Source organism: Pinus tabuliformis, chromosome 2_1 (genome assembly GCF_031772625.1).
Source record: "Pinus tabuliformis cultivar Carrire ecotype Pingquan chromosome 2_1, CPIR1, whole genome shotgun sequence".
NCBI lineage: Eukaryota > Viridiplantae > Streptophyta > Pinopsida > Pinales > Pinaceae > Pinus > Pinus tabuliformis.
This window is the reverse complement of record NC_142299.1, coordinates 383,434,376-383,506,464: the sequence shown is the minus strand read 5'-3', so window position 1 is coordinate 383,506,464 and position 72,089 is coordinate 383,434,376.

Below are 72,089 nucleotides of genomic sequence, written 5' to 3'. Positions count from 1 at the left end.
TTTAGAATGACACAGAAGGAGGAAGAAAGCCTGGAAGATTATGTGGAACAGTTCCACTACAATCTGCATAGGTCTAAACACAATGATTTAGACCCGAGAATCTTGAAGATCATATTCATCAGAGGAATGAGGGATGACTGCCTTGACACCCTGAACCTATTAGGAAAATGGGATATATCACAAGAGCCATTCACTGAAATTATAAAGCTCTGCCTATGATGCTCTCGAGGATCGTCTAAAGGAAGAAGTACAATTCGGGATGCCTCTGTTCGCATACAAAAATCTGCAGGCGGAGGAGTAACTAGAGTGGAGATCAGAAATTTGTTCGAAAATTTCAAGACTGATATCCTCAGTACTCTCTCGGCCCAGATAACAAGAACACATATCAAAAAGACACAAGCAGAAGCTGATACACCCTTGTCTGTGTTTTGTCTGACTTGTCGGAAGAAGCATCCTAACAGGGAATTCGAATTGAATAACATCAACCTGTGTAACATTTGCGAGCTAGAGCATTCGATATAGAAGTGTCAGGAGCTTCCTAGACTAAAGGTAGTACTCAGAGAATCAAGTGAAGAGGTGCAGTCCTCTTACTTCATCGCATCAAGGAGGCCATGGTAGCCGCGACCTCCAGGTATGTCTCAAGACTTTTCCTCTTTCAATTTGTGCAACAATGCATATAATAACCAACCATATCCATGGAAATATTTTGCACCTCCTTCAACTTAGTTCCCTTCACCTTGGAACCAATGGTCTCCATCTCCTCCTGTTCAATATCCTCAATCCCAACCATACCCTTGGAACTAGAACTGGAGAGGAAATGCCCATAATTCAGCTCTTCCTGCACCACCCATGCAACAACAGCTGCAGTTACCTCCTTTCCAAGCTCCTGCTTCTCCACCACCTGTGTGACCCCAACTACTTGTGCAACCTAACCCAAACCCAAACAATAAAGCAACTCAGGGAATAAAGGCTCCTACAACCTTCCAGACCTACTTTATTACCCCTGTGGAACTTAATGAAATACAATTGTGATCAGGCACAGTAATTAACCCTAGTCACTCCCCTATCATTATAGAGGAGGATTGTGAACCATCCAGAGGAGAAGTCGGAGGCTCTGAGGCAGCTACTGCGTCTACAACAACTGATACAGAGGAATTTGTTACATCTGTAACAGCCGACCCGCGAAGAATTGTTACATCTGTAACAGCTAATTCAGGGAAGGCTGATACACCTGTAACAACAGATTCAACTGTTGTTATGCAGGACCCCCCATACCCTCAGAGACTGGCCGAACCTAGGATGACTTCACAGCTTGAATCTAATTTCCTTAGGGAGTTGCAAAATTTGTATGTACGAATTCCCTTACTGCAAGCCCTTAAAGAAGTACCCATCTATGCCAAGACAGTGAGATTTGTGCATCAAGAAGCCTGGGAGAAAGCCTAAAGACCCTTCCACCATACATGTGATGGGAAAGTTATCCGAATTAATGTCTGCTCAGACTCTCCTTACTAAGTAACATGATCCAGTAAATCCCACAGTCACCGTCTACATTAATGATCATCCCATAGCCAATGCATTGATTGATCTTAGGGGTGTCAATAATGTAATGACAAAAGATCTCTTTATCACTCTCAGGCTACAAGGACTCAGACACATTCCTACTATGCTAGAATTGGCAGACATGTCCCATGTTAAACCCAAGGGGATGTTAGAAGATATAGTGATTACAATAACTTCCTGGAGATACCCGGCTGATTTCCTTATTCTACAGCCCAAATCCAATTTAGGGGGGCATCCTTTGATCTTAGGGAGACCTTGGCTGGCCACTGTAGACACATTCATAGGCTGCAGGATGGGATCCATGGTGATCTCAGATGGCCAGGCAACCTAGAACCTTAATCTTTATCCCCCAAAACCAAAAGTGGATATGTACAACCCTTGGTGGGATGAGTTTGAGCATGAGTCAGATATTTCCCTACCAATCCTCACTCTGGGGAAACACCAGTATTTCAAATATGAGATAGAAGATGATGTTATTAATGGTTTTATTAGTAATTCACTTTTTGATGCTTCTGTTAAAAATGTAAATGAGGAGGAAGAGGTGGAAGATATAGATTTTGAACAAATGAGAACTACTCCAAATATCACTAGAAACCCAATTGAGATTGAATTTGGAAATTTTTTGAATATTAATCCCAATTTGACTACTGAACAGAATCAACGGCTGTTACAGCTATTATAGAAGTATTAAAAGGCATTTGTGTGGGATTATATGGATATGAAAGGGATCCACCCTAACCTATGCACTCACTGTATTTATTTGAAGGATGGTTGCAAACCAGTCAGACAGCCACAATGCTGCATGAACCCTACACTAAAGGAAGTGGTGAAAGAAGAACTACAGAAACTCCTGAGTGTTAATTTTATTTATCCAATATCTGATAGTTAGTGGGTGTCACCACTTGTCATCGTTCCTAAAAAGAATGGCAAGTGGAGAGTCTGTGTTGATTATAAAGAACTCAACAAGGCCACTCAAAAGGACCATTTTCCATTACCATTTATAGATCAGGTCCTTGATACTCTCTTTGGAAAGAAATACTTTTCATTTTTGGATGGATTTAGTGGCAATAACCAAATACAGATTGCCCCAAAAGACCAAGATAAAATGGCCTTTACTTGTCCGTGGGGAACCTACGCATACAGAGTGCTACCTTTTGGGCTCTGTAATGCACCAACAACCTTTCAAAGGGCAATACTAGGATTTTTTTTTGACTTATTGAATGACTGTCTGGAAATCTTCATGGATGATTTCACACCTTATGGAGATTCTTTTGAAACAACATTAGTCAATCTGAAAAAAGTGCTAGAGTGATGTGTACAGACTAATGTTTCCTTGAGCACTGAGAAATGTCACATGATGATGACTGAAGGGATCGTGCTTGGACATTACATTTTTTTTGGAAATAATACTGAGAGGGGGGTTGAATCAGTATTAGCAAGTCAATAATATTTCATTTCCATAATCAGATTCATATACGCTAGTTCAGTTAATGGAACTTGCATGTATACGCAACTGTATTTAAGGCAACTAGCGTATCTCCTGCAAACTTATGATTCAGTTAATTCATCATATGTTGATCTTTAATCAGTGAGTCAGAACCATATAAACAGTAACCAGGTGTAGTAAAAATAGAACAGACAATCACATACATGAACACAAGATATAAAGTGGAAACCCAATGTGGGTGAAAACCACCTGTTGTAATCGTCTCTATCTTATTTTTAATAAGAAACTTATTTTTACAATTTTTGTACTGGTGCAATCTTATACCAGTACGCAGGCTTCTACTTGCAGAAGGCTACAACCTTCTCTCGTTCTCCAGCTTCTCCTGGAAGGGAGCTACAACCCCCTAGCTCTTGTACTAGCTGATATGTTTACTAGTACGTAGGTGCCGACCTACAGAAGGCTACAACCTTCTCTTTTCTTCTAGGGACCACGTTTCATAAATTTTCACACTGGATCCATCAATAACATCATTCAAACATCAAATATATCTGCATCAACCAATCTCCTTTATACCAACCACAACTAAATCAAACAATCACTTTTCAGAATGCTGTAACCAGAATATAGTAACTAGAACACAATAACCAGAACCCAGAACACTGCAACAGCAAATAGAAGTAGCTAAAGCATGTTTTATGAGGTATACGCTACTTTAATGTGTCGAACCTGCATGCATACGCACTTTTCTCAAGGTGAACCTGCGTACAGATCTGTAAATCAAATCTAAGATGTACACACTGTTTTGATATGCAGTACCAATGTGTATACGCGCCTTTGCTAAAGTGAACCTGCGTAAATATTTGTAAATGATGATTTAATCTTTACAACAATTCCAGACTTCAATTATACCTAGATCATCATATTTACAGACTACAACATGCGCCAGTTATTTAGATAAAAGATCAAAACCACATAAAGATACTTCACTTCAAGCCTTAAGATCTTGACCCATCAATAGATCTTATCCTTCATCAAGTGCTAAGGTTCATCCTTGATTCAGATCCAGCTATGCACCATAACCCAATAACTTGTATTCTAGATCTTTCTCTTCATCAGATATTCAATACGTGAGTGCCTTTGCCTAATGATCTTCTCCTCCTTTTATAATCTTAGGCCTTACTCAATACCATGGACCAAAACCACTTAGGACCAATGCCTTGAACCAAATACCTGGGGTCAACACTTCGAATTAGATACCTTGGACCAATACCATGGATCAAAATACCATGGACTAAATACCATGGACCAAAACTTAGTTTTCCAACATGTACGCGCCTTTCCTTCTGTGAAAGTGTGTGTGTATGCTATACGCACCTTTTGATGCTAACCTGCGTGTACATGTTGCTTGGTCAATGGGGAACCTACGTATACCTCTCTTTCTTCAATCTGTGAGTCTGAACTGTGATCTATCATCTGAGTGAGTTGCCATCAAGGACAACACCTATGTCATAGTGCCAAATCTGTGTCATAATGCCAACAATCTCCCCCTTTGGACTTGATGGCAACCCCAAGTCACTCTCCCCCTTTGTCATCAAGGGCAAAGGGTTATGCTTCCCCTGAGTTCATGCGGATTTCTCTGATATGCTGAAGTGTGCTGATTGAGCTCCATGCTCCCCCTGAATATAAGCAAGGTCTGCAAAAAGATGTTATAAAGGAAGAACATGACTCTACACATACATCATAAATGACCTTCCTATCACCAATGACTCATACATACATCCATCTCCCAACCAAGTGAGGATATACCAAGTTTGACTCATCCACCCAACCAAGTGGGGATATATCAATTGTTTATACATGCTAAAACAAGAACATTACATCATCCATCCCATGCATAGTAGGGTAACAAAATAGGTCGTTTCATGACCTTGATATTAAAAGATATACATGACATAGAGACCAAATATCTTAAACAAGACCATGATAGTCATCAGAAACTATCATCAGTAGCATCTGTCAATCAACATACAGACCAACAAACATGATCTCCCCTTGAACCCGTTCCACCTGAATAAAAAACAACTGTGAATTTGTACCAAGATCTTCTAAGATAATGCCAACAATGCATTATGAGAAGTATATGCTCCCCCTGAACCTGTGCCAGATGATCACTGTCAGACCCATATCAAGCTCCTTTTATCCTGAGTCTGGCCCACTACTTTTTTTCAAACCAACATATATGCGACTGTATCAATAGAAATCAGCATATGTATGCGGCTATGCTTCATGAAACTCGCGTATAACAACTTTTCTCTTAAACAGATAAGTTTTAACAGCAGGATGATGCATCAACTACTCCTAGCTTCTGTCTGAGATATTCAAATGTTTCTCTGGGCAGTGGTTTGGTGAATATATCAGCAACCTATTCTTTGGAGGGAACATACTCCAATTTGACCTTTTGTTCAAGCACTTGTTCACGTAGAAAATGATATTTGATGGGTATGTGCTTGGTCTTGGAATGCATGACTGGATTCTTTGAAATACTGATGGCACTTGTATTATCACATAGAATGGAGATGGGTGGAGTACATGTGATCTGAATGTCTTGCAATGTTTGCATCATCCAAAGGAGTTGTGTGCAGCAAGATGCAACAACCACATATTCTGCTTCAGCTGTAGATAATGCAATTGAAATTTGTTTCTTGCTGAACCAAGATACTAATCTGGAACCCATATAGAATGCACCACCACTAGTGCTTTTTCTGTCATCAACGCTTCCTGCCCAATCTGCATCTGTATATGCATGAAGTGTAAGATCTGTATCTCTAGGATACCATAAACCAAAATTCTGTGTTCCTTGAAGATATTTGAAAATCCTTTTGACTGCCTGAAGGTGTGATTCCTTTGGATTTGCTTGGAATCTTCCAACTATTCCCACTGCATGCATGATGTCTGGTCGGGTACCTGTTAGATAAAGCAGACTGCCAATCATGGATCTATAGGTTGGTTGATGTACTGCTACTAATTCATCATTTGAGCTGAGACTGCATCCTGTTACCATTGGGGTACATACTGGTTTAGAATCTTCCATGCCGTATTTTTTCAAGATCTGCTTGAGATATTTGGTTTGTGACAGAAAAATACCATCTTTATTTTGTTGAACTTGTAGACCAAGAAAATATGTAAGCTCACCAAGCAAGGACATTTCAAATTCTTGCTGCATTACCGAAGAAAAATTCTAACTCATGGCTTTTTCATTACTACCAAAAATGATATCATCAACATACACAACAAGTATTAACAATTTATTATTGTCAATCTTTGTATATAGATTGCTATCAGCTGATCCTTTTGAAAAACCTTGTTGATGGAGGTATTTGTCAAGATGGTAGTACCAGGCCCTTGGAGCTTGTTTTAGACCATAGAGAGCCTTTTTGAGTCTGCATACAAGTTTTGCATCGTTTTCGAGAATGAATCCATTGGTTGCTCAATATATACTTCTTCTTCTAAGTCTCCATTAAGAAAGGCAGATTTTACATCCATTTGGTATAATTTGAATTTCTGAAAACTAGACAGAGCAAGGAACATTCTTATGGCTTCAAGTCTAGCAACAGGTGCAAAAGTTTCTTCAAAATCTATACCTTCTTGTTGAGCATATCCTTTACAAACAAGTCTGGCCTTGTTTCTAATAACTTCTCCATTTTCATTCAGCTTGTTTTTGAATATCCATTTGGTTCCTATGATATTCTTATCATGAGGTCTAGGAACTAATTCCCAAGTATTATTCTTTTCAATTTGCTCAAGTTCTTCATTCATGGCCTTGACCCAACATTCATCTTTGCATGCTTCATTTACATTTTGAGGTTCGATGGAGGAAAGCAATGCTAGATAGCTTGAAGTTTCTGTAATAGTTCTTCTTGTCTGCACACCTGCTTCTTTCTGTCCCAAAATTTGAGTCTCTGGATGATTTTTCTGAACATACCTAGATGGAGTCTTTTCTTCTGTCGTTATCTGTTCTTCTGGTGCTTCATTGGTTTCTTCTTCAGAATTAGTCTGATTTGATGTGGGAGGATAATCCTCATCTTCTCCACAATCTTCGGTTTTTACCTACTTTGGATTTTTGCATGCTTCATCAACCACAACATCAATACTTTCAATAATTTTCCCAAGTCTTTTATTATAACGCTTATATCCTTTACTTCGGGAAGAGTAACAAAGGAGAATGCCTTCATTTGCTCTGGGTTCAAACTTGCCAAGTTTTTCATCAGTCGTTTTGATGTAACATTTTCTTCCAAAAACTTTGAAGTATTTTACAGTAGGAGTCTTACCATACCAAAGTTCATGTGGAGTTTGAGTGTTGTTTACCTGAACATTTGCTTGGTTGAGAATAGTGACGGCAGCGAATGCAGCTTCACCCCAGAAGGTTGCAGGAGTTCCAGACTCATCTAGCATAGCACAAGCCATTTGTTGAATAGTTCTATTCATCCTTTCTACCACTCCATTTTGCTGAGGAGTCCTTGCAATGGAGAATTGCCTTTTTATTCCATGTTCTTCACAAAAGTCAAAGAATTCATCCGAGGTAAATTCCCCTCCTCGATCAGATCTGAGGCATTTGATTTTGCGATCTGATTCATTTTCAACCAAGGCTTTGAAAGCTTTGAATTTTTCAAATGCTTCATATTTATGCTTTAGAAGCCCTATCCAACACATTCTAGAAAAATCATCATGAACAATATAAATTATTCTTCTCCACGAGGTGACGATGGTCCACATAAATCAGTATGAACAAGTTCAAGAGGCTTACTAGCTGATCCTTCCTTTTCAGGGAAGTGCGCTCTGGTTTGCTTACCAAATTGACATGATTTGCATATTGTATTTTTTGGGATGCTAATATCAGGAAGATCACGAAAAGCCTGGAATTTGCATGCTTTTCTTATTTGAGAGAAGCTTAGATGCCCCAATCTGCTGTGCCATAGCCAGTGTTCATCATTTTTTCTTATATAGCATTGTTGTTGTCCTCCCTTGAGTATGTATAAGTTGTTTGGAGTTCTTATACCTTTGATCACGGTTTCTCATGTATCAAGCTCACGAACAACACATCCATTTGATCAAAATACTACTTTATTTCCTTGTTCACACATTTGACTGACACTCAACAGGTTATGCTTTAGACCATCAACATACATAACATTCCTAGCTTTAACTTTTTCTTTTAAGAGAACAGAACCTTTACCTTTTATGACAGCAGGAGTGTCATTTCCAAATGAGACCTTTTCTTTTTCTAAGGCATTATATGACTAAAGTTTTTCTTTATCACCTATCATGTGTTTCGAGCATCCACTGTCGATGTACCACTGATTTTCTTGTCCTTCTGCATACAAGGCTATACCACATCTTTCTATTTGCGGTTCTTTCTTTCTCCATATTTTGGGATTTAATGAATTTTTCTCCTTCTGAGATGTTTGCCGAAATTTACTCTTGCATTCAGATTCTTCATGACCGAAGTTGTTGCAAATAGAGCATTCTAGTTCATTTTCAAGAAGAGAAAAGTTATTGTAGGTCCGTTTCATGATCCCCATCACATTCCTTTGATTTCGTGCTTCTCTAGTCATGATGGTCTTGTAAGCAACACATTGAGCAGCTTTGTGTCCAAAGTTCTGACATGAAAAACATTGGCCATTAAAGAAGTTCTTGCGATTGACCTGGTGATTGTAGTTGCTACTGATATTCATTCTTGAAACAGATTGAGTATGATTTACCTGAGGTTGGTTGTAGCTTCTATTCATCCTTGAAGTAAAATGAGCCTGATTTACCTAGTGATTTTCTTTATGCTTTTGCTGTCGATTGTCAAATTGTTCACTACTCTTTGCTACATCAAGATAGCTTTTAGTGGAGGTTGATGGCTTCTGTGCTTGGGATGCTTCTTCAGTATATCCAAGACCTGTCTTTATCAGAGGAGAACGTTGTACTTTGATAATTTCATTTAAGGTTTTTGATCCTTTAGCAAATCTAAGATTGAGATCTTTTGTTTTCTCAATATCCTTTCTTAGACACACAATTTCACATTCTAATTTTTCATTGTGTTTTTCTCTTTCAGCAAGTTGGAATGTCAGAGTATCTATAATCATATTCTTTTCTTCTAAACAGATTTTGAGTTTAGAGATTTCTTCATAGAGGTCATCTTCATCTAAATCATCCAAGAAATCATCATCTTCAAAAGCCATTGGAAGTCTATAGTCATTACTATTTTCATCTTCATCACTATTTGATAAACCATCGCTATCTTCATGCGTATAGTAGCTCTTCTTACTTGCACTTTGTTTTCTATTCCATTTTGTTGATTCCTTACCTTTATCAAGCTTATCTTTATGAGGACATTTGGCAGCATAATGACCAACTCTTCCACAAGAAAAACATTTGAAAGGTAGTTTACCTCTGAATCTTCCGGAACCCCGTTGAAGGTTCTTGACAAAGTTTGCTTCTTCCTCTCCTTCTGAAATATGTCCTGATTCATTGAGTTCTTCTCTTCCTGAAGCTTTGAATGCAGCTTCTCTCATATCTGATGGACCTCCTTTTCTCATTTCGAAAGCAGTTAAGATTCCGTGCAGCTGTGTCATAGTAATAGTCTAAAGATCCTACTTTTCTTCTATGGCAGATACTTTTGATTCAAAATTAGTAGACAGGGATATTAAAACCTTTTCAACTAAAGTAACTTCTTTTATCTCTTCACCCAAGTTCTTCATGCAATTAACAATCTCATCTATACGTAAGAAGTAACTAGCTATACTTTCATCATTGTGCATTTTGAGAGTTTCATATTGAATTCTGAGAGTTTGCAGTTTTGCATGTTTTACCTAATTGTATCCTTCATAGCTTAGAACGATCTTGTCCCATATTTCTTTGGCTATTTTGAGCTGCATAACTTTGACAAATTTTGATTGTGACAGACTCCCCAATAATGTATTGACAGCCTTGGAATTGGTTTCATATTTCTTTTTACCTGCCGTATCTGTAGGAATTGTTGATGGAAATGTATATCCTCCTTCCACGATTTCCCAGATATTCCAAGAGATTGAAGATAGGCTATGGTTCTTACCTTCCAATAAATGAAGTTGCTCCCATCAAAGATTGGTGGTCTAATGGATCCTTCTCTTTCGTAGTTACTCATGATGATAGGTCTTCCTTCAAGCGATCAAGTTTCTTCTGAAGGACCTGCTCTGATACCAATTGTTGGAAATAATACTGAGAGGGGGGGTGAATCAGTATTAGCAAGTCAATAATATTTCATTTCCATAATCAAATTCATATACGCTACTTCAGTTAATGGAACTTGCATGTATACGCAACTGTATTTAAGGCAACTAGCATATATCCTGCAAACTTATGATTTAGTTAATTCATCATATGTTGATCTTTAATCAGTGCATCAGAACCATATAAACAGTAACCAGGTGCAGTAAAAACAGAACAGACAATCACACACATGAACACAAGATATAAGGTGGAAACCCAATGTGGGTGAAAACCACCTGCTGCAATCGTCTCTATCTTCTTTTTAATAAGAAACTTCTTTTTACAATTTTTGTACTAGTGCAGTCTTATACCAGTATGCAGGCTTCTACCTGCAGAAGGCTTCAACCTTATCTCATCCTCTAGCTTCTCCTGGAAGGGAGCTACAACCACCTAGCTCTTGTACTAGCTGATATGTTTACTAGTACGTAGGTGCCGGCCTACAGAAGGCTACAACCTTCTCTTTTCTTCCAGGAACCACATTTCATAAATTTTCAGACTAGATCCATCAATAACATCAAATATATCTACATCAACCAATCTCCTTTACACCAATCACAACTAAATCAAACAATCACTTTTCAGAATGTTGTAACCAGAATACAGTAACCAGAACCCAGAACACTGCAACAACAAATAGAAGTAGCTAAAGCATGTTTTATGAGGTATACGCTACTTCAATGTGTCGAACTTGCGTGCATATGCACTTTTCTCAAGGTGAACCTGCGTACAGATCTGCAAATCAAATTTAAGATGTATATGCTGTTTTGATATGCAGAACCAGCGTGTATACGTGCCTTTGCTAAAGTGAACCTGCATACAGATCTATAAATGATGATTTAATATTTACAACAATTCCAGACTTCAATTATACCCAGATCATCATATTTACAGACTACAACATGCGCCAGTTATTCAGATAAAAGATCAAAACCACACAAAGATACTTCACTTCAAGCCTTAAGATCTTGACCCATCAATAGATCTTATCCTTCATCAAGTGCTAAGGTTCATCCTTGATTTAGATCCAGCTATGCACCATAACCCAATAACTTGTATTCTAGATCTTGCTCTTCATCAGATATTCAATACTTGAGTGCCTTTGCCTAATGATCTTCTCCTCCTTTTATAATCTTAGGCCTTACTCAATACCATGGACCAAAACCACTTAGGACCAATACCTTGGACCAAATACCTGGGGTCAACAATTCGGATCAGATACCTCGGACCAATACCATGGATCAAAATACCACGGACCAAATAAATGGACCAAAACTTAGTTTTCCAACATGTGCGTGCCTTTCCTTCTGTGAAAGTGAGTGTGTATGCTATACGCACCTTTTGGTATGCTAACCTACGTGTACATGCGGCTTGGTCAATAGGGAACCTGCATATACCTTGTCATGTGGAAAGAGTCGATAATGCGGACAAAACCGACCTCCCTAGAAGCAAAGGCTTTCTAGTGACAAACAAGACAAATAAACACTACCTTTCTCTAAACATGCATTGAGAATACAAGTAATCAGGTGATTTTAACATACCTTTAGTCCAACGCTTTGTAGTAGTCCAGCCTCACCGATCCGGATGAGCTCCTCCTTCTCTTCGAAACCTGCATTCACTAACAAGCCAAAAGATTAAATAGCACCTGATAAACTTATAGAATAACACATATCCATCATACAGACCAAGGAGTATATGAAACAAATCATGAATAACAATCTGTTGAGAAAAATGAGTTCATTTGTATTAAGTGGAAACAAAAGAAACCATTACAACCTGAGCCTTGGTGTTGTGCAGGTCCCTCCTAGGGTCCAGCAAGAGTTTTCCTTTACTTTGATCAGCTCACCCACTTCCAAATAAGGCTAGGAAAGGATGGGAATCTCTCCTCTCAAGCTTTACAAGGGAGTCCTAATTCCAGCAGCATCTACCCTTAGGAATGTTCAGCTTTCAACCTCCCCTCCCTCTGGCCCAATGCCTGTATTTATAGTGCTCTAGAGGAAGTTATTCAGGTCCACCATCAATGGGATAAGCCCCTCTTTGGATGGGATAGCTCCCCTCTTGATGGGATAAGTTCCTCTTTCATAGGGATACATGAACCATCTGGAGGCGCTCCATACACGTCAAACAAGCTTCTAGAATGCTCTAGAAATGACCACAAGTAACTTTTTTGGAGTGAAACTTGCGCCTTTTGACCTTTACAGGAGTACGCACCCTCCCCTTTATAGACAGAGCGTACAAGTACGCAGGTATTGTGAACTTGGGGTGCGTACACGCAGGTAAGGCTAAGAGAAATTGTGTACCCAGAGATATATAGATTTTTATAGAATTTCTCTCTTTCTTGGAGTTTGACATGGAGAGCAGAGGTATAAGACTTGCCAAGGAGGATAGTATGACAGTTGATGGAGCCATACTAACTGCAAATAGTCATGGTGACAAATTTTAGTGTAACAGATTGCCCCCTAAAGTGCGAAGCCTGTAGTAGATAAGGGTTTCATATCATCTAGGAAGGGTGAAGTACTTTATCATTTCAAGGATTATCTTGTGGAGAGCCCAGTCAGAACCTGCAAGTATTCAACACAAAATACATATATAAGATCATATCATCGCTGAGGTAGGTATTCCCATACTCAGATTGAAAACTTTAACTAATTAACTATCTACTGCTCTGATACAGGAATGATTTTGCAGTACATCATAATCACAGACTTTGTAGACACAGTATGGGCGCAGCCATCTGTTTATGATTAGTCTACTGTATAATGAATACAAAACTCCTCGCAACCTGGATGGTGGAAACTAGATCCAGGGTCTTCATTTCTACTTCCCAAAAAGGTACGATTCTATCCATGCGAATAAATGAGTTGATGTCGAACATGGTAGAAACCACTTGATTACCAGTCAATGATGTAAACTATTAACAAGCGTGAGAGAGACCACCTGTGTTGTCAATGGTTCTCAAAGTACCCAGTACAATCCATGAGATGTGAATGAATGAATTGATGTCGAACATTTCACGGAATCCTTCGATCAAAAGTCAATGATGTAAACCGTCGTCAAAGGCGAGAAATCTGCCATTGATGCATGCAGATTTCAAGGTACTGACGATTCCTAGGTCATCTTTCTAGATAATGTGCTGATGTCGATAGAAAGCAACCCGTTGCAGGCAAGCCCACAACACGAAATCATAGATCAAGTTGAAGAAATGTAGTTGTAAGGACTGACTCAGGGATGGTCAAGATGGATGAAGGGTATTTTGCAGATGAATGGTTTATATGCAGAGACCTCTTGAACACATAACGACACAACAGATGGCTTGGTGACATTTGACCCAAAGTTAATACCCAGCTGAAAACTTTCAATGTGGTTTGATCAACTGTGAGGCAAAGGATTTCCCAACCCAGGTGAATGCAAAGTGTCGTGTTCAAGAGTGGTAATAAGGCTTCTTCTGAGACAAAGGATAACAAATAGGCTCATTTTTCTCTCTTTTCCCCCACCATTTCTGGCAAGTACCTCTTTATTTTTTACAAGCTTGAGGAGGATAACATATGCTTTATTATAAGCTCATCCTTCGGATGAGTCCAACTTAGTTTTGATTCAAACCCTAAGAAGGAGTGGTCCATTCCTGTTTGTAATCGAAAAAGTCCTTTACTGTGAAATTTTAACGAGTCCAGTATAGGAGAAACTCGGCGTTTTTCATTTTTAGAGAGTCTAAAAAACTTAAGAAGACTCCAGGTTGAACTTTTTTGTAAATTTGTGTCTCCCAAGCCCGAAAAAGTATAAAATAATACTTGAGAGAACCGCTTGATCTTACGACCAAGGAGTACTTTCATGATTAGTGTCTTTGACCTGAAAAGTAAAAAGCGATCAAGGACACGTCGTTTTATTTCCAGTATCGAATTTGAAACGACAAAAATCCGGCAATCTTTTCCTGTTTTTACGGTTAGAAAAAGGGCTATAAGGGGACCATCTTTTAATTCCGTTTTAACGAGTGTAAAAGAAACACTCGGCAATCTTTTCATGTTTTAGGAGTCAGAAAAGGGCTTAAAAGATGACTATGAATGTTTCACTTTTTCGTAAGTTTTAACGAATTCGAAAAAATGATAAAAATGTACTCATATGGCCGACTTTCAATTTAATTTACGAGCAGGAAAAGACGGAAAGAACTCGGCATTTTCATTTGTTTTACGAGAATGAAAGATAGCAAAATAATCTCGGTATTTTCATGAGTTTAACGAGTCTTGAAAATAACTAAAATTGACTCGAGATAGGTTTTACAAAAGCTTGAAACAGAGAAAAACTATGATTCAAAGTAGTTTCATTTTTTACACAAGCTTGAAACAGAGAGAAAACTGTGCTTGATTGTTTCATTTTTACACAAGCTTGAAACAGAGAGAAAACTGTGCTTGATGCCCCCTAAGCATAACTGCTAGAGCGCATGCCCCCCAGCTTCATTTCATTCAACCAGTTGGATGAGATGAAGGTTCAGTTACGAGATCATTTGAAAGACTCGACCTAAACTGTAAGAAAATTATGCAAAAAACTGAAATAACTAACCTAAATACTTAACATTTATGAGATCTAGTCAATCTCTCGACTCAAGTAGAGGAGGATTTGTTTCATTTTTTAACGAGCTTGACACAGGAAAAGAACTATGCTCGGATTTAGTTTCATGTTTATGCAAGCTTGAAACGAAGCATAATGACGCAAATCAAGGTACATGCCCCCCAAGCTTCATTGCATTCAATGAGGTGGATGGAATGAAGCTTTACTTTCGAAATTTTGGAAAGACTCGTGGGAGTTGTTTCATTTTTTAACGAGGTTGACTCAGTAAAAGAACTATCCTCATGCTAGCCTGTTTCATTTTTTAACGAGGTTGATACAGGAAAAAACTATCCTCGTACTCACTGATTCATTTTTTAACGAGGTCGACACAGTAAAAGGAACTTTCCTCTAAAATCCTTGATTCATTTTTTAATGAGCTTGACACAAGACAAGGAACTATGCTCATGACTACTCTCTACAAGCTACCTACTTAACCTACCCTTGTTTCATTTTTTAACGAGCTTGACACAAGACAAGGAACTATGCTCAAGGCTCCTTGTTTCATTTTTTAACGAGCTTGACACAAGACAAGGAACTATGCTCAAAAAGTTCGCATGCCCCTAGTATAATGATGCAAAGCGAGGTACATGCCTCCCAGGATTCATTGTATACAACCAGATGGATGGAATGAAGGTTTACTTTCAATATTTAACTTGAAAAGGGAGTTGTTTCATTTTTAAGGAGGTTGACACAAGAAAAGAACTATCCTCATACCTGATTCATTTTTTAACGAGGTTGACTCAGTAACGGGAACTATCCTCATACCTGATTCATTTTTTAAAGAGGTCAACACAGTAAAAGGAACTATCCTCGCACTCACTGATCATGGCTTCTAACTGGAAGAAAGACATGTCAATGGACACACCTTGATCATGGCTTCCAAGAGGTCTTCATCAGAAGGAAGAATACTTCTCTGGAAGGAACACATGTCAAGGGACTCAAAAGGGATAAGAACATCGTGTTCAAATAATCCCATAGAGTTTTCCATGTCAATTACTGGATCTAAATCAAAGGAAGATGAGCAAATAGTGAGAGGCTCACTTACATCGGTAACTGAAAACATGGGACCAGTTGCCACATAATTAACCCGTGGTAGGGTAGATACCACTTTAGAATCAGGAACATTTAGGGGTGTCATATTATTGGTAGTCGAAACAAGACTAGGGAACGAAAGCTGGTCTACAGTCACAATACTGCCATTGTGAGGGAAATACATCACGTGAAAGAGTGTCGATACGACAACTTTCATTGCATAAACATAGTCTCGCCCAAGGAGTAAATTGAAATCCAAGGGACCTCGAACTACCATAAGATCAATACAGACAGTTTTACCTTCCAATGTAATAGAAGACTTAGGAAGGATCCCTAAAGGTTTACTAATGGTTCTGTTAAAAGCTTTCAGATTCTGCGTAATAGGCGCAAGCTGAGGGGAACCCAAAGCTTTCCAAACAGTTGAGGATAAAATACTAACAGAAGCACCTTCATCTACCTGAGTACGGTGTATGTCCCTACCACCAGCCTTGACAATGATTTGGGAAGGGATGGAGGAAGGAAGACGAGGTTCTGTCAGTCTATTCCAATCAAAGGAAAGACCTCAATGCTTGGAGGGGGTTCTGTAGAAACAGGTGAAATGCCCCCCGGCATAGAAGAATCTGATGTAACAAGAAGAACCTGAGCGGTATGAAGTTCACTCTCCAAAGGGAAAGTGGGATCGACCGAATGTGAAATTGAATCGACCACTTGATCAACTAATGGATCATCAACCTGAGTGACATGAGTTTCACTCTCCAATGGAAGAGTGTGATCGATTTTACTTGAAATTAGATCAATCACTCCGTCATTTGACGGTAGGTTGGGAGAAAGTTTACGGTAACCAGTTGGAAATTCTTGCTGTGGAACAGTAAGGTTTTCCAACAATGTTGATGCTTCATCCATGTGAGGGCAAATGTGAGTTTGATGACTCCCTTTGCATAACTTACAAGGAAACCTAACTTTACCCTTTTTTCCAAGAACCTAACTATCACTGGTTGATGGATCAATGGAAAGTTGATGAGATTTTTCTGACCATACTTCCAAGACCTTTGGAATACCAGGACAATTGACAAGGAAGTGGTCACCCTTACAAAGCCTGCAAGGGTATTTGGGTTTACGGTGCATGTTGGAGTTTTCCTCAACACAACTAACACTTACAGCCATGGTTAGTTGGTTGACTTCTTTCTTATCTTGCTTCTTCTTCTTCTTCTTCTTCCCTTTCTTCTTCTTCTTAGACACCTGGTTACTAGCATCAAGGCTTTTACCAAGCGAAGAGGAAGAAATAGAGGAAGAAAAATTAGGCGAAGAAGGTAAAGGGTCAATAGAAGGTTGGTGATGTTGAGATGGTGAACTCTGTTGAGGTGAATCATTCGGTTGAGGTGGAACAATTGGAGTACTTTGGGCCAACGAAGTTGAAAATAACCATATCGATAAACCTATTGTAAATCCAGGTAATGACAAAGTAGCCATATAAGGAGGACCAACATTTCCAAAGTAAGGAAAAGTACTAGGATTCTCGTTAGGAGGGGTTCCTAGGTTGGTAAATTCTGGAACACTTGCCATTATATTCAACCTCAGTGAATTTTATTAACAATTTAAAACTAAAATTAACAATTCACAATTCACACTTAACAATTAAAATTCACAATTCACACCTATGGTCTCTAAAAGTAAAAACAAACGAATTAACACGCGCTATCAAATCTAGGAGTCAAACCACACACAAACAGTAACCTTTCGGACCGAAAACACTAGTTGGTGATGAAATCCAACATCGCAGAATTCAGTACAGAAGTGGCGGGTGGAACAGTTACCCTGGCAACCTGCTTAATGAATAGACTGGACCAAGTTCCTCCACTTTAACCGTCTCGAGTGAAGTGAACCCCCCAGAAAATCCAAGTGAGTCTAGCCGACGTTTGCTCCAGGTACAGTGGGATCTTCCCTCCACCGTCACCTTGGGTAGAACCCTAAAGATAATAGTCACTAAGGTCACCAACAGCAACAAATATACATGGGGGAACAGTCTATGATCCGATAGCACGCAAGGGCAGAGTAACAAGCTCAATCCCCTTGCCGGCTCCTTGACAATAATCCAAGGTTTACCGACAAGTGACCCCAAGCTCCTCGACAATGGTTAATCCGAGGTTTACCATTTGTAGTACGTGCATATCTGGCATCGTTCCCAATGAAGGAGGATTGATCCCCTCACTGGTTCGGACACGATCTCGTGCTTCTCCTTTAAGAGGAGCTTTCCCAGAGTATAAATGTAACAGTTGGATTTATCCTACCGCAAGATAAGCTACTTGTTTGGTTTTACTGTCTTGGAGAGTTAATTACTCTCCTACTCCAAGACACTAGCCTAAGCTATGTTGGTGTATCAGAGCCCTAGAAATGTAAAAATTACTAGATGAATTTTAATTAAGCGTTGTGTTATTTAGGCTGTTATTACTCAAAGGGGTAAATGGATATGAAACCAATGGTGTTATGACCCGACTCAACTGAATGCAATCGAATATGATAATGTAATCTTTTCAATTCGATGAATCCTAACTAAAGTAAGGAGAGAGTTTCCATTCACTTCCAACAATGCAAAAATTGATCACTAAGAGAAAATATAACAAATTCTCTAATGCACTAATTTTATCAAGAAAAACTAATGCAAATCAATTCCAAACCATTTTTTTATTATTTTTATTTTTGTGTAACTTCAAATCAAAGAAAGTTGATCTAAATCTACGATTGATTTTTCAGAATGTAAACTATGCAATTGTAATCTATGCACAATTCACTTGAAAAGTATGCAAATGTAATCTATGCACATTTTTCATTCATATTCTGAAAATGAGAATTCTAATTATACAAATGTGATCTATGCAAGAGAATTCTCAAACACAAGACGATTCTAATGTGATCTAAGAACCAATCAAGTGAAAGTCGAGAAAATTGGGTGAGAGTTCCAAAGATCAAAAAATAAAAACACTCAAAGGCGATTAACACTCATACACAATTTAGCCCCCCCCCCGGCGAATGAGGGGGAAATTTTTTTGCAAAAACAAAAGCAAAAAGATGCAAAATTGTGAAAAGACTGAGACAAACCTCCAAGTAATGACCAAAGGAAATCAAATTAAGAAATTCTCAAAAAAGAGACTCAAAACACCTAATTGATGAAAGCTTAAAGCAGGAATGCCAATGAAATTAGCCAAGATGAAAGCTTCTGACAGGTGAACAGTGGATCTGGGCAGCAAAAACAAGCTATAAACAAAATCTAAAAGATAAAAAATAAGAAATTGACATTTTCTAGGCTTTTGACAAGGGTACGGAGGCAGCCTGTTTGCACAGGTGCGGCCACGCTCTGTGTACACAGCAAAAGTGCGTACAGGTACGCACTGTGCTTAGCGTAGAGGATGCGTACTGCTAGCAAAACCAAGAAAAATAAAAACTAACTTAACCTTAAGCTAAGCCACCCAAATGCACAGTCAAACAGCCAAAAACCAGAAAACAAACAACTTATCTCAAATCAAAGTTTCACACAAAGGAAAAATCATTCACATCAATGGAGCTCCCCAGTGGAGTCGCCATTTTTTCATGCGGAAAGAGTCGATAATGCGGACAAAACCAACCTCCCTAGAAGCAAAGGCTTTCTAGTGACAAACAAGACAAATAAACACTACCTTTCTCTAAACATGCATTGAGAATACAAGTAATCAGGTGATTTTAACATACCTTTAGTCCAACGCTTTGTAGTAGTCCAGCCTCGCCGATCCGGATGAGCTCCTCCTTCTCTTCGAAACCTGCATTCACTAACAAGCCAAAAGATTAAATAGCACCTGATAAACTTATAGAATAACACATATCCATCATACAGACCAAGGAGTATATGAAACAAATCATGAATAACAATCTGTTGAGAAAAATGAGTTCATTTGTATTAAGTGGAAACAAAAGAAACCATTACAACCTGAGCCTTGGTGTTGTGCAGGTCCCTCCTAGGGTCCAGCAAGAGTTTTCCTTTACTTTGATCAGCTCACCCACTTCCAAATAAGGCTAGGAAAGGATGGGAATCTCTCCTCTCAAGCTTTACAAGGGAGTCCTAATTCCAGCAACATCTACCCTTAGGAATGTTCAGCTTTCAACCTCCCCTCCCTCTGGCCCAAAGCCTATATTTATAGTGCTCTAGAGGAAGTTATTCAGGTCCACCATCAATGGGATAAGCCCCTCTTTGGATGGGATAGCTCCCCTCTTGATGGGATAAGTTCCTCTTTCATAGGGATACATGAACCATCTGGAGGCGCTCCATACACGTCAAACAAGCTTCTAGAATGCTCTAGAAATGACCACAAGTAACTTTTTTGGAGTGAAACTTGCACCTTTTGACCTTTACAGGAGTATACACCCTCCCCTTTACAGACAGAGCGTACAAGTACGCAGGTATTGTGAACTTGGGGCGCGTACACGCAAGTAAGGCTAAGAGAAGCTGCATACCCAGAGATATATAGATTTTTAAAGACTTTCTCTCTTTCTTGGAGTTTGACATGGAGAGCAGAGGTATAAGACTTGCCAAGGAGGATAGTATGACAGTTGATGGAGCCATACTAACTGCAAATAGTCATGGTGACAAATTTTAGTGTAACATACCTCTCTTTCTTCAATCTGTGAGTCTGAACTGTGATCTGTCATCTGAGTGAGTTGCCATCAAGGACAACACCTGTGTCATAGTGCCAAATCTGTGTCATAATGCCAACAATTTCTATTGATGGAATCAAGGTAGACCCTACAAAAATAGAGTTAATTCTAAGAATTACAACCCCAAAAGCATAGAAAGAGGTACATAGTTTCTTGGGGCAGGCAGGGTAATACAGAAGATTTATAGAAAAAATTTCAAGAATCGCCATTATTTTCCTTGCTCATGAAGGATGTTGATTTCTTGTGGACAGGGAAGTGTGAGCAGGCCTTCTTAAAGCTGAAATGTTGTGTATCAGCAACTCTGGTCTTACAAGGACCTAATTGGGAATTGTCGTTTCACATAGCTACGGATGCATTGGATATTGTTGTAGGTGTTGTTTTGGGCCAACTAGAGGATAAAACACCTTACGCTATTTACTACATAAGTAAAAATCTAACTCCAGCTGAGCTCAACTACATGGTGACCGAGGGGGAGTTCTTAGTAGTCGTGCATGCCATCAATAAATTCTAGCATTACATCACCGGATATCAAGTATTTGTACACAATGACCATTCTTCCATTCATTTTTTAATGAATAAGCCAATTACAAATGGTAGGATTATATGTTGGTTATTGATGTTACAAGAGCTTGATATCACTATTGTAGATAAGCCTAGAAAAGACAATGTAGTAGTTGACTTTCTTTCTAGGCTAACTATTGATGACAGTTCCACTCCTACTAAAGATTCTTTCTCTGATGAATATCTTTTTGCTATTTCTACTTACTCACCTTGGTATGCAAATATAGCCAATTATCTTGTTGCAGGGAAGTTTCCCCGATATTTTTCCTCCAAGGAGAAAAAGAAAATCATACAACAAAGTGCTACATATACCTGGATAGATGGGAACCTCTATTAGACTTGACCTGATTTCCAGATCAGACGTTGTGTTAGAGAGGACAAGGCCTTTGATATCCTCAAATCTTGCCATGAGGAACCTTGCAGAGGACACTTCGCAGACAAATGGACAGGATACATAGTCCTTTCAACAGGGTACTACTGGCCAACAATATTTCAGGATGCCAAGAAGTTTGTGAAGGGATGTGATAGTTGTCAAAGTATGGGCCAACCACTGCAATCAGATGAGATGTCATTACAGCCCCAGATAGTCATAGAACCTTTTGAGAAATGGGCTCTAGATTTTGTAGGACCAATCAATCCTTCATCTAGACAAAGATTCTACATCTTGGTCTGTATTGACTAAGTCACAAAATGGGTCGAGGTGAAGGCACTAACTAGAGCCACGAAACTGGCTGTCTTAGAATTTTTGTTTGATGACATCTTCGTCCAGTTTGGCATACCCAGAGAGATAGTCACAGACGGAGGACCGCAGTTCACATCTCATAAGATCCGGGAGTTGGTCGAAAAATATAAAATCCATCACAGAATCACAACACCTTACCATCCATAGGCGAATGGCCAGGTAGAAAGCACTAATAAAGTCATTGAGGGAATCTTTACTAAGACTGTGGCGAGTCATCGAAGAAATTGGGTTGACAAACTTCTAAAAGTGTTATGGGCATATAGGACTACATGGAGGAACACCATTGGATTCTCACCATATGAACTTGTGTATGGTAAGAACCCTCTATTCTCTATTGAATTTGAAATCAAAACACTAAGGATAGCATTGCAGGTCAATTTGAATTTGGCTACAGAACAAAAGCAGAGATTGAACCAACTCAATGAATTGGAGGAGAAATGGTTGGTTGCTATCTAGCAAACAGAGATTATCCAGTAGCAGAGAGCTAAGTGGCACGCCATATTTATAAATAAGAAGCAGTTCCAGAAAGGAGATTGGGCTCTCTTATATGGCTCAAGGTTTAAAGACTTCAAGGGTAAGCTCTATACCAGATGGTTAGGTCCTTATGAGCTAGATGTAGTCTTTGACAATGGGACTATAAATTTGGTAACCATTGACAGTGCAAGGACACCATTACTTGAAAATGGGCACGTCTTCAGTTGTATCACAAACCTACCTCAAAGGATTCATTTGTCAAAATTGTCACAAATTCGGATCTACAGACTACGGAAACAGGGGAAATCCCACCTGTGCTACAAAAATTTTAATTTTTCCAATAAGTGTAACAGCTGAAAACCACCTGGTGGCGGCTGATACACCGTCCAAAAAATATATATAATAATAATAATAATAATAATAATAATAATAACAATAATCTGGCTGTGAAAACCTTTCTCAAGCATAGAAAAACACTTTTGTAGTAGTTGAAAACCACCTGGTGGTAGATGTTACACCCTCTGTAACAACATTTGTTATTCCAAAGAATATCATGCGATAAGTGTTGTTACACGATCTTTTTTTCTTTATCTTTTTGAAGAAATTAAATTTATATATATCAGTCATCTTGGCTATTACACTTGTAACAACCGATGACTTTTCAGGAATAAAACGAGATATTCTATTGTAATAAATAGCAAAAACATCACCGTGAGCCTCGTCATCAGATTTAAGTTCACACGTCTCGCTGCCCGAGGATGATTCGATGTCACGCCACCCATTACTTTGTCCCATGTCACCCAGGTACGTCATCAAAAAGGTAATATTGAATTCGTTTTATTTTGTAATTATGGAAACTTAACATGATTATTGACAGCTAAGGACGATTTTCATAATTGAGCTGGGGGGGAACGAATCACATTGCAACATGACCATCACATGATTTGTAATTATTTAAAAAATCCAGCAATTAAGGCATGTGACCCGGTAGTTATCGTTACTTAATTCCGAATCATACCAAAAAGGGTAAGGGAAACATTAACGAGACCTCCCCATGATTCACCATTAAGGAAAAATTCATTGAGCAGTACGAACCATGCATGCCAAATCCTGATCCAAAATCTTCACCTGCGCCACCCTGCCACCCTACCATTTATCCCTATTGGAAGCACTAAATCCCCATTCAGAGTGTTCGGAGAGGAGGAAGATAGCAGTACAGGTTGAAATAGCTAGAGTGTGTGCCAGAGGGAAGGATAAGAAAGTGAAACAGCACTGAATTGCATAGGCAATGGGAGCAGCAACAATATGGCATGAGCCAGGGTCTGCAGAAGCCCTAGAAGATTGCCTTGAAGAATGTTAGGTTTTCAAAGATGTAGGCTGGTTCGAATTCTTCCGGAGACTGGAAGGATCGAACAATGGTGTGGCCATGGAATTCGCAAAGAACCTGGAAAGAAACCAGATGAAAGTCAGAGGATTGAAATTGGAGGTCACGGAAGAAGTTATCGCTAGAGTAATAGGATTGCCAGCAGAAGGGAACAGATGGTTTACTAAGAAGGTTAATGACCCCTCATTGAAAGGGGATTTTCTTCAGGAAAGCAAGTCGTTGATTAAGAAAGTGTTGTGGCCACCAACAACCCCCCTCCTTATTTAGTATTAGCAATAACACTAGGTAAGTGGGGACCCTTAGTAAAAAATTCAAAAAAATTCAATTAAGGCTCATGTATTTTACTCCTTAAGAAAACATCACATCGCGCAAAGAATGATAGGACATTTCCTTATGAGTAAAAATGATAAACTGCAAGAGTGCGATGCGAATTCCATTGCATCACATGCATTAAGAAACGCTCACGTTGGAAAACCTTAAAAAATCACCGATATCCGATATGCGATATCGCATATCGCATATCGCAATGTCGCATGAAAAACACATAACCATTTAACGATTGTAACGATCTGCGATTTTGCGATAGCGTGATACTGCGATCCGCGATCTTGCGATAGCACGATCGAGCAACCTTGCGATAACACATCATAATGAAATTTGCGGTAATGCGATACTGCGATGCAAATCGCAAAAACATTCCATCGCAGATTTTCCCCAGCTCAACATTCAAGAAAAGCTTTCCATAAACCAAGAATTGGATACGCGCTTTAATGATAATTAATGAATTATACAACAGTTGTTAATGAAATATGGTTATGTGTTGTTCGAAGAGTCAAGTTACGTCAGGTGGCATGTTTTTGTACATCCGTAGAGCTTAAAGCTTTCTTGTCGATTTTTATTATCATTACTCTCTCCTCATGTGTGAACTGTAGGAACGAAAAACAGAAGTAACTCAAAGCAATGTGTAGGAAGCCATGAAGGAAAAGAGTAAAGCTCCAATGCTCAGAGACAGAGAAAATATGCCCTTATAAATGGATACCGCATGCAACAGAGCCGCAGATTCACATAACGCTGTTGAGCTATCCGTTACAGATCTTTCATTCACAGCCGTGGTTGAATGAGTAATTGAACAATGCTGATATCAACAGGCGGTTTAACGCTCAAGGTCAGAAGCTCACGAAAGCAGTACTTTTACAAATTTTGAAACTTATACCCGGTGAAGGAAAAGGCGCTAAAGGAAAAAGGCGCATCAAAGAGGCCTGGATCAAAGAACGGAGGCAATTTCTGATGCGTGATTAGCGTGCTCATCGCTGAGAAAATTTCTCACAAAGCAAAGCCTCTAACTGCTCAGTCACTTGTAGGCCCGGAAAACGTAATAAAGAAATGGTAAAGAACAAACTGGAAACATAAAGCTGAAAGAAGAGGCAGAAGCAATTCGAGGATTAACCAAGTGGAACTTGGATTATTACTGGGCATACACAGTAAATCCACATAGCCAGAGGATGAATCTCGAGTATATCATCGATTTTGCTGAAAAGATGGTGCCAGCTCTTACCATTTCTGTTTTCTTAGCTCAACCAAAAGCGGAAGACAGTCAGCCAACTCTACCCAGGCAAATATTAAATGCTCGCAACATTAAGGAGCAAATGCAGAAATATTTAGATATTAGATATAATTTTTAGAAATAGTTTTGCTTAGAAAAAGGGCGGTCATTTAAACCGTATCCTGAATCTGTGTAATTAAGTTATTTAGTTAGTAGTATTTAAGCCCTTCTCATGCATTTAGAGAAGGGTCCAGAAATTTATCAAAAACTTGTCCTCAAAACATGCACTTTTGCACCCTTAGAGGAGGTTTTGGTGAATGAATGGATCACGATTTGTTGATGTTTGCATTTGATATCTGCTATTAATGTTGCACTTCTGTACTCTTAGTGGATGTTAGAGCAAGGAGAGATAAATCATTGTTGCTTGAAGCTTATGAGTAGGACTAGTCATAAATGGTACTTTTATCTCTTGACCATTTCTGCTTATATGTTAAAGTGATATATAGTTTTTAGTTGTTTATGTATTATTGCATGAATGCTTGAGTTATCATTTGGCACTTTTGTACGGTGATAGCTATTTATTTATGCTTAATGTATGAATAGCTTATTATGCGATATGCTTTTCACAACTGTTTCGTCTAACTTTTTATGCGAAGTGATTCATCTTGATTGATTTACTTTCTTATAATCGTTGAATGATCTTTATTACCAGTTGTTATTTGAAATCTCTTTAGATCGCATCATAGAAGAATTGCATCCCGAGTTAGTATAGATTTAGATGTGCTTTTTATTAGATTACAATAGCATAGAATTAGATTAAAGTTTGAATTAGAATATCTTAGATAGGAACTGTTAGATCAACAACATCAAATTCTACACACACACACTCATAGATTGGGAACCTAGTCCCATTATCCCTAGTCGGACCCGCTATACCAAACGGATAAGGAGCTGCCAACCAAGGTCCGGACTGGGCGGGTATCCCCCTTGTTGTCGACCCGATTTTCGGGGCTTCAAAATATTTGGCGCTAGAAGGAGGGCCTGAACTATGAATGGCAAGTAAATCCAAATCTGAATACCATTCTGAGGGTAAATCAACCTCATCATCTCCCCCGACTTCTCCATTACATTTAAATCTAGAGTCAAAAGTCGCTCGAGTATCAACCGCTGCTACACACCCTGATATTTCAGAACAATCTACCATTGAACTTCCTGAAGTTGAATCCTTGATTTACAAACTTCAGCGATTTTCCATTTCTCCTCAAAGGTCTGATAAATCTCAAGGCATCGTGACTTCGCAGTACGACCCTGATCATCCCTTGACCAAGCTAAAGAGTGAAAAATTTGGCGTCCAGCCAACCGAATTACCTCTTCCCACCAGGAAAAGAGCGAGGAAATCACCTAAAGAGTCCGACAGTGAGACTCTTTCGTCAACATCATCCATCTCAACTACTTCACCGCGAAGTCAACCATCCACACCTCCACTCCAGATCATCGTCTATCCGTCCACTGGAACCCCCACAACCCCTCTTCAATCATCTACAATCATAGTATCCTCATCCTCCCAGCCGCAGGGATCATCTTCTGCACTTTCCTCTGTTAGCAGTTCAACAATGGCCCAATCTCCATGGAATAAACCTGGGGCAGTCTTAATGCCTGCACCCTTGAGTCAAATACCGGCCCATCCTGAGAAATGGCTGCCTAAATTCAATCCCGAGGCAGGCATGCTAGCAGAAGAGCACATAAACAACTTCATGCTTTCCATTAATCTCAATGGGGTTACTAATGAAGATGTTGTTGTTCGGCTTTTTCCTTATACACTGCAAGGAACAGCCGGGTCATGGTACTTTTCATTACCCTCCGGATCCATCACAAGTTGGGACATCTTCCAGGAGCAATTCCTAACCAAGTTTTGTGATGACAGGTCTACGACAACGTTGATCAATGACCTATCCAATCTTAAAGCCGAAACTAGAGAGCCTATCAAGGATTTCAATTTACGTTTCAACAAAATTCTATTGCTTCCTAGCCCAACGAAGAAGTACGATGTGAATGGTATATCACCGCTCTACCATCGAACATAGCAATCTTCGAGGACAGGGCAAATAAAACAACCTTAGCTGATAACATGAAAGAAGCAATAGCAGTAGAGAAATGAATAATAGCCCTGGAAAAGAAATCCGCGATAAAGGAACGTAAATCCAAAAAAGTCACCTTCAAGGAAGACTCCAAGAAGAAACAAGCAAAAGATCCATTTGATTTGGAAGGATTGCAGAAATTTATAAAGACCATGTCCAACGAAATGGTCGACATAAAAAGGCAAGTAGCAGAAACTTCTTCAAAAAATCCCTACAGAGCTTTTAAGAGAGGTCCTTCAACGAATTCAAAGCCACCCAATGCCATTTCAAATGTTGAATCTGAGGAAGAGGAAGAGGAAATTTCCACTAAAGGGCAGACTGATGATGAAGAAGTTGTGGAATTACAAGGAATGTGGGATTTCATCCTCCCACAAGAAGAATATCAAGAAGTATTTCCAGTTAGCACACGAAGCAAAAATCAGCTTGATCCTCCCCAAACTACCCCTAAGCTGAAGAGCGCAAGCTCTGCAAGAAAGGATAAATTCGCAACAAAGAAAACGACATCTAAAGCGACTCAAACCAGCCCAATCCAAACAGATGAAACAACTCCATCTAAAACACTGATAGTGTCGGATGAAATGGAGTACAATATTATTGAAGACATGAAGAAGACTAGGGCTAACATCACCCTTTACGAACTGAGCAAGTTGAAACATCAATAGATGATAATGATGAAAGAATTACATGCCGTGCCAGTTGCACCTTTGCCTATCGCTGTACTTTCTCAAGCTTCCCATAACATGGGAAGACCTCCAACTAACGCGATCAATAAGATTGATCCAAATGACATCGCTCTAATTGGAGGAAGATCAAGATCTCACACTCCCCCGTTTCTCCTTACTTATGAAATCTTCAATAAAAATGTGCACAATTGTTTGGTAGATTCTGGTGCTTCATCGAATATTTTACCCAAATCTATATGTGCTAAGTTAAATGTTCAACCACAGAAATCCGCAGTGCGCATAGTTCAGCTAGATCGATCTCAAGTCGAAGTGATTGGCGAACTAAATCAAGTAACCATAAGATTTTCATCCAACCCGAAGGTATGTCAGGTTATTGACATTCTAGTTGTTGATATCCTAGAATTCTATGCCTTAATTCTTAGCAGGGATTGGTCAGAAAAACTCCATGGATACTTCGCAACTAAATGGTCGCACATGTGGCTGCCCTACAATGGTAAACCGAATCAAATAAAAGTTGAATGAGAGCTACACGAGAAGTACATAGTAACGGAGTTAGAGGGAGAAAATGAACCAGTAGTGTATAACAGCAGCATTATTGGCAATTACTCGGTAGATTCTTTCCTCGGCAATTTCAATGCTCATCCGTCACCCTATTTAGAACACTCTGTTTTGTCCCAAGTCGAAAATTTTTCTCGAACTGATAGTTCGAAATGTATCAATTTTTTAGATAAACCTGTAAATGAATCTTTGTTTTGGAAATTATTTTTTGATGGTTCTAGATCTAACGAAGGAGCAGGAGCAGGATGCGTTCTGATTAGTCCAGAAGGAGATAAAATCATGCTCACATGCAGACTCGAATTCAATTGCACAAACAATACAACAGAATATGAGGCTTTGGTCCAAGGCCTGTACAAAGCAATCGGGTTAGACGTCAAGTATCTTCAAGTTTTTGGAGACTCTGAGATTGTGGTTAAATAGGTACGTAACACTATACATTGCTTATCAGGTCATTTAAAACATTATCAATCCTTAGTCCAAGATCTGACTGAGCATTTCACAGTGTTTAATATTTCTTCAATCCCCAGACTCCAAAACGCAAGTGCAGACCTTTTGGCTAACGTAGCTTCTAAGCTTATTCCGTCCGAAGATTTTAGTCCAGATAGATTCTCAATAGAATTAATCTTTAGACCATCCATTCCTAACAACATCACAAATTGGAGAGTATTCAATGACGATCCTAATATCGTAAATTTCCTCACATCTGAAGGATCCTACTCTAATCAAATAATTGACGAAGACCAGCACGATCGACAATTGCAACAAAATAGCACTAATAATGCTATACCTAAGTCGGTGGTCAAGTTAGAAGACTTGTACGACTTGAAAGATCAGTTTAAGAGGTCTACCAATTCAAAACTCCAAAGTTCAACCTTGAACTACGAATTAGTAATCCTAGGGACAGATGCTAAACCACAAAACATCAATCTAGGCCTCGGCCTAGCCCCTGAAGAGAAACTAGCGTATATTCGTCTTTTGAGACAATATAAAAATGTTTTTTCCTAGAATTATGATGAGCTGAAAACATACGACACTTCCATCATCCAACATACTCTTCCCATGATCGATAATGAAAAACCTGTCCAACAAAAGTTGAGAAAGATCCACCCCAATTTAGAAAATTAGATAAAAATTGAGCTCAATAAGTTATTGAAAGCCAGAATAATTTTTCCCGTCAGACATTCCAAATGGGTCTCCAACATGGTACCCGTTAGAAAGAAAAAAGGAGATATTAGGATTTGCATTGACTTTCAGAACCTTAACAAAGCCTGTCAAAAGGATAATTTTCCTCTACCACCTATGGAACAGATACTGCAGGCAGTGGTGGGCTCAGAATTAATGTGTTTCTTGGATGGATTTTCACGATACAATCAAGTGTTGGTACATCCTGATGATCAATTGAAAACCACATTCAGAACTAAATGGGGCACATACGCATATCGAAAGATGCCATTTGGTTTGATTAATGCTGGTGCCACATTTCAGAGAGCCATGGACATCGCATTCAAAGGTTTAGTCAATAAATCTGTAGTAATTTATTTGGATGATATAATAGTGTACTCGAAGAAGCGAAGCGACCATCTCAAAGACCTGAAACAAATCTTTCAACGGTGTTTAAGGTATGGAATTTCACTTAACCCAGAGAAATCTTTTTTCGCGAGAAGTGAGGGGAAACTTCTAGGATTCATAGTGTCAAAATCCGGTATTCACATTGATCCCGACAGAATCAAAGAAATTTTTGAAATATCCCTACCTCATAACAAAAAAGCCATGCAATCTTTCCTTGGTCAGATCAACTTTGTAAAGAGATTCGTTCCAGATTTTTCACGAATCGTGTCTCCTTTCCAAACCATGATTAAAAAGAATTCAAATTTTAAATGGGGTCAAGATGAACATGAAGCATTCAACCTGATCAAACAAGCTATTATTAATGCTCCATCTTTAGCAACTCCGAATTTTTCAGAGCCTTTTATTTTATATACATTTGCCTCAGATAAGTCATATGCTGCAATTCTAACTCAAGCAAATCAAGAAAAAGCGGAAGCTCCAATTGCATTTTTTAGCTCAAATTTATAGGGTGCTGAACTAAATTATTCAGATGTGGAGAAACAGGCTTATGCTATTTTCAAAGCGGTCAAATACTTCAGACCTTTCTTACTTAAAACCCATACTAAGATTATAGTACCGTTTCTAGCGGTAAGGAATCTTCTAGTACAGAAGGATGTGGGTGAGAAAAGGGCCAATTGGGTTACTTCCTTACAGGAATATGATATTGAGATCAAACCAGCAAACATTGTAAGAGGTCAAGGCTTCTACAAAATGTTGGCTGGAGCATTGCAAATTTCTGAAATTCCATCTGAAGAGGTACAAATGTGTGAGGTAAACCTAAATGATGCAGAATCATTATATGCTGATATCATTTATTACCTTAAGAACGGGTATGCTACTTCACACCTTGATCATACTAAGAAACGAACTCTAAGGTTGAAAGCTAAACAATATCAACTCATAAATGATATTCTTTTTAGAAAAAATTATGATTATGTTCTTCTTAGGTGTCTTGAGAAAGCTGAAGCTGAAAAAGTTTTGCAGGAACTCCACGATGGGCCGACAGGTGGACACTATGCTGGAGATGCTACTGCACATAAAATCTTATGCGCAGGATATTACTGGCCCACGCTGTTTAAAGACTCGCACAGTTATGTGAGAAGATGTCAAGTCTGCCAAACTACTGCTGGAAGACAAAAGAAGCCGTCCCTGCCACTACAGCCGCTAAACATCGAGCAACCTTTCAGTCAGTGGGGCTTGGACATAATAGGTTAGATCGTTCCTCACTCTTCTAAGCAGCATAGATACATCCTCACAGCAACAGATTATTTTACTAAGTGGGTAGAAGCAGTTCCGCTCAAGACGGCTAATTCTGAAAATATCATTGAGTTCATAGATCAATTTATAATCACCAGGTTTGGATTGCCATCCGCTTTAATGTTTGATAATGCATCACACTTTTCTGGAAATGCAATGACTGAATTTGCACTTAAAAGAGGATTCAAACTTAAATATTCAGCCAATTACTACCCACAAGGTAATGGGCTAGCTGAGTCAACAAATAAAAATCTAATCAGGATTATTAAAAGAACAATTGATCAAAATCATAAAAATTGGCACAAGGCTTCGATATATGCTTTATGGGCAGATCAGATAACGCAAAAAGATTCTATTGGCACTTCTCTCTTTAATTTAGTTTATGGGAAAGAAGTGGTTCTTCCGACTCACTTAGCAATTCCCTCTTTGTCTTTAGTACAATACATTGATGAAGTACCCACTTCCTCCTTACAGCTAAGACAAATGGAAATAATTAAATTATAAGAACAACGAGAACAAGCTAGGAAAATGCATGCTCATCATCAAGCACTAGTAAAATCCTCTTTTGATTCAAACATAATGACCAGAAAAGATTTTCAGATGGGAGATTTAGTTTTAAAGTGGGACAAAGTTCATGAAGAAAAGGGTAAACATACAAAATTTCAAAGGATGTGGCTTGGTCCTTTTCAGATTGTAGAAGTCATAGGTCCATCATCGTTTGTGTTACAGATTTAGCAGGTAAGAGGGATCCTTTGCCTGTTAATGGACAAATTCTCAAGAAATATTTTCCATAGAAGATTATTCTTCTATTTTTGTAGAATAGTTGTTTTTCTTTTTCATAATAAAACCAGTTGTGAGTGGTTACATTAGGCTTTACGAAAAAGACACCAATTCTCTTTCAGATTTTTAACTTTTCGCTTGTATAAATAGCAAATCTTTTGGAAAACTGATCTTTATTATTGATAGATACAGTTAAAAACTTTAGCCTAGATATGATACTAGTTTCAACTTCAAACAAAGTTTGATGAAAACAACCTTTAGTGAAGAAATTGTTTTATCTCAGTACAATGAATGGTATCAATAACAAAATAAAGATTCTCTGTAGAACAGTTGTTTCCAAAAACTCTATTATTGTCGTCCAGAGCTATCTTAAGGAAACAATGACTTCCTCCCTGCTAAGGAAATCACAAGTTTCAGAGGAATAACCCAAGGATACACTTTATCTTGAAGAATAAGAGGTCTCATCACGATCCGGCTTATCATTATCACAAATATTATAACTTGCTGACTTTGCCAATACCGTACACCACAATAGGGCAATGACTCAAGATTTTTGCAATCAAAAGACAAGGGGTCTCATCATGAGCCAGCTTTTTCAGCAAAGTTATAAATCAAGTGAATGACTGTGTCATAATTTGGCTACCAAACCAAGACATTGTTCTTTAAGAATAAAAAGAAAATCAAAGAAATAAGTGTGGATATGGATTTTTCTTTGAAAGTTGTAGGCCGCCTTAAGAAGGATACAGGATCATTGCTGGGTAACAGGTAACCTTGTTGAGGCTATAAATGCCTGCTGGCAGCAGAGGCTCTACCTACGACAAATGAGCATATTTAAAACTGGTTTACAGAGGAGACTTTGTTTTATCTTTACAAGACCAAGTAATGGCTGATGTAAATACAAGGACTAGCCTGAGGAAGCAAATAATCAAAGTAGAAAAAGGTTGAAACAAAATATCATTGACGGTTTAGAGCATAATGTACTTTATCTTTCCATAATAAAGTTTAATTTTCTGAAAAAAATTTGTTTTGGAAGTTCGAAAAATTCAATAGAAAAACAGAGATAATTGGTTCTTCCAAGTGAATCGCCAATTGTTGTGGCCACCAACAACCCCCCTCCTTATTTAGTATTAGCAATAATACTAGGTAAGCGGGGACCCTTAGTAAAAAATTCAAAAAAATTCAATTAAGGCTCATGTATTTTACTCCTTAAGAAAACATCGCATCGCGCAAAGAATGATAGGACATTTCCTTATGAGTAAAAATGATAATATGTGAGAGTGCGACGCGAATTCCATCACATCGCATGCATTAAGAAACGCTCACATTGGAAAACCTTAAAAAGTCGCCGATATCCGATATGCGGTATCGCATATCGCATATCGCAATGTCGCATGAAAAACACATAATCATTTAACGATTGTAATGATTTGCGATCTTGTGATGGTGTGATACTGCGATCCACGATATTGCGATAGCACGATCGAGCAACCTTGCGATAACACATCATAATGAAATTTGCGGTAATGCGATACTGCGATGAAAATTGCAGAAACATTCCATCGCAGATCTTCCCCAGCTCAACATTCAAGAAAAGCTTTCCATAAACCAAGAACTGGATACGCGCTTTAATGATAATTAATGAATTATACGACAGTTGTTAATGAAAGATGGTTCTGTGTTGTTCGAAGAGTCAGGTTACGTCAGGTGGCATGTTTTTGTACATTCGTAGAGCTTAAAGCTTTCTTGTCGATTTTTATTATCATTACTCTCTCCTCATGTGTGAACTGTAGGAATGAAAAACAGAAGTAACACAAAGCAATGTGCAGGAAGCCATGAAGGAAAAGAGTAAAGCTCTAATTCTCAGAGACAGAGAAAAGATGCCCTTATAAATGGACACCGCATGCAACAGAGCCGCAGATTCACAGAACGCTGCTGAGCTATCCGTTACAGATCTTTCATTCACAGTTGTGGTTGAATGAGTAATTGAACAACGCTGATATCAACAAGCGGTTTAACGCTCAAGGTCAGAAACTCATGAGAGCAATATTTTTACAAATTTTGAAGCTTATACTCGGTGAAGGAAAAGGCACTAAAGGAAAAAGACGCATCAGAGAGGCCCGGATCAAAGAACGGAGGCAGTTTCCGATGCGCGATTAGCGCGCGCATCGCTGAGAAAATTGCACAAAAAGCAAAGCCTCTAACTACTCAGTCACTTGTAGGCCTGGAAAACACAAAAAAGCAATGGTAAAGAACAAACTGGAAACATAAAGCTGAAAGAAAAGGCAGAAGCAATTCGAGGAATAACCAAGTGGAACTTGGATTATTACTGGGCATACACAGTAAATCCACGTAGCCAGAGGATGACTCTCAAGTATATCATCGATTTTGCTGAAAAGATGGTGCTAGCTCTTACCATTTCTATTTTCTTAGCTCAACCAAAAACGGAAGACAGTCAGCCGACTCTACCCAGGAAAATATTGAATGCTCGCAACATTAAGGAGCAAATGCAGAAATAGTTAGATACTAGATTTAATTTTTAGAAATAGTTTTTCTTAGAAAAAGGGTGGTCATTTAAACCGTATCCTGAATCTGTGTAATTAAGTTATTTAGTTAGTAGTATTTAAGCCCTTCTCATGCATTTAGAGAAGGGTCCAGAAATTTATCAAAAACTTGTCCTCAGAACATGCACTTTTGCATCCTCAGAGGAGGTTTTGGTGAATGAATGGATCACGATTTGTTGATGTTTGCATTTGATATCTGCTATTGATGTTGCACTTCTGTACTCTTAGTGGATGTTAGAGCAAGGAAAGATAAATCATTGTTGCTTGAAGCTTATGAGTAGGACTAGTCATAAATGGTACTTTTATCTCTTGACCATTTCTGCTTATATGTTAAAGTGATATACAGTTTTTAGTTGTTTATATATTATTGCATGAATGCTTGAGTTATCATTTGGCGCTTTTGTACGGTGATAGCTATTTATTTATGCTTAATGTATGAATAGCTCATTATGCAATATGCTTTTCACAACTGTTTCGTCTAACTTTTTATGCGAAGTGGTTCATCTTGATTGATTTCCTTTCTTATAATCGTTGAATGATCTTTATTACCAGTTGTTATTTGAAATCTCTTTAGATCTCATAATAGAAGAATTACATCCTGGGATAGTATAGATTTAGATGTGTTGTTTATTAGATTACAATAGCATAGAATTAGATTAAAGTTTGAATTAGAATATCTTAGATAGGAACTGTTAGATCAGAAACATCAAATTCTACACACACACACTCATAGATTGGGAAACTGGTCCCTTTATCCCTAGTCGGACCCGCTATACCAAATGGATAAGGAGCTGCCAACCAAGCTCCGGACCAGGCGGGTATCCCCCTTGTTGTCGACCCGATTTTTGGGGCTTCAACAGAAAGGCAGGGAATTGATAGGCTTTCACTCCCCCAGCCATGGGCAGATGTTTCTCTCTTCCTCATCAAGTACATTACTTGTGAGGGAAGGGAAACAATTATGTTTAATTACCATTTCCAATTTCTGAACCATCTCCACCAATAGCAGCTGATCAACCTTCCTTATTTCTTGTTGGGCAATATTAGGTACTGTTTAGTCAATTTAGTGTGTCCTAAATTGCTATATTAATTATCAATCTGGGAGTTGTAAACTGATGAAGTGTGGCGCACTATATGTGCAAGATAACCTCTTTCTTACTTTTTGTCGTTTTCGATTTTTATGTTGTTTTTGGGGGTTTTTATCTTCGTTTATCTCCTAATGTAAATGGAATTCCTATTCCTAAGTCTCTAGAAGGCAAGTATGGTTATAGATTTTAAGGAAATTATGTCCTCTATAATGGTTCCCAAAACTTAACACTTCAGAAGGTCTTAGAACATACTAGTGATGAAAGTAATACTTGAACAAGAATGAAAATGTGCTGCTATTTAAAACAAGTAAATAATGTGCTGCTATTTAAAACAAGTAAATAATGAACCACTGATCACACAACTATTATCTTTGTTGCTGTCTAAATACAGCAAAATGATTTAAGCTACTGCACTCAAAGAAATCAAAGATTGCAAAGAAAGTAAAACTAAAATCAAATTACATCATTCATAGTTCGATTTCTCGCCAGTTAGTCTAGCTATGGCTTTCGGAGATAACCATCAATGACATGAGCAATCTGATATCTAATTGCAGAAAAGTAAAACTAAAATCAAATCACAACATTCATAATCCGATTCCTCGCCAGTTAGTCTAGCTATGGCTTTCGGAGATAATTGTCAATGACATGAGCAATCTGATATCTAATTGCAGAAAAGTAAAACTACAATCAAATCACAACATTCATAATCTAATTCCTCGCCAGTTAGTCTAGCTATGGCTTTCAGAGATAATCGTCAATGACATGAGCAATCTGATATCTAATTATAGAAAAGTAAAACTAAAATCAAGTCACAACATTCATAATCTGATTCCTCGCCAGTTAGTCTAGCTATGGCTTTCGGAGATAATCGTCAATGATATGAGTAAGTTGATTTCTAAACTAACTAACAAAGCAAATGAACAAGACTAAAATAAAAAAAATAGAACTGGAATTAAACAAACTAAGAAAAGAAAAGTCAACAGAGAATTAATCCCATGTCACTAGTCATTGTGAAAATTATATGCAGATGCCCGGGCTGCCTACTCTATCCTGAAACATGCACACACTGATCAGCGTTATACAAAGCTTGTAAAATCATGAACAGAAGTGAAATGTTAATACCATAAAAATTGAAATATACACAGGTGGATAACTATGGAATATATGCAATGGAAATAAGAAAACAATGCGTAAAAATTAATAGCAACAAGGAAAACGAAACCTTAGCGTACAGGGGCCCTCTGCATAGCCTCAGTCAACAGGCTATCAATCCAAAATTACATTCACGCAATCATGTAGAAACAAATTCTTCTTGTATATTTCAAAACATAGTTACAGCAATAAAACTAGTGTCACGGCATAGTGAACTTTTAACAGTAAAATTACATTCAAAAGACTAACTACTATGCGTATAGAAGCGCGTTATTTATAACAAAAATTTCATAATTGTTTTCCTGTGAAACTACGTCAACAGGAGACACGTAAAAGATAGCATCCATGGATTTAGCATAATGGTTGCCGAGACTATTAAATCTATCAACTGTGGCTATTGGATTCGCATCGTGGGGCAGTCTACAGGTGGCAACATGACCCCAGAGATTTAGGAATGGCCACGCATCCTTCAAAATCCTTCACGTGTTTGAAAACAGAGTCCGGCTGCCGTTCGACTCTTACGTTGGACCACTGTTTGACCATCGTTGACCACAGCTTTCTTTGATGAATCCGACTGAACCAATAGGACCTGATCCATGTCCAAGTCATTTCCAACTTGCCCATGTGGCTTGTTTCGCCTAATGACACCTGCAACCTAGAGTTTAACAAAAATTGTTGCGGAAAGTTGAACTAGCTGCGGAAAGTGCCTGCATTCCGCAGCTAATGAGAAAAATCTAATTCAAATAGAAAACACAAATAATAGTTAGAAAACCACTTTAAATTCTCTTTTAGAATCAATATGCAATGATTTTAATAGCTTGGGAGGTCCATGTGGGTGGAAAAAGTCTAGGAAAGTGTGTAGGATAGATGCAAGTTCAGGGCTCAACATACCCCCACTCTGAAGGTGTTGCATGTCCCCATGCAACCAAAACTTTGTTCATCCTCCTTTCAGTTCATGTGTTCTGAGACCTCTGCCAATACATCCAGCCTTCTTTTCTTCTTCCTTGGTACTGCTAACATCCTAGGCTTCCTCATTAAGAACCTGAACTTGAGGTTGATGAGAGCCCTGTTCAACCTTCTGTTCTTTTTCTTCAATTTTCTATTTTTCCTCTGCCATAGCCCAAGATGCAATATAGTGTTGTCGTGAATGATCTTATCCAATCTTCTTTTTTCCTTCAATGTTTCATTTTCATTTTTAATGTGTCTATTTAAGACCTCCAACTCAAAAAATTCCTGCTTTAGTGATTGGATTAGAGCTTCCTGTGTTGCATTAGGCTGGGTGGATGAAGTGCCTGGATCTGTAGCTGTTTTCTCTAATGTCTCAATATAATCATACATTTCTTGCTGGTTCGGGTCTATCTCAGGTGTAGTCTTTCTTGGGCTGACCCCAAAATCCTGTTGAGAAGGACTGATCTCAAAATCTGGACGAGAGGGACTCATGTCAAAATCTGGTTGAGAAATAGGAGTATGGTATGGGCCACGATTAGGAGAGATTGCTGAAGATTGCTCCGGTGTTTCCCCTCCTAAATAAATAAAGAGGGGCCCTTTAGTTTGTATTTCCCTCAATTTCCCTTTAAGTCTAGAACTTCTCCTCAAATTTTGTGGGCTAGAACTCTGTTTTTCTTTGCCTTTCTTCTTTGCTGTAGCTAACTGTTCCTGAAGGTAAACTAGTCTTTCAGATAGTATTTGGTGGTCCTCTTCTGAGGAAGGTTCTGGGGTTTGATGGATAGCCTCAATATTCCTTTTCCCTTTTGATTTTCTTGGCTTCTTACCCTCAGTCTTTTCCTTCCTACTTTCAGACAGGTTTTCTTCCCTACTAGTTTCTTCAACTATGTTAGTAGGAGTGTCCTGAATCTTATCATTTGTTTTCTTTCTTCTGCTTCTCCTTGATGTGCTGCTTTCAGGGGTTTCTTGTGGATCTTTAAAGAAATTTCTAACTAAAAACTGCTCCCAGGTGTCCTTCTTTTCTTTTAATTGTTTTTCTACCAAAATCTTCACAAGGCCATGATGATACAAATGGGGTTCTATGTCCCCCAAATTCTTTTGGACGGTGATGGACATTTTCTTCAGGTTATTTAGCAAGAAGTTGGGCAAATTAATAGTTTGGTTTTCTAGAAAATTCATCAGCAACCGGGTGTGGTACATGTACATTGAGCCGAATCGTCCCTCACATGTGATGAATTTCTGGATTATTAATAATAAACTGGCCCATTTTTCTTGTAAAGCAAAGACAGGGATTCCTCGATTAAATATGGTTACATCCATACCTAGATTTTGTAGGATAACTCTCCATGCTTCCTCGTCAAAGCTCTTGTTTTTGAACCACTGTTCTCCCTCCTGTGGGAGTTCGGTTGCAGCTGCTATGGATGCTTCTGTGGCTGAGATTTTAAGGTCTCCAACCTCCGCTTCTACGCCGTCAAAGGACCTCGCAAAAGTCTTCGTAACTTCCTTGTTGTAGCCTCTGAATTTTTGAATAAATTGTAACCACCGGGCCTTCCTTAGCATGCTTTTCACTTGCGGATACCCTTCCATAAATTTGGGCCCTTCCGGCTCTACTCTCAACAAAAGACCCATTCTTTCCTTCTGTCTTAAACACGTCTGCGTGGGTATTGGATGAATGGAGGTGAGACGGCTGGGTTAGTGGGAAATGGACAGGATTTATGGAGAAAAATCAGTGACTGTAAATGGAAAACAGAGAACAGGTAGCGGAAGTGAGTTCACAGAGTGGAGCAGAGGCTTATGTGAACAAGGTAGGAATGCAAATGTGACTTCAATAGAATAGTAGGGGAGTAAAGTGAGCCTGGCAGAATTTTAAACTGGATGGCTACGAAGTAGACGTAAACATGCTCATGAAATGGCTGCGGAATTTGTGCGGCGGAGAAGAGCCGTGATCAAATCAACCACGTCCCCATAATTACAGGTGGAGTGTCAAAGTACAGCCAAACACGAGTTAAATCCAGAGGCTTGATCATGAGGCCATTTGAAAATAAATGCAAGGTTTGTGGAGGAATCATATAAAGGTCGTGGAATGGTTATGGAGCTATCAATGCCAATCATTGCATATAATGGAGCCATGGTTTCAAAACTATATAAAATGTGCTCTAAATGCTATTTGAAATAAATCTTACTCATACCTTGGAATTTTTGCCACTTTTCGTCCATTAACCTTTGATCAGCTGCTCCTTGTTGATGCTTTTAGGTGCCTCATATCTTCAAAATAGGTCCTTGGTCACACCTGCATTTGATTTTCATGATCACTTAACTAACATCTGACTGTCAGTGTTGAAAAACAGAGTGATGGTTGCGAAATCAGCTTCTAGCTGCGGAAACTGGGTTCAACTGTGGAAACTGACACAGTGATCATATGACTGAATGGAGATGGATAAATGATGACTGAATGAATGAAAATGGTCATTAAAAAAAAAAAACTTTTATTGGCGGAATGAAATGAAATGAATGAAATGGAGTGGAATGAAATGAAGCGGAGTGAAATGAAATGGAATGAAATGAAGTGGAGTGTCATAGAAATGTGAAATGAGAAAGAGAGATTTTTTCTTGGAAAATATAGGGTGTCAGGGGTTCTTGATTTTCACCCTATATTTTCTGTATAAGACTGCCAATCAGTGATTGGTTTTCAGGCTTATACACATTTTTTTTTTTTTTAGAAACAGAAAAGAACAAAGGCTAGGCTGGTGGAGAAGAAGTATTCTTCTTCACCATCCTTATTGAAAAACTATCTTGAAAGATTTTGACAAATTCCTCTTTTGAGAGTGGCTTATGATAAATCTTTAATCTGTGGCCATTCACAATAAGAGGAGTTTGATGTTCATCAATGGTTTTGAATCTTACCGCTCCATTGCTAAAGATTTTGTCAATCTCATATGGCCCAAGCCAATGAGTCTAAAATTTTCCATTAAAATCTTTAAACTTGGAATCAAATAGCAATGCCCAATCTCCTTCTTGAAACTTTTTCTCCTTGATGTATTTTTCATGCCACTTAGCTCTTTGATATTGAACTAGATCAATTCTTAGGATTGCCTCTTGTCTGATCTCATCTAGCTCATTCAACTGCTCCATTCTATGCTTTTGGACTTCTGATAGATCCATCCCCAACTGAACTGCCATCTTGAAAGTTTTGACTTGGAACTCAATGGGGAGCAGGACCTCTTTCCCATAAACAAGTTCATAGGGAGAATGTCCTGTTGTATTTCTCAATGTAGTTTTGTAGGCCCACAAGGCTTCAGGAAGCCTTTCTGCCCAATCTCTTCTGTGTAGATGAATAGTTTTGGTGATGATGCCTTCAATAACTTTGTTTGTAGACTCCACTTAACCATTTGCTTGCGAATGGTAAGGAGTAGATTTTCTGTGCTTGATTTTGTATTCTTCCATCAGCTTCTCAACCAGGTTGGATGTGAATTGACTTCCCTGATCTGTCACAATTTCTCTTGGAACACCAAAGCGAGTAAAAATATCCTCATAAAGAAAACTAATAACTGAATTTTCAGTAGCAGAAAATAATGCTTTGACTTCTACCCATTTAGTGACATAATCAGTACATACCAATATATACTTTCTTTGTTTAGATGGTGGGTTAATAGGTCCAATGAAATCTAAAGCCCATTTTTCAAAGGGTTCGATGAGTACCTGTGGTTGCAATGGCATTTCATTTGAAAGGGTAGGTTTCCCTACTCTTTAGCAGCTGTCACACCTTTTGACATATTGTTTTTTATCTTTAAAGAGGGATGGCCAATGATATCCTAAAGAGAGGATTTTATATGCTGTCCTTTTGTCAGCAAAGTGTCCGCCGCATGGTTCATCATGACATGCTTTGAGGATATCAGGCATTTCATCTTCCCTAACACATCTTCTGATCACAAGATCTGGCCCTGTTTTAAACAATTCATGAAAAATCCATGAATATTTTGAACTCTCCTGAATAATATTTCTTCTTTCACTAGGAAATAAATGTGGAGGTAGTTTCCTTGTAACCAAATAATTAGCTATATCTGCATACCAAGGGGTCTTAGTAGTTACTGCAAATAAATATTCATCAGGAAACTTGTCCTCTACAGGAGAATCTTCTTTAGTATTCTGAATCCTAGACAAGAAATTGGCTACTGTATTTTGTTTCCCTGGTCTATCCAACACAGTAATATTGAATTCTTGTAAAAGTAGGAGCCACCTTCCAACTCTACCATTAGTAACAGGTTTGTTCATTAGATATCTAATCGCAGAATGATCAGTATGAATAAAAGTTTCATAGCCTGTTATATAATGTCTGAACTTATTGATTGCATGAACAATAGCTAAAAACTCTTTTTCACTCACAGTATAGTTCAACTCAGTGGGAGTTAAGTTTTTACTGGTATAGTAAATGGCATAAGGAACTAAATCTTTTTGACTCAACACAGCTCCTAGAGCTGTATCTGAAGCATCTATAGAAATATGGAAAGGGAGTTTCCAATTTGGTCCTCTCAAGATAGGCGCTTTAGATATTCTTGTTTTCAAAGTTTCAAATGATGATTGACAATCAGGATCCCATTTGAATTCACAGTCTTTTGTAAGCAGTTTGAAGCGTGGAGATGTTATTTTAGTGAAGTTTTCTATAAATCTTCTATAGTATCCAGTAAATCCTAGAAAACTACTAACATATTTTTGACAATTTGGAATAGGTAATTTGGAGATGACTTCAACTTTTGATCTATCAACTTTAATCCCATCCCCTAAAATATGATGTCCTAAAACAATACCTTCAGTAAAAATTATAAAGCATTTTTCATGGCTTAATGAAAGGTTTGTTTCCTTACATCTTATAAGTACTTTTTCCAAATTTTCTAATGCTTCTTCAAACGAGTCTCCATAAACTGTAAAATCATCCATATAAACCTCTACACAGTCATGGATTAGATCAGAAAATATTCCTAGTACTGCTCTTTGGAATGTTGTGGGTGAATTACATAATCCAAAAGGAAGCACTCGGTAAACAAAAGTTCCCCATGGACAGGTAAATGTGGTCTTATCCTGATCCTCAGGTGCTACTTGAATTTGATTATAACCACTAAAACCATCCATAAATGAAAAGTACTTTTTGCCTGCTAATGTATCTAATACTTGATCGATAAAGGGAAAAGGAAAGTGATCTTTCAAGGTTGCTTGGTTCAATTCCTTGTAATAAATGCATACCCTCCATTTACCATTCTTTTTGGGTACTATAACCAAAGGATAAACCCATCGGCTATCTGAAATTGGATAAATGAAGTTTACATTGAGTAGTTTTTGGAGCTCTTCTTTCACTATCTCCCTAAGACTTGGATTCATCCTTCTCTGAGGTTGTCTGATTGGTCTACTATTTTCCTCAATATAGATATGATGGATGCAAGTCTTAGGGTCAATACCTTTCATATCAGTATACTCCCATGCAAATGCAGTAGAATGTTTTTGCAATATTTTGGTTAGCTCTTCCTGTTGTGACTTTTCCAAATTTTTGTTGATATTCAATGTTTTACCTGGAAAAATCTCAATGGTAGAACTACCAAACTCTTCCATAGAGTAAAGAGACATTTGTCTTGATGATAAGTACTCAATATCAGAATCTAACTAAAATTGTGTGTGGTTATATTCTGAAGATGTTTCAAAGTTTTCTATTGTGTTCAAAATTTGACTATCTTCACTAATTTCAGAAATTGTAAAGACAGGTTGTATAGTGTCCTCATCATCGACCCATTCATTATCTCCTACTTCTATAATTGCTTTTGCTGGAGGATACAAATTGAATTTCTTTGTCGAACTACCATCAGAAATGTACATATCCCTAGATCTGCAACTAATGAAAGCATCAACTTTGGCTAGCCAAGGTCTTCCTAAGATGAGTGGATGTCCCCCTAAATTTCTCTTGGGAGTCAAAATCATGAAATCTACTGGATATTCCCAAGAATCTAAGGAGACTGAAATATCTTCTAATACACCATCTGGTTTGATTATTGATCTATCTGCAAGTTACAGTAAGGTTAGTGTAAAGAGAAGATTAGGAAGTTTCAGTTGTTCCATAGTCTGCCTACTCATAATGTTGATAGCAGCCCCTAAGTCAATCAAAGTATTTGGAATTTCTATCCCATTTATATGTGTCTTGACAATTGGACTACCTGGATCCACATATTTCTGCATGGTAATCTTTCCCATCATGATATCTGCAATTTTTCCTACCAGGTGGATTCTTCTTGTGTCTCTTGGTTTCCTTCCTGGTCTTTGAAGACTCAACTCCTTTATTGTTTTTGTTAGAATATGAATCTCTTTAATGGCTTGTAGCAAGGGAATCTTGATACAAACATTCTTTAATTCATCTAGGAAGTCATAGTCAGGCAACAAGATTTGTTTTTCCACCCCTTTGTCAATTTGTAATATTTCAGGGAAAGGAGGCGTGGATGAAGATGCAGGTTTCTCAACTATAGGAGTTGTGGGAGTTGACTCTTTTTCTTTTTGAATGACTGGGTTTTGAAGAGATGCTTCCTCAAAACCTTTATTAGCTTTAAGAGAATCCTCCTTAGAGGTATCTTACTCTTGAACATCTATAGAAGGTTTTTCTAACACTCTACCATATCTGAGTTGAAAATCATTAAGAGGAACAATCATATAGGTAGGAAATTGTTGTCCTTCTATCATGTAAGCATTCTGAGCAGTTTTGTTGTTGGGATTTGGCAATGGCTGGGCTAGTAGTTGATTTGTCTTTTGTTGGAATGGAAGCAAGAGTTGAGAATTTGGATTTTATTGAGAAGGTTGTTGTTGTGGAAATGGTAATGAAAGTTGTGGGTTTTGATTTGGAATTGGCGGATTTTGTTGATTTGGAAAAGATGGAGGATATTGGTAAAATTGAGCAAATCTCCTATAAGGATTTTGCATCCCTTGTGTCCATGATTGATATGGATTTTGAGATTGGGGCCAACGTTGTTGCCAAGAATTCCAATTTGGCGGGAGCTGAAAGTTCATAGGATTGTTAAATCCTTGATTTTGTTGTCCTTGACAAGGTCTTCTTGAGACAAAACAAGGGATTCTACTGAATTTGGATCTTCTTGCAAGACAACTTTGAGCCCAGGAATTGAAGGAAAATCCTTGGTCTCATGATTTTCTGAGCAAATCACACATGTTTCTACAAATTTTGCATCCAGGGGACATTCCCTTAGAGCATGTTTCTTTCTACATTTTGGGCAAAAGATGGCTAAGGTTTCGGCTTCTGCTTTCTGCTTGTTTTGTATTTTAAGGGTGTCTAGCTGTTCACTAAGGCTCCATAGAATATCAGTTTTGAATTCATCAAGCATATTGCCAATTTTTTCCCTACTTACTAAACTAGTTGCAGATTTGTTTGCTCTAATCAGAGAAGGATCTCTAGGCCCTTTTGCAGTTTTAGTTTTCCCCCTTGAGATATGGACACATAGTTTTGCTATGTCACGAAGTGGAAGTTGAGAAATATCTCCCTTCCCATCATGTTTAAAATGTCTATCCATTCATCTCTAATGGCTTTCAATAGAAGGGCTTTCAAGGTTTCCTCATCTAAATTACTCAATTTTTCTCTCTTTAAGTTGTATTGAAATCTTTCAAGTAAATCCTCCAAGTTTTCATCTTCTTTTTGCATCATCTTGAATACCTCATCCTTATGATTGGCGGGCATACAATAATCCAGGTATCTATCCAAAAATGTTTGTTTCATATCATTCCAAGTCCTAATAGACTAAGTGACTAATCCCATGAACCATTTCAAAGCAGCTTCTTTCAATGTTGAAGGAAACAGTTTGAGTTTTTGAGAGTCTTCCATATAGTCATAGGTTCGGCACAAGACTTCAAACTCAAATAGAAATGTTTCGGGATCCTCACTTCTCAACCCATGAAAGTTTTGGAGGACAAATGGTGAAATGTTTTTCATTGCTGTATGAGTTTCCTCATCGGCTATAGGGAATCCAAATGAGTTATCTCCATCCCTATTTCCCTCGCTGTTACCTCTGCCACCTCCATTATTTCCTCCTCCTTTACCTCTGCCTCCACCCCCTCTTCCAAATCCATCTACTACTTCCTCTGTCATGATAGTTTCCTCAGAGTCCTCAAAGTCCTCTGGTTCTTCTATTAATGGTGAATGAGAAAGAGTTTCTCCCCCCTCTTCTTTAGGTGATTCTAATTCTTAGATTACAATATGTCCCCCTGTAGAAGTGAAGAAAGGTTCTTCTCCTAGATCAGATTTAGTAGATAGTGTGGGAGATTGTCCTAATTCGGCTGCTGCCCCTTGAATTTCAGGAATCCTAAGGCTGGGAGTATGAGTCAGAGATGATGGAGGTGTATCTTTTCTATGCCTTGAAGTAGCTGGAGTTATGAAAATCGGCCTTTTGGCCCTCGTTATAAACCTTCCCCTAGAATCTCTTGCTCTATGCATGTCATTTTTATTTTTTATTTTTCTTTCAAGTTGGGGTAATAATTCTCTTTCTGATCTTCCAGATCACACTAGGTGCAAGAAGAGAGCATAATCAAGAAATTATTGAACTAACAACTCTCTTTTCTGATCCTCCAGATCACACTAGGTGCAAGAGGAGAGCATACTTCAAGAAGTTATCAATTTTCCCTTCTTTTGTTTTTTTTTTAAGAAATTGGCTACCTAGTTACACTTCCCCGGCAACGGCACCAAAATGTTTGGTCAATTTAGTGTGTCCTAAATTGCTACATTAATTATCAATCCGGGAGTCGTAAACTGGTGAAATGTGGCGCACTATATGTGCAAGATAACCTCTTTCTTACTTTTTGTCGTTTTTTATTTTTATGTTGTTTTTGGGGGTTTTTATCTTCGTTTATCTCCTAATGGAAATGGAATTCCTATTCCTAAGTCTTTAGAAGGCAAGTATGGTTATAGATTTTAAGGAAATTATGTCCTCTATAATGGTTCCCAAAACATAACACTTCAGAAGGTCTTAGAACATACTAGTGATGAAAGTAATACTTGAACAATAATGAAAATGTGCTGCTATTTAAAACAAGTAAATAATGTGTTGCTATTTAAAACAAGTAAATAATGAACCACTAATCATGAAACTATTATCTCTGTTGTTGTCTAAATACAGAAAAATGATTTAAGCTACTGCAGTCAAAGAAATCAAAGATTGCAAAGAAAGTAAAACTAAAATCATATTACATCATTCATAGTTCGATTTCTCGCCAGTTAGTCTAGCTATGGCTTTCGGAGATAACCGTCAATGACACAAGCAATCTGATATCTAATTGTAGAAAAGTAAAAGTAAAATCAAATCACAACATTCATAATCCAATTCCTCGCCAGTTAGTCTAGCTATGGCTTTTGGAGATAATCGTCAATGACATGAGCAATATGATATCTAATTGTAGAAAAGTAAAACTAAAATCAAATCACAACTTTCATAATCCGATTCCTCACCAGTTAGTCTAGCTATGGCTTTCGGAGATAATTGTTACACAGTAATTTATCACTGCCTTCATGTCAGTCACCCTGCTGTGCCCAAGAAGTCACAATCACTAAGTGTTTGCTCCCTGAACTGGCTAAAAACCCATTTTTCCAAAGTTTTGTGCATCAGCGCGTCTGTTCCTAAAATAACCGCGATGACCAGCGCCCCACAGTCTATTTCGTGCGCTGCCATCGCGGAAGAACATCACTTTTCCGCGATGACGCACAGCGCGGCTTTCACGTGTCCTTCCGCGCTGACATGGCTTGCTCAGTTATTGTCATGTGCTGACAGCGCGGCAGTCTCCATATAATCCGCGCTGATCCAGTTTGGGCGAATTTGTTCAAACAACCAGCCTTCCAGATCTCTCCAGGCTTGGTTGTTAGCTTTGTGAATGTCGACTCCCTTCTATGGCATGTCTGTTCGACCCTTTGCAACTACTCCCCTTGAAGATAAGCTCATCCTTCCACCTTTTTAGGGGACTCCTTCTCCTATATAAACTTCCACCATTACCATGAGCAGCTGGTTAGAAAATAGCTAGACTTAGCTTGGATTGTACAAGAGCTTGTAGTGCTCCGATTGCTGCTATAGGTGTGGTGTGTTAGGAGTGGAAGTGATTGATTTCTTTGGGAAGTTTGTTTGTGACATTTGTGTGAGAGAGAGAGACTAGTTTGTCTTGGGAGAACCATCCTCAAAGGTGAATGCTTGAGATACATGCTGACTGATCCCTCCTGAGAAGTTTATCGACGTCAGAACATTTGGTTGTACTCTTCTCTATTCTGATTAATAATAGATGACTGCTATTATTGTCCCATTCTCGTTTGTTTATGCAATGGATAAATGTGAATTATGTCTTTTCTGACTGGCATATAGTTACTTTTACTAGATTTCACGCTTGCGTTTGCTTTCTCTTCGTGTGTGCAGGTGTCCGTTCGCGGGGATCGCGGAGGACTGTGACCAGCTGAAGCGAAAGAGCAAGGGAAACATCTCCTCGACAAACGACAGCGCAGGAATCCAAGTAGGTGCTCTTTACTTCTTGTTCAATTGTAACTAGGAACATGCGTGGCAGCATTGTGTGATTGTTGCTAGACCCCTGTTGGGCTAGTAGGGATCGCCTCTATCCGTAGAGGGGATTTACCTTCTCAACAATAATCGTCAATGACATGAGCAATCTGATATCTAATTGCAGAAAAGTAAAACTAAAATCAAGTCACAACATTCATAATCTGATTCCTCGCCAGTTAGTCTAGTTATGGCTTTCGGAGATAACCATCAATGGTATGAGTAAGTTGATTTCTAAACTAACTAACAAAGCAAATGAACAAGACTGAAATCAACAAAACAACACTGGAATTAAAAAAACTAAGAAAAGCAAAGTCAACAGAGAATTAATCCCATGTCACTAGTCATTGTGAAAATTATATGCAGATGCCCGGGCTGCCTACTCTATCCTGAAACATGCACACATTGATCAGCGTTATACAAAGCTTGTAAAATCATGAACAGAAGTGAAATGTTAATACTATAACAATTGAAATATACATAGGTGGATAACTATGGAATATATGCAATGGAAATAAGAAAACAATGCGTAAAACTTTACAGCAACAAGGAAAACGAAACCTTAGCGTACAGGGGCCCTCTGCACAGCCTCGGTCAACAGGCTATCAATCCAAAATGACGTTCACGCAATTTTGTAGAAACAGAGTCTTCTTGTATATTTCGAAACATAGTTACAGCAATAAAACTAGTGTCATGGCAAAGTGAACTTTTAACAGCAAAATTACATTCAAAAGACTAACTACTCTGCATATAGAAATGCGTTATTTATAACAAAAATTTCATAACTATTTTCCTGTGAAACTACATCAACAGGAGACACGTAAAAGACAGCGTCCATGGATTTAGCATAATGGTTGCCGAGACTATTAAATCTATCAACTGTGGCTATTGGATTCGCATCGTGGGGAAGTCTACAGGTGGCAACATGACTCCAGAGATTTAGGAACGGCCACGCATCCTTCAAAATCCTTCACGTGTTTGAAAACAGAGTTTGGCTGTCGTTGGACTCTTACGTTGGACCACCGTTGACCACAGCTTTCTTTGATGAATCCGGCTGAACCAATAGGACCAGATCCATGTCCAAGTCATTTCCAACTTGCCCATGTGGCTTGTTTTTCCTGATGACACCTACAACCTAGAGTTTAACAAAAACAGCTGCGGAAAGTGGCTGCATTCCGCAGCTAATGAGCAAAATCTAGTTCAAACAGCAAACACAAAACATAGTTAGAAAACCACTTTAAATGCTCTTTTGGAATCAATATGCAATGATTTTGATATCTTGGGAGGTCCAGGTGGGTGGAAAAAGTCTAGGAAAGTGTGTAGGAGAGATGCAAGTTTAGGGCTCAATAGGTACATGGTGGCAGCTGTGAAAGCGGTCGCACATCCAGAAACGTGTGTTATGAACCATGGCCTTATTAAACTCATTGTGTTGGATGCCTTGAGCCGACAAGGAAAGAATTGGGAAGAGTTCATGCGGAAAAGGCCCAGGACCACTCGCAGAAGGCAAATAGAGATGGCTGGGGAAACTCCAGAAGTGACAAAGGAGCAACCCCAATCCTCGATAGTGAGGGTCAGCAAGAAGTCAATTGATAAACTGATTGGCGACAGAAGGCCGAAGTAGAGAATAAGGGTTAGCGGGCACCCAGAGTCCCCATCCATGTCGAGAAAGGACAAAGAAGCAGTCGAGCAGAAGGACGAGGAGCAAGCTCAGCCAAAAAAACCTCCTTCACCTGGTAAGAGCGAAACCCAGTCTTTGTTGTCGAAAATTGAAATTTTAGAAAAAGAAATTAAAGAATTGAGGGAACAACTAGTAGTAGGAAAGGCAGAGCCAAGAGCCCTAGGGCTAGATACTTTGGTAGAGGCCATGGATAGGGCCAGAAGGGGAGAAATCTTGGGCACTCTGTGTGTAGCCTGTGCTGAGAAGTTGGTGGAAGCCGGATTCAAAGTTTGTGCAGCAGACACTACCTTGAGGGGGATTCAAACTGAAAACTGGGAAGTTGTTACACTAGAACCTGTCAAGGACGTTGCTGATACACAAGAACAAGTAACCAAAATAGCACAATCCACAGAGAGTGATCAAGCAATTGATACACATGAACCCTTGGTTGACACTGTTGTTTCACCAGGACTAGCAGTGGAGGAGGAAATCAGCCAAGAGGAGGAAGAGAAATATAATATCCATGAGTCGATGGTCACTGCTGTTGTTACACAAGAACCAGCAGTAGAGACTGAAGCTGGTCCAAAGGAAAACAATGAACAAAATCCTGTGGATATTACTGTTGCCACACAAGAACCAACAGTAAAAATGAAAGTTGACCAAGAAAATAAAGAAACTGTGATAAAACCCACTGAGGAAGTTGTTGTTACACAAGAACCAGTAGCTAAAGTGGGACAACTTCACCCTCAGGAGGCTGCTACACCTTTAATTGATGATGCATGTGGGGGAACGGCGGGTCCTGTTGAAGGATGGAGTTCTGAGAAATTGTTGTTAATGGCGGAGCTGCAAAAATGGAAGCACCTGGTACTCTCTCTGCACGAGGGAGTGATTCCACTCAAGACTCATAAGAAAATGATGGATTCCCTGAGAGAAAAATGGTTAAAAGAAGAATGGGAAAGAGAAGAGGAGGCATAGAGGCATAAAGAAATTATGAAGAAAAAGGATGAACAGTTGCATCAGCTGCATCAGGAGGTCTCTGACCTGACATTTGATAAGACCAAACTCCATGACCTTGCTCCAAACCTACTAGCATGCAGGTGGCTGTCCCCGTCATACCCTGTGTTCCTATGGGAATGTTGCTACTTATTCCAGTTAAGGGCAGTTTATGAGAACATGTCCTATATGGGTTATTTAACCTGCACTTTTTTGGAAATTTTCCATTCCTATGATTTTGATGATCAAAATTTGTTGTGCGAGCTGTTCTTGCACAATATGATGTGCGAACATGTGAGCACGAGGATGGTGGCGAGTGTCCTTTCTTTCATGGGAGACTTGCAGTTGTAAGCATTGCTCTCATTTATGAGGAATCAAATTGAGTGGCAACTGGCCAAGAAAACAATAGAGAAAAATGAGGAAAAGATAGCATTGTGGGTCAGGGCTGAACCAGGAATGGCTTACAAACTTCAGCGAGAGTTTAGACGATTCTTGAGCAATCTGGAAATCAGAGATCAATTGGTCATTTACAGAAGGAGAATCGTGAGGATCTGCCTCAACTTGTTTGCAAACATGAGAAGCCAAGTGCTAGTCGGATGTCTCAAGCGCACTGAGGCCTGTAGTGCAGAATTGTAGGAAGGAGACCCCTTTGAATACAAGAACTTTGTGGCTGCTGTTACACGGGTGCCAAAATATGCTCAGATTATGCTGACACTAGGGGTGTTCTGGATTGGCCTCAGGTTCAAATTCCCTTTGATTTGGTTGACATTGGAGGAGTATTAGCCCGATTATCAGTTATGTGATTATGAAGAGGAATCTTGGCCACATGAGTTAATGGCCAATCAAGGATTCAGAGCTCCGGGTGATGATACTGCTAGTGCCTACAATTTCATAGATTTCCACCGGGGGCACAGTAGAAGGAACTGAGATTCTGCATGGGGACATGTAGTTGCTTCAGTTGGGGGGAGATGTTGGGTGTGGTTTTTTACCTATTTTCTGCACATTCTTTCCCCTGTTTTGACCTTTCTGTCCTCCAATCTTGTGCCCTTATATGACCAAACTCTCTATTTTATTACCTTTTTAATCCATTTTACTGTCATGTTACTTTGTTGTATTTTACCGAATAATACGAGGTTTTATTCCTTTTTGTGGCTAACTGGGAGAGAATTGAAGGAGTATTTTGGGAAGTTCATCTTTTTCAGGTGTTGGCTCACACAAATGAAGTTATGAAGCAGACAGGTAGCAGGGATTAACTGCAGGAAAGGGTAGAACGGTTCGTTGTTACACCCTGAGTGTTGTTACAAACTGATGCTATATACTAGGTGTTGTTACAGGCTGATGTTGTTACAGGTTGATGTTGTTATAGATTGTTGTTACACATTGGATGTTGTTACAGGTTGCTGTTACACATCGGATGTTGTTACACCTCGCGTGGATCCGCCGTCACATCAACAATGCTGTCGTAAGTTTTGTCGCATCATCCCGAACCACCATTTGCTCAATGTTGTTGCACTGTAGCTGGAAATGTGGGTACTATTCCACATAACAGCTATCGACAGTAGGATTGTTTATTTTTTAAGCAACAAAACTCAAGAAGTTGCAACCGATGTATATTTATTTAGTAATATGTTGTAACTTCTTTATTTTTTATCAACATGAGAATCAAGAGATTCTCATGAATGATCTGCTTTCTAATTTTTGGGTTGTAATAATTATAAAAAACTTGACTTTTTATGTATTAACAGATGGCATATAGAAGAGTACTGTTACTCTGTTTCTGTAATCCTCAACTTGTTCATTATCAATTGGCACAGTGATGCTATTACTTTCCAACTGATTCATTAATAACTTTTTGTGTTCTTCCTGTGCCCTACTGAGGAGGAAGGGCCCTCCTCTTTGGCAGGGATTGCAGTGATTAAGTAGTGTACATTTCATTTTAGTTCATTGATTTATGGTTTCTCGGTGTTGTTGTACAAATTTTGGATTGCATTCGCTATTGTTTTTATTTATCTTATGTTGTTACACAGAGTTAATCAACAGAGTAATAGTAACCATCTAGAATAGTTGTTAGTTCTTGTGTGGTACGCCTTTACTTCAATAGATGTGAGTTGTGATTTAATTCTATAGAGTATTTTTTTTGTATCTGCAGACATGGTTTGATTCAGAAATTTAGATCAGCGACATCTTTTACAGTTTTTCTGCATTTTCTTATGCTTGGTTGGAGTGTATCGGCACAGACAGTATGAACTCCATTTAAACAGCAAGACCTGCCCTAGTTTGACAATTAATGTTGCAGTCTGAGTCAATTAAGGTTTATTAAAATATCACTACAAGCAGCGTGAATGTTGGGATTGTACGAGGAATTTCGCAGCAAACCTCAAGAAGGTGGTCGAATGGTGGAATCAGGGTTAGGACGCTCTATATGAAGAGGGCTAGAACTTGGCGGGGCAGAAGAAGAAGGGGCAGCTTCTTTTTCTTTCCCTGTTGTCGGGGTAGTTTGATAATATTTTGATCTAGTAGCCACATTAATGGGTGTACTCATCATAAACACTTATGAACCTGAGGAAGCAGATGATTGAGGCTGGTCTACCATTTGGGTCTGCTGGGATAGAAATGGCTCTTTTAGGACAGTTGGGGTCCCTTTGAGAAAACGACTAACTTCAGATCGTCTAGGACAATCCTTAGTATAGTGATCCTCCTCACAAATGAGGCATGGATACTTAGGCTTCTGTTGGGAAGCATCACCAGTAGATGACTTAGGAGGACCCTGTTTTGGGGCATCAGCTTTAGCTTTTCCTTTTCCTTTCTTCTTACCTTTCTAGGATATGTCTGGTGTGGTATACTAAACAGCTTGGAACTTTGAGGTTTTACCAGGGCCAGGTGGATTCTGAGAGGGACTGTTGGAAGCAGTGTTTAAGGCCGACTTCTGTTTGGAAGAAGATTTGGCGGGGGCCTGGGACACTGAACCAATTACTCCATCAACAGAAGGTGTAGCCTGTGACTTCGATGTCGTTGGATTAGATGATTTCCTTGGAGCATCGGGTAATAACTCATACAAAGTGCTAGACTGAGAGTAAACAAGATCTAAGTACTGGACACAAGTAATGGCTTGCTCCTCCGTGACGCACGCACCCATAGCGATATCGCGAGCAATTGGAGTGACAAATGATTTGTTAAACTATTTGGTCAGTAACTGATCATCAATCTCGAATTTGAACAGGTGACGCATACGTCTCCATTCATGGATGTGATCGGAGATGTGGGTAGCAGTACTTTCCTTGAGTGATGTAAGCAAATAGGTGTCGGTTTCATAGCGAATAGGAAATTGGAAATGTGTGAGGAAAGCCATGGCTAAAGAGTTGAAGTCATAATAAGTACTTCGAGGGAGCTCAATGTACCACTTGGCTGCAGTGCCTATGAGAGTTTGTTGGAAAAGACGAAGACGAATAGAATCGTCAACGTAAGAATTCGAAGAGCACTAGAGATGATATGTCATCACATGGGCTTGAGGATCTTCCTTTGCTTTCCCATCGAACTTTGGACAATCGCTTGGGATCTTGGATGGGACTGGAGGCCAGTAGGGCAAATGAAGAATTGGATCATTCATGAGTCGAGACACATCTGGAAACTCTAGTGTAGCCAAGAACATCAATTGAGAATTGAAAGGCATTGAAGGTCGATAAGCGGATCCAACTGGAGGAGCCCATCCCTGCTGGTAAGGATTTTTTCCCCATAGTGGAGGGTTCTATCCATACAACCTTTGATTTTGCCCCCACTGTAGGTTACCTTGCCCGTAGGGAGGATTTTGACCTTGAAAGCCTTGAAATTGTCTAGCCATAGGTTGTTAATGAGCAACATATGGGTTAAAAGTTTGTTGAGCCTGTTGACCTTGGACGTATGGGTTTTTCACCTGTTATCCATGCACATAAAATTTTAGAACTTGTTGGCCCTGGGCATAAGGATTTTGGACATGTTGTCCTTGGGCAAGAGGATTTTGAACCTGTTGCCATTGGACATGAGGATTTGGGACCTACTGCTGCAACACTTGACCCTAACCTTGTCCTTGCAAAGGTTGACCATGTTGATATGTATACAAGGGTTGCTGCTACTCGAGTTGGCCTTGTTGCTATGAGGGCTGACCTTGCAGCTGCAAAATCTGTCCCTGTGACTGCAGAGGTTGGCCTTGCGAAGACATAGGTTGGGAGGTTTGTTGAACATACTGCATTTGTGGCTGCATGGTTTGCCGCAACTGCTGCGAGGTTTCCCCTGTTGTTGTTGTAGTGGTCCCTGCTACTGCATCATCGGACCTTGCTGCTGCATGTATGGCCCTTGCTGCAACGAAGGTTGTCCTTGTTGCTACAGAGGTTTTCCTTGCGACTGCAAGGGTACTTGGACAGTTCTCGGATTGAAACCATGAAAATTTCCGAACTGGATCTAGCCATAGCCACCGGGAACAGTGGTCGGACCAAGCTGAATGTACTGCCCAGGTTGAAGGATGTAAGGTGTATTTACCATTCCTTGGGAACAATGTGGAACATAAGGAGTTTGGTACTGAACCAGAGCCTCATAAGGTTATTGATACTAGAAATTTATTGACCCAGACGGACCAACGGGATTTTGGACCTGTTGGTACTGGACACTGCTTGATCCAGTAGGACTAGCAGGGTTTTGAATAACACCAGAAGAAGGTTGGCTCACCCCAACCGTGTGATCATGTGAGATACTTACATTAGTTGTGTTTGACACCATAAATACATTCGGATTTTGTCCCCCAGGTGGTGGAACAACTTGTGCACTTACTAGAGGGACTGAAGGACTGACAGAGGTAGGACTTGAGACCATCGGTTGCACTGGATGGGTGACTTGGACTGACAAGACAAGAGGGTTCAGAACAGTGGGTTGCACCGGGACTGAAGTAACTGTAGAAATCCACGTCCATTGGGGGTTTGGATTCGGAATGAATGGACCCATGGTGGGCATGGCGCCAGACGCCCAAACAGGATTATGATAAAGCAAAGAGGCACTAGGTGTACCTAAGACCAACTGTGCTAAAGCCACATAATTAGGAGGTAAGTTCTAATAAACACTGATGGGAATGCTTCCCGTGAAAGGTAAACCTTCTGGAGGAAACTGATCTTCTTCCTCTTTGATAGTGTGTGGAGTAGAAACCTCCAAGTGACTCGGAGAGGAGACTGGAAATTCGCCTTCGAGTTCCATGGGTGGAAGCAAGCGATGAGGAATGACCAAAGATGTTCAAGGGGATAATTCCAAAGGAATACCCGACTGATCGTATGGACTGTGCAGACGCTGTGTGATATCACAACAAGGTCGAACAAAGGATTCAGAGGATAAACAACCAGTCCAAGCTGACCGTCAGGGGTCGACTGACTCTCGGGAGTTTGGATAGGATTATCCGGAGATTCTGGGCCAATATTAGAAAGTGACCCAGTATTTGAGGGAGGTGGAGGACAAGATGACAAAGGTTGAATGCTCAGAACGATTCCAAGTTCAACACCTTGGTCCTCAAGTGACTGTGGTAATTCAGGAAATGGCTCCTCAGACAATCTTTCAAACGGAGGAGAGGAAGAGGAACTAGGTGAACCAGACGGTTCAACCACGATGGCTTTGCCTCAAATAACAGGAAAAGAGAGATAAATTCCAAGGCTTTAAATTTGCTTTAAAAGGAATACTCACAATTTGGTCTGGGAAAAATTAATAGGGATGTTATGAGATCGTGGGCAACAATTTTTTAAGACGCATAAACAAACTAGTGCTCTTTCATATTTTAAGAGTCGAGAAAGAAGCAAAGGTGACTCTATCACTTTCGATTTGAAGCGAGCTCGAAAGGAAAAGTGCTCGAATGATCTTTTAAGATTAAAGAGTCAAAAATATCAAATGATTACTCAAGATGATCTAGGTAAAAAGGATTACCAAGTAACCGTTAACTGCAGAATAGCTCCCTGCGAATTGAGAAGTACGTGCAGGCGATCTCCCCAAATGATGTGTTCGGTGTATCACATTTACCAGGCAGCAGACTCGGCTTCCTATGGATAAAGGATTGTAGCCTAGTGGGGTCTCCCTTTATATACTTAACGGTACGGGGAGCAAAAATCTGTACTACCATTGTCTAGTGCCGAAGCGAATGACAGCGACTAGGTTTAAAGATGTCAGAACATGTCTCTAGCCTAGACCTTCTAGATGTGATCGTTAGGTTTCAAATGCGCCTTAGGTTAATTGATTTCATTTTAAAGTTGAACTTGAATTATGTCTCGTTTTTTGGGCCTTAGCAATGTGACTCGAAAAATCATGTATGCAACTAAATGAGACAAGACTCTTTCAATTCGATGAATTCTTTATGTTGGAGAGGGTAGAAAACACAATCACATGCAAACAACCAAGCAACTAAAAACAAAATGATTTTTTCACTATTTCACTTTTTCAAAACAAAATAATGAAAAATCCATCCCAATTGCTATTTTCCTAACAAGTGCACTTCAAGCAGTCCTTTCAAAGGCAAAGAGAATTCTTTTTTATTTTCAAATGCAAATGCAACTCTAGTCTTCATTGAAACTAACTACTGTAACATATTGATGTGTACTTTTCATGAAATGACAAAAATGAATTTTTGTAAAACACTTCAATGAAAAAGTTTTCGAGACAATCAATCCCAAAAAAGATGAAAAGACACAAAAAGAACTTCTTCCAAACCGATGATGCAATGACTCTACCGAAAACAAGACAAGCAATGTGATCTATGTCGGAAAAGAGACGTTTGAACAATCAAACGAAACTCTTCAAACTTGAATGATGGAGATCAAAGCAATAAGAGGACTACGAACAAAATATGAGTAAATTTACCAACAACTTGACTCGTTGAGTTCACAATCAGTGGGATGGATGACAAGCTTGATGTCTTAGAGCCACTAACCATACAAAGACTCAAGAAATCAAGCAAAAGAAGGCAAACCAACAAGCACATAAACCAAGCCAAATCAAGCTTTCCAGTCAGGGAGAAATAGCCTAAAACAAGCTAAGAGGTAGAAATCAAGAGAGCAAGACACACTGGTTGAGATCTAGGGAAAACCCTAATCTCCACCTACAGGCATCAGTGTGACTGCCTAACTGACAACAAGCACCAGAGGGGGGTCAGCGTGATTTTTTTGGTGAAACTTGATCCGATCAGCACGACTGTTTTAGAAAAAACCACGTTGGACGAGGATTCAAAAGAAAAAATGAAAATTTCTTCATGTAAAAACCAAACTTGCTACTGTAAATTTCAAACTTAGAGCAGTAAACCAAACAAAGCAAAAAACACTAAACGGAAATAGTGATACTAGAAAAGTTCACACAAAACCATGAAATCACAATCAATCAAATAGAAGGATTGGATACCCAGCGGACACAAACAATTCCTCTAGCCCGAGAGAGCGGGTCTAGTCACAAACAGACAATCTATGGAAGATTTCCTTAGGCTAGAATCAACTAAGAGGGCCTACCTCTCAGAGCGTTATTCCGCTTGGTGATGTTTCTTCTTCCTCACTCAAACTATCTTTCGTTTCCTTCCTTCACACACCTGAAACAAGAAAACAACAGAAAACAACAAACGTAATAGCATACAATACTATATTCAGCCTACTTAACAGGTTAAGAAACATTAAGCCATAAATATGTGAGATGAAATTTCTTGTAGGAAATCAATCGATATTTGCATCTATATTAGTTCAAGGAGATGACAATTGATGTCTTGACGTTGTTGTTCTCCTCCGACATATCCGGGTTCCTACACTTCTGCTAGCACTTCATGTACATCCTTAACAATGGTAGTCTCAAGGCTCTTCCCTCTAATCTTCACACTAAACCAAACTCACAATTCTCCCTTAAACACAAACTAGAAAGCTACAAACTATGGGTAGCTTGCTGACTACTCCAAAATCAAAACCTCAACCATAACTTAATTAGAACTAAAAGCTATCAACTAGTTTTTGCTTGGGAGAAAGAGAGGTTTATATAGTTGGGATGGAGGGGAGATGGTTCCTCTTCTCATGGGAGAAGGCCTTATCTCTTGGATTAGTTCCATCCTAATAGGGGAAAGGAGCCCAAATTGATCTCTTCGACTCCATCTGGCCTAATCATTTACCAGACTCTTGTTACGAAGCTTCTAGAGCTGGAAGCTTCGGCTCCATATTTAAAAAACTTTCCAAAAGAGGATCGGCGTGACTGAGAAAGGGCTCATTCGATCCAATTGGCGCTATAGACAGTTGTAAACCCTGCATATCGGCGAGATGCGGACACAGGTCGTTAGAGACGATCTTATAAACTGGGATAAATAGAAGCTTTTTGGGAAATTATGCAGAAGGAATTGTTCTACTCATGAAGAGGGATACAATGGGAGTTTCTTCATGATAGGAAAGCATGTCGGGTACATTGTAGAGGTCCTCTAGGATCGTGGATGGGGAGTATAGGGATAGTGAAAAAATGCTATGTAATAGATGCCCCCTAAAGCATGAAGGTTGAACCAAAGTGAGGAGTGAAATGCTTTACAAGTGCGTGTGGGGAACCAGAGTCCATCATCAGAGAACCTGCAAGCAAGCATAGATACATATACATCACTGAAAACTCTGAATAATAATACATGAATTGTGGTATGGACGTAGCCATCCAGAGAATGATCATGTAAATGGATCCAAGGCATGGATGAAGCCATCCAGCAAAAAGGATAATAATGAAACCAAGGTGTGGTCACAACCATCCAATAATGAGAAGGATCACATATAACAACTCATGGTATGGTCACAGCGATCCATCCAAAAGAGACATATATATCAACATGACCATGTCACATCACCTCGTAGCCTGGACTTGTGTAATCTTGGCCCAGGGTCTTGCGCTCCAAATGACCCGATTAAAGTACAAATCCTAACATGCGAATGAGTGTGTTGAAGTCGAACATGCTAAGAATTCGGTTGATTACCGGTCAATGATGTGAACCATTAACAAGCGCGAGAGAAACCACCAATAATGATAATGGCTCTCAAGGTACTGGTAGTACAATTCATGGAATGTGAATAAAGGAACTGATGTCAAACACTCGTGAAATCACTTGATCGAAAGCCAATGATGTGAATTTTTCATCGAGTGTGAAGAACTTTCCATTAGGGCATGAAAGCTCTATGGTACTGGAAGGGAGTCTCTCGGCCAGCTTCCTGGATAATGAGGTGAAGTCGACAGGGAGTGACCGTGTCGAAGGAGGGCCATGATGTATCCCACATCATCGACATGCGACAAAGGGATACAAATTATTTTAGATGATACAGAGAATCAGGAGTAAGTGTAACTGCAGAGGGACTAACTCTTGAACATATCGGCGACACGATTCCGAAGTTTGACAACTTTGGGATCCATAGGATCAGTGGTCATGATGAGGTGGCAAAGATCAAATGGAAGGTAAAAATTGAGCGGCCCAACCCAGGAAGGTCAATGATGAAAAGGAGGATATCCCAACCCAATACGAAATATACAGTGTCATGTTCAAGGGTGAGCTGTCGACACGATTGATTGAATTTCCAAATTTTCCCCCACCATTTTTGGCAGGTACCCCAATTATTTTTTATCACAAGCTTGAAGGGAATAGCATATGCTTGCACTACAAGTTCATCCTTCAGACGAATCCGACCTAGTAAGTTTAATGAGCCCTAGGAAGGAGAAGCTCATGTTCCTCATGGTGACGAATCTGATGTCGTTTAATGTTTCAATGAGTTCATCAAAGGTGTAACTCGGTATCTTTTTCATGTTTAGACAGTTTGAAAAATACACGGAAAAGAAAACTCCACATGGTCCGTTTTCATACATTTGTGTCTCTCGAGCCCGGAAAGGTAGATAACAATACTTGAGAGAACTACTTGACCATTTTAGTCAAGGAGTACCTTTTTCATAAATAGTTTATCCCAACCCGAAAAAGGGGTAAACTTATCCTTGGTAAAAAACATTTCGCATCCATTAACGAGTTCAAAATGACAAGAGCTCGGAAATATTTTCGTGTTTAAAAGGTCGGAAAAGAGCTGAAAGTAGACCTCCCATTTTATTTTCTTTAACGAGTCAAAAGGGAAAATACTCGGCGATCTTTTCATTTTTTACGAGTCAGAAAAGAGCTTAAAGGTGACTCGAGTACCATCATCAACAATCCGTCACCTGTCGCTGCATAAGAAAGGTAAATGCATTATGTAGTTCTGAGGTAAAATAGGTCAAAAACACTTTAAAAAACCATAATATTTTCATAAAAATGAATAAAAAGGGGAAAAAGTAATTATTTTTTACTTTTTACCATTTTACCTTTGTGTGAAGAGCTTTTTACCCTTTTGTGCCCTAATTTTTTTGGAGCAGATTGCAGGAGATCCGGGAGGTCATTCACTGAGTCGTCAGGTGCAGGTAAGAGCCAAGACCTTAAGCTCCATTTTCATATTGTTTTTTCTTGTTTTCATCCATTTTTTGGATTTCATGGGGAGGTTTTCACAAAAAATTTCACCCTTGGTCGGCGCGATTTCTAGGCACGAAATTGCGCCGATCGGGGGTGGCTAAAACTGCCAACCACGGCGTCGATGCCACTGTTTTTAAAACAGTCATGTTGGCGCCATGAAAAAAAAATTTACATGTTTTTTCAAAATTTTGACCATTTGAATCCAAATTTATCTGTCAAAAGATGATAATTGACTTGATTGAATGGTTTTTGTAGGAAGAAAATCGTCGAAAATGGTGGATTGGAAAGAAAGAGAGCATGAGGATATCGATACCCAAGCCATAGCTGATCCAAATTGCTTGGAGGCTTTGAGGAACTGTGGGCTCCTCAATTTCTTTCTCACACCAGGGATGCGGGCTCAACCTAAGCTGCTACGGTACCTGATTAGTCTCTGGGACATAAATCGGGAAATTTTTATCATTGGTGACCAAGAGCTGGAGTTGGAGACTTCAGATATTTATTTCATCACAGGATTGTCCCGGAGAGGGGAACCAATCAACCTATATGGGTTGAGGCCGATTGGGGAAAGTGTTTCCATGTTACTTGCCAAACATTTCCTAGAAGCTCTCAAATCCAAGAGTGGCAAGATCGAGATCGCGACTGTTTGGGATCTTGTGTTGAGAGTGTTACTGTTGACCATCAACAGAGTGGTTGGGTCCCAAGTACCACATGAGACTAACAAGTCAAAGTTCCTGTATGCTATTGAGTGCACAACGCCCACTATTTTTAACTAGGCAAAATCTATGAAACCAATATGAAGCGCCAGCTATCAAAAGCTAAGGCAAGAAACCTGAAGCAATTTTTCTTTGGGTCTGTGCTAGTGACCTTCTTCTTGGAGTGGGTTCCACTGTTCCAATACTAGCTGACTGAGGTGGATCCGTCGATGCCACGAGACCCACGGATGGTCTGTTGGAGCAAGTTGATGCCCAGGGTTACGGGGGGCCAACAGATTTTTGACAAGCTTGCATTCTTCTCATGGCTACAACGACAATTGATCGTAGTGGAGGATTGGCCTTATAGCAGTACTGATTTCCGCAGAGATCCAGATATGCCACTTCCAAAAGGGGAGGATTTTGATGATGGAGGTAAAAACATACAATTTTTTAGTCTTTATGTTTTTACTGTTTTTGAAATATATGTGTTCATGACACTTCAATTTTATGAATGCAGATGTTGGACCGGAACGCCCTGCCAGGATGTCCCCGATCCCCAGTCGAGTTGCCAATTTCTGATGCAGGTGATGGGCCTATAAATTAGACATAAATTAAGGCCCATGCCTCTAAATGAAGGCCTATGACCATCCTTCAACACATTAAACCTCTCTTTCTGCATTAGATAATTATTTTTAACTTTAATATATTCATTAAGAAGGTTTATGAATAATTGGATATTTGTGCCTAATATTATTTATTTTTGTGGAATATTATGAGAATATTGGGCAAACTATGAAGATTTGGAGGAGGAGATAATTCAAGGACTTGTTCCCTACTACAGGAGGATCAATAATAAATAATAAGTCAACAATATATTATGGAATTATGGCACAGATTGTGGAACTCCAATGATTGAGAAAATCTAGGAATGTGTTCCACTAATCAAGGGACCAGATCCACTAATCAAGGGATTTTGTTGGGGAAAGCTTCCTCCATTCATGGGGAATTATTCCTAATCATTTTGTATAAGTACCGAGTCGAATTTTCCTCCAAGGAATGATTGAGAAAATCTAGGAATGTGTCCCCTGCCATTTAATTCAACTTCCTAGTATTGGGGAGCAAATCCACTAATCAAGGGATTTTGGTGGGGAAAGCTTCCTCCAGTCATGGGGAATGATAATCATTTTTTATAAGTACCAAGTTGAATTTTCCTCTAGGTATAGATTTTGCATTAGTGTTCTTGTGGAGAGAACTCGTATTTTTGCAGCTCCATTGTATTTTCTTGCAGGGATGTAATTCTATTGATGAAAATAATGAAGATTTGTGTCATGTTCAGCTTCTAAATCTTGTTCTCCTCTATAGGTCTCTGAGTTTCCTTGGGCTTGGCCATCCCAGGAGACTAAGAGCCCTTTTGTATCATTTTATTTCTTTCTTTTCACTTCTTATTCACATGGATCTCTTGTTTTTATTTCTTTCTATTTCTGCATTTAGTAATAATGATTTCTTGCTGTAGGATTGAGTTAAATGGTTTATGTAAGTTATTTTTCACGATCACAAGAATTATTTAATCCTTGGAAAAGCTTTGGAAGTTCATAGAAATCATTGAGTTGCTTGGATTAGTCTTCTTATTCCCAAATCTAGATTGTTGGACCTCCTTTTCAGCAAAGAACAATAAATTTATGCTATTTTTTAGAGCATGCTAAAAAGTTTCAATTGAGTTGGTTCCACTTGAATTAGATCACAAAAACATTTTATTTCATAACAAAAATCACCCCATTTCATTTGCACTTGATTTGGTTAGGCATTTTTTATATTTACTAGCTCACTAGTTCTCGGATTTCTAGATTTTCGACTAGTAATGTTTTTTATTTATTTTTGCATGGGTTAACAGAGGTCTTTTTGAGTGATTCCACTTGGAATCAGGACCTAAAACATCATATTTAATAAAAAAATTGTCCCATCCAATTTTTATTTGATTTCCTTGGTCATTAAACCCTCACCAATTTCTTCATTTCACAAGGAAACTTCTCCAAACGTTTTGAGCAAATCCATCCATCTCCCAACTTTGGTTTTGAGTTCTGAGTGATCCTAGGCATTTTTTCACTCTATTCCATATACCAACCACCTTCCCTAAGCCTTCCATCACCTCCAGCACCCATCGTTTTTCTCTTGGCTATATCTTGTACAAATACAGGGAATCCTGTAGGTTTTTAGTACATCTTATAGGTTTTCCTGTAGTGGCTTGTTTTGAGACCGAATTGAGGGAAAACCTCTAGGAAGCCACACAAGGTCACCTAAGGGTCTCCCAAGCCTTTAAACCATTCACCATCATCTCCAAGCCACCTGCCACATCACCAAAAGAGATTAGCTTTCACACTCTCACATGAAAAAAGACAAAAAGAAAAACAGATTTATTTTATTCATTTACATGCACAGTAGTAGAAGGTTTGATGGTTTGAATCTGCATGCTTAGGATAGTAGGATTTCATACATGTTAACTTAGCATTCTTTTGAATAAAAGCCTCTTAGTAATTAGTTAGATAATGGTGTGTTTTAGCATTTGATTTCAGTCTATTTCCTTGTACTTTCCTTCTCTCAATAGGTTAAGGTTCCATTTCAAACATTTCATTTTCTACAATTAGTTTAGGATTTGACTTCAGTACATGCATTCCATTACATCATGATAGCAAAGGAAGGACACACTGTATGTTGCACATAGTTTCGATACCTCTTAAGTTTGTACAAACCCCGGGTTGATAATTAAATTAGGTAGCCTTGGGAGTTGCAGCATTCTTGTTGCAATACTGAGGCTCATCACTTTTTGGCGCCGTTGTTGGGGAGGTGTCAAAGTATGCATTGTTTTCTTCCCTAGTTGATTCATTTCTTTTAAATTTTTGCAAAAACAAAATATTTTCATTAGGAATATTTAATTTCAAAAGTAGAAAATTGCATTGCATTATAATTTCCATTCAATCATAAAAACAAAAACAAAATTTCTCCAACACCAACCCAGCCCCCCATTTGATCACATGGTGCAGTAAGAGCCATATCACCATTCACTTTTGCAGGTAGAAGAAGAAGATGGAAAATAATGTAGAAGAAATAGATGGAAATGATGACAATGAGGAAGATCCACTCAGATTTCCCATTCAAGATACTGATGGTAGTGTGCACATGAAGAATGTCCCTCCATCTTTTCTTCCAAAATTTCATGGTCTAAGGTTAGAGGATTCGGACACCTTTCTCTTTGAATTTTAAATTGTTTATGGATCTTATGGTTACTTATTAAAAACTCAAAAACTGAGATTGTTTCCGACAACATTGAAGGATAGAGCTCTTTGATGGTTCATGAGTTTAGGGACTAATTCAATAAGATCATGGAATGATATGCAAAAGATATTTCTAGAAAAATATAAAGATCATGATCTTAAAGAAGAAATCTTTAGAATGAATCAAAGAGAAGATGAGAGTCTTGAGGATCTAATAGAGAGGTTCATGTATAATGTTAAGAGGGAAAAACTACATCATTTAGGATCTGACACACTAAAAACCCTCTTACTTAGAACAATTAGGGATGAGTGGATTGATCTCCTTGATCTCATGAGTAGGGGTGATGTATACAAATTATCATTTGAGAAATTTGTGAAACATGCAAACACATATCAAGAGGAAAATCAAGAGTAGGTAAATCAACATCAAGATCGGTAAGTCAAGCTAAACTTGGAAATTTGTTTGATAATTTTAAAACAGAAATTCTTAGCAATCCAACAAAACAAGTAGAAATGTTAAGAATGCAAGATGAAGGAAAAGAAAATGATGATATTTGTGTTGCAGAATCACATGATGTTAAACATTATCCATCATTACCAAGGTTGAAGGAAGTTTACCAACAGGACAATGGAGCAAGTCAATTGCCAATGCAGCTATGCTATGTAGCTCCAAGAGGACCATGGAAGCCTATTCAGCCTTATATGATGCAAGAGCCTAATTGACAATTTCAAGTTTATGCACATCCACCTCAAAGTAATTGGAACACACTCTTTCCTTGGCAACATTGGCCATCTCAACCCCAAAACCAATCTTGGCAACAAGGTTGGCAAGGAACTTATGGGAGCCATCCACAATATCCTCAGTATCTTCCTCAATATCCTCCATACCAAACTCCATGTTATCCTTACCATTCACCTCCACCACAACCACAACCCCATCCACATCTATCTCAGATATACACTCCCATTCAACTACCTGTACCGCCATTTCCAAACCAACACATTGAAGTTGCTCAACCCACTTACAATGCTGAGGTACAACACTTCCAAACATATCCTCTTGAGATCAATGGTATTCACCATAGCTCAAGAATAGTATTGCAAAAAAGAGATTCTCTTAATATCATTGAAGGACTACATCCAGAAGAAGAATATTCGAAAGAGAAGATTAGAGAGCCATGGACTACAATTGATGAAGAACAAACATAAAAATTAGAGATGGAGAAAGCTCCCTCATGGTTATCATCAAGTCCTCCATGTGTTCAAGAGAACAATCAACAAAAAGAGGAAGATTTAATTGTCATAGAAGAAGAAGACATCCAAGATGATAAAAATTAGCAAGTGGACTAGGGGCATCACAACTATATTGAAATATGGTTCCAGACAGTCATTAAGTTGCAACAATACCCTCTTCCTCAAATGTGCTTGATATCCTCATAGTCAAATCATTTGATCTTTCAAATCCAGGTACATGTCAAAGCATACATTTCAAGCCTCCACGTCATTTTGTCTATCATCTTGATGTGCACATGGATCCATTGGAAGCATTCTTATACTTGAAAGTGATTTTGTTTTTCAAGTAGGGTAGGGTAGAAGAAGAAACAAATGATGAAAAAAAGAGAAAAAGAATAAAAATATCAAGTGAAAACCTCCTTGGAGGCGCCTGAGATGTCTCATTGATTGAAAACCTTAATGAGGTGGTCAATGGGTTGGAAAAAAAAAGAGAGAAAAAAGAAAAAGATCCTAGGTGAAAACCTCATTTGAGGCGCCTAGGCAGACCTACTAGTTGAAAACCTCCTTGAGGTGGCTAGTATGCCTAGAAGAAGAAAAAATAAAAAAATAAAAACTCCTTTCTCCATGATGAATGTAGGTGCTCTCCAACATCTACAAGGAACAAAAACAAGTTGGCTCCAAAGAAAAGAAAAAATAGGTCAAACCTAGTCAAAAGAAGTCAAATTTTAACTTTCTCCTCCTTTTCTCAAATGCTCCAACAAGGCCAAGGCCATGCCAATCCATCACCCTCATCTATTTTCACCATCCACCCATCATTCTCAAGCTTCTACCATTCAGTTTGCTTGTTGTCCTAAAAAACTACAGGATGCTCTGTTTTACTATAGGATACAAAAATACATAGAGCAGAAATTTGTTTTTTCCATAACTTGAAAACCATGCATCCATTTTCCAAGTTGTTTCAGGGGGAGATGCATATGGATGATGGTGACATGCTCAAGAAATTTCAGCAAATTCCAGTGCACAGTTTTCGAGAAATCAACCTCCATCACCTACAACCATTTTTACATTTTCTCGATATCTGTGCATCCATTTAAAAAGATGTTTCATGGGGAGATGCATATGGATGATGGTAACATTCCCAAGAAATGTCAGAAAATTCCAGTGCATGGTTTCCAATAAATTGACCTCCATCACCTTCGGCTATTTTTAGTTTTTCTCGAGATCCATTGATCCATTGACCAAATTTTTTTTTATGGGGAGCTGAATAATGATGATGCAAACATGCTCAGCAAGATTCAAGTCAATCTAGTCTATCGTTTGGGAGATATGGACAAAACAAGTTGTTGTCCTAAGAACCTACAGGATTCCCTGAGATCCTACAGGATACAGAATAGCACCTACAGGATTGACAGTGAGCAATTTTAAAAGGGAAAAACAGAGGTTGGCTTCATCAAGCAATGTTAAGGAGGTAGGCTCTACATTTCCCCACATTTTTCCAAGTGAAAGGAACACAAAAAACCCTTCTAGTTTGTTGAAAGTGATTGCAGCATAAGGGAATTGTATACACATAATTTTTAAACTTGGTATCAAACCTATACAAACCTCCATCCATCAGATAAAAATGACAAGGGGAACCCATCAGCACAGTCAGGATCATCAACAACACCATCCAACACCTGCACATCAACATCAACTCAGCAGCAGCATGGAGGACTCTCCAACAACCATCAGGTAGGTACATGTATGAAAAAATATTCTTGACCTCTTCTCTTGAGCATATTATAGTTGAAAATTTGTTGTCAATGTATGAGAGATGAGGTTTTATAAGCTAAGGATGGCTCAGCAGTCTCCACCGCTTTCAACTAGTTAACTGCAATTCACTCCTTCACTCATGCAATGTTAAAAAATCAAATTATGAAGGGTGATGATTACAAGGAATGAGGACAGCAGTTAACAGAATAATTTTTTGCAAATGTCAAGTCACCACAGCACTCCAAGCCCTCCATCCACTTTTTATTCATAATTCATCCATCCCATTTCATTCTTGAAAAAAATAGAGAATCCTCTCCATTCTCGCAAACCTACACTACTCCCTTTGAGCCCTAGCATCATCATCCAATCCCTCTTCAACATTTCTCATCACTCCCATACAGTTAGAAGACCCTGAAAGAGGAGGAATGGCTACTATAGGAAGGCAAAATTTTCTACAAGAAGGAAGAAATGAACAAATTATGTTATACCCCAAGATGGTAGAGCTTAAGAGAGACCTAATCAAAACAAAGAACTCCAAGGCCATTAGGAAGCCATCTAGGCCACAAGAGAGAAGAAGAAGACAACAAAAGGAAATGAGGCATTCACCATAAAAAAAAACTCAAACTAAGTGATGAAAGATGTTTTCCAAGAGGACTCCAATCTCTTTTTAGCTTTTGTACAAGGCCTAAAAATGGGAAAAAGGCATGGGAGTCAAGTTGAGGGCCTTCCCTAACCTCATACTATCATTTATGCTCAAACTAGTATCTTGTAGTTTTAATAGGGTTTCCTGTAGGTTTCCTGTAGTTTTGACAAGAATTACTACAGGATGTCATAGTTCTCATCTAAGTGCATTTTGAAGGTGTTAGAGGTGTCCAAATGGTGGAACAAGGTAGAAGAAGGTTGATAAGGATGTGGAAGACCTTGGAAAACTAAAAAATATTAAGAACCCATCTTGAATAAGGGGAAGAAGGCAAGCTAATGGTCTCAATAAATAGTGATTTTTCTTTCCACAAATATGTTTTTGGGCTTGTCCTTGCAGAACTTATAGCCAAAATTCTTAAAGCACAAGAGAGAGGCCACCAGGGCCATGAATGAGGCACAATGAGGTCACTAAGTCGCTAAGAGAATGAGCAACACTTTCAGAAGGGGGGTATGATGGGCCTCTAAATTAGACATAAATTAAGGCCCATGCCTCTAAATTAAACATAAATTAAGGCATATGACCATCCTTCAGCACATTAAACCTATCTTTCTGAAGTAGATAATTTATTTTTAACTTTAATATTCATTAGGAAGGTTTATGAATAATTGGATATTTGTGCCTAATATTATTTATTTTTGTGGAATATTATGAGAATATTGGGCAGATTATGAAGATTTGGAGGAGGAGATAATTTAGGGACTTCTTCCCTGCTATAGGAGGATCAATAACAAATAATAAGTCAACAAGATATTATGGAATTATGGCACAGATTGTGGAACTCCAATGATTGAGAAAATCTAGGAATGTGTTCCACTAATCAAGGGACCAGATCCACTAATCAAGGGATTTGGGTGGGGAAAGCTTCCTCCATTCATGGGGAATGATTCCTAATAATTTTGTATAAGTACCAAGTCGAATTTGCCTCTAGGGAATGATTAAGAAAATCTCGGAATGTGTCCCCTGCCATTTAATGCAAATTCCTAGTATTGGGGACAAAATCCACTAATCAAGGGATTTTGGTGGGGAAAGCTTCCTCCATTCATGGGAATGATTCCTAATAATTTTTTATAAGTACCAAGTCGAATTTTCCTCTAGGGATAGATTTTCATTAGTGTTCTTGTGGAGAGAACTCGTATTTTTGCAGCTCCATTGTATTTTCTTGCACGGATGTAATTCTATTGATGAAAATATTGAAGATTGGTATCATTTTCAGCTTCTAAATCTTGTTATCCTCCATAGGTATCTAAGTTTCCTTGGGCTTGGCCATCCCAGGAGCCTCAGAGCCCTTTTGTATCATTTTATTTCCTTCTTTTCACTTCTTATTCCCATGCATCTCTTGTTTTTATTTCTTTCTATTTCTGCATTTAGTATTAATGATTTCTTGTTGTATGATTGAGTTAAATGGTCTATGTAAGTTCTTTTGTAAGATCACAAGAATTATTTCATCCTTTGAAAATCTTTGGAAGTTCATAGTAATCATTCAGTTGCTTGGATTAGTCTTCTTATTCCCAAATCTAGATTGTTGGACCTCCTTTTTAGCAAAGAACAGTAACTTTCTGCTATCTTTTAGAGCATGCTAACAAGCTTCAAACGATTCGGTTCCACTTTCATTAGATCAAAATAAAATTATAGTTCATAACAAAAATCACCCCATTGTATTTTCACTTGATTTGGTTAGGAATTTTTTAGATTTACTAGCTCACTAGTTCTTGGATTTCTAGATTTTCGACTAGTAATGTTCTTTTATTTTTTCTTCATGGGTTAACAGAGGCATTTTTGAGTGATTCCACTTGGAATTGGGACCTAATACATCCTAGTTAATAAAAAAAAATCCCATCCAATTTGGATTTGATTTTCTTGGTCATTAAACCCTCACCAATTTCATCATTTCACAAGGAAACTTCTCCAAGCTTTTTGAGCAAATCCATCCATCTCCCAACTTTGGTTTTGAGTCCTGAGTGATCCTAGGCATTTTATCACTCCATTCCATCCACAAACCACCTTCCCTAAGCCTTCCATCACCTCCATCACCCATCATTTTTCTCTTGGTTGTACCCTGTAGAAATACAGGGAATCTTGTAGGTTTTTAGAACATCCTGTAGGTTTTCCTATAGTGGCCTGTTTTGAGGCTAAATTGAGGGAAAACCTCGAAGAAGCCACACAAGGTCACCTAAGGGTCTCCCAAGCCTTCCAAATATTCACCATCATCTCCAAGCCACCTGCCACATCACCAAAAGAGATTAGCTTTCACACTCTGACATGAAGAAAGACAAAAAGAAAAACATATTTATTTTATTCATTTACATGCACAGCAGTAGAAGGTTTGATGGTTTGAATTTGAATTCTCAGGACAGTAGGATTACATACATTTTAACTTAGCATTATTTTGAAGCAAATCCTCTTAGCAATTATTTAGAAAATCATGTGTTTTAGCATTTGATTACGGTCTCTTTCCTTGTACTTCCCTTCTCTTAATAGGTTAAGGTTCCATTTCGAACATTTCATTTTCTGCAATTAGTTTAGGATTTGAATTCAGTACATGCACTCCATTACATCATGATAGCAAAGGAAGGACACATTGTATGTTGTACATATAGTGACGATACCTCTTATGTTTGTACGAACCCCAGGTTGATAATTAAAGTCGGTAGCCTTGGGAGTTGCAG